Source organism: Ziziphus jujuba, chromosome 8, assembly GCF_031755915.1.
Source record: "Ziziphus jujuba cultivar Dongzao chromosome 8, ASM3175591v1".
Lineage (NCBI taxonomy): Eukaryota > Viridiplantae > Streptophyta > Magnoliopsida > Rosales > Rhamnaceae > Ziziphus > Ziziphus jujuba.
The window spans coordinates 13,135,365-13,207,453 of NC_083386.1; the positions used below are offsets into that span (position 1 = coordinate 13,135,365).

General features: G+C 31.4%; 5 protein-coding genes across 10 annotated transcripts; 1 reads left to right on the forward strand and 4 right to left on the reverse strand.

Moving 5' to 3' along the window:
* Positions 1 to 20,777: 20,777 nt before the first annotated feature.
* LOC125421551 (NAC domain-containing protein 2) lies at positions 20,778 to 21,351 on the reverse strand. Its single transcript, XM_048470757.1, has 2 exons — positions 21,073 to 21,351; positions 20,778 to 20,963 (listed from the first exon to the last, which is right to left on the reverse strand). The coding sequence occupies exons 1-2, from the start codon at positions 21,349 to 21,351 to the stop codon at positions 20,778 to 20,780; spliced, it is 465 nt and encodes a 154-aa protein (XP_048326714.1).
* Positions 21,352 to 31,516: 10,165 nt separating this feature from the next.
* Positions 31,517 to 32,086, reverse strand: LOC107404081 (NAC domain-containing protein 2). The gene has a single exon (XM_016011030.2). It carries the CDS (start codon positions 32,084 to 32,086, stop codon positions 31,517 to 31,519), a length of 570 nt encoding a protein of 189 aa, XP_015866516.2.
* A 2,356-nt stretch (positions 32,087 to 34,442) lies between these two features.
* LOC107404086 (protein-tyrosine-phosphatase MKP1) lies at positions 34,443 to 40,107 on the reverse strand. 5 transcript variants are annotated; one of them, XR_007239547.2, is made up of 3 exons: positions 36,916 to 40,107; positions 34,849 to 35,023; positions 34,443 to 34,705 (listed from the first exon to the last, which is right to left on the reverse strand). XR_007239547.2 is itself a non-coding variant. In XM_016011036.4 (3 exons), exons 2-3 carry the CDS (start codon positions 39,364 to 39,366, stop codon positions 34,967 to 34,969), a joined length of 2,508 nt encoding a protein of 835 aa, XP_015866522.2. In that variant the 5' UTR covers positions 39,367 to 39,461; positions 39,745 to 40,107; the 3' UTR covers positions 34,443 to 34,966. The 5 variants fall into 5 exon arrangements, 3 of the variants coding, with proteins under 3 accessions (XP_015866522.2, XP_048325673.1, XP_015866521.2); XR_007239546.2 differs by having other exon boundaries at positions 34,443 to 34,714; XM_016011036.4 differs by having other exon boundaries at positions 34,443 to 35,023; positions 36,916 to 39,461; positions 39,745 to 40,107.
* A 4,743-nt stretch (positions 40,108 to 44,850) lies between these two features.
* On the reverse strand, positions 44,851 to 53,747 carry LOC107404088 (beta-hexosaminidase 1). 2 transcript variants are annotated; one of them, XM_016011039.4, is made up of 15 exons: positions 53,169 to 53,746; positions 52,935 to 53,018; positions 52,275 to 52,310; positions 51,393 to 51,504; positions 51,214 to 51,284; positions 50,921 to 51,051; positions 50,376 to 50,392; positions 50,095 to 50,143; positions 49,245 to 49,345; positions 48,501 to 48,560; positions 47,538 to 47,571; positions 47,212 to 47,310; positions 46,648 to 46,707; positions 46,314 to 46,564; positions 44,851 to 45,280 (listed from the first exon to the last, which is right to left on the reverse strand). In XM_016011039.4, the coding sequence occupies exons 1-15, from the start codon at positions 53,541 to 53,543 to the stop codon at positions 45,105 to 45,107; spliced, it is 1,656 nt and encodes a 551-aa protein (XP_015866525.3). In that variant the 5' UTR covers positions 53,544 to 53,746; the 3' UTR covers positions 44,851 to 45,104. The 2 variants fall into 2 exon arrangements, with proteins under 2 accessions (XP_015866525.3, XP_060675686.1); XM_060819703.1 differs by lacking the exon at positions 51,214 to 51,284 and having other exon boundaries at positions 50,921 to 51,026; positions 53,169 to 53,747.
* A 13,770-nt stretch (positions 53,748 to 67,517) lies between these two features.
* Positions 67,518 to 71,709, forward strand: LOC107404082 (metal tolerance protein 11). Its single transcript, XM_016011031.4, has 6 exons — positions 67,518 to 67,894; positions 69,125 to 69,234; positions 69,325 to 69,570; positions 70,474 to 70,554; positions 70,675 to 70,908; positions 71,007 to 71,709. Exons 1-6 carry the CDS (start codon positions 67,726 to 67,728, stop codon positions 71,355 to 71,357), a joined length of 1,191 nt encoding a protein of 396 aa, XP_015866517.1. The 5' UTR covers positions 67,518 to 67,725; the 3' UTR covers positions 71,358 to 71,709.
* The last annotated feature ends 380 nt before the right edge of the window (positions 71,710 to 72,089 follow it).

Consider the following 72,089-nt stretch of genomic DNA (forward strand, 5'->3'; position numbering starts at 1 on the left):
GCTTAAGCCCTAGTGATCGGTCCAGACTTCATCCGTATCGGATCAGTTGCCCAGCGAGTTATCGATGGTGTGACCTCGGGCGGGTTCGCATCATTCCCCTCCTCTTGAAAAAGATTTGTCCTCAAATCGAAGTCATCACCTGCAGCAAAAGGAGATAAATTAGCAACATTAAAGGTGGCACTAACACTATACTCACCCGGTAAATCAAGTGTGTAGGCATTGTCGTTTATCCTCTCTAAAACTTGAAAAGGTCCATCGCCCCTCGGCATGAGTTTGGATTTCCTTTGTTTAGGAAACCTTTCTTTCCTTAAATGCAGCCACACCCAATCTCCAGGTTCAAACACCATTGATTTTCGACCTTGATTAGCCACCTTTGCATATTGCTCGATCCTCCTCTCAATGTTTGCTCGTGTCTTCTCATGAATCTACTTTACAAATTCAGCTTTTTATTTTCCATCTAGATTAGCACGCTCACTTAAAGGTAGAGGTGTTAAATCTAATGGAGCCAAAGGATTAAAACCATAAACAATTTCAAATGGAGTAAATTTAGTTGCTGAATGTAAAGACCTATTATATGCAAATTCAACATGAGGCAAACATTCTTCCCAAGTTCTTAAATTTCTACTAATTAATGCTCTTAACAATGCAAACAAGGTTCTATTTACTACTGCAGTTTGTCCATCAGTTTGTGGATGACAAGTAGTTGAAAATAAAAGCTTAGTACCTAATTTAGCCCACAAAGTTTTCCAAAAATAGCTTAAGAACTTAGCATCCCTATCCGAAACAATAGTTCTTGGCATTCCATGCAATCTCACAATTTCCTTGAAAAATAAATTAGCAATATTGGATGCATCATCAATTTTGTTACATGCAATAAAATGTGCCATCTTAGAAAACCTATTTACTACAACAAATATTGAATCCTTACCTATCCTTGACCTAGGCAATCGAAGAATAAAATCCATAGACAAATCTACCCAAGGATAGGTAGGAATCGGCAAAGGCTTATACAATCCATGCGGCTTCAATGTTGATTTTGTTTTTCGGCACTTCAAACATCTTTCACAGATTCTCTCAACATCTCTCCTCATGTTAGGCCAATAAAAATGTTCTTGCAGCAAGGATAAAGTTTTTAAAAAACCAAAATGACCCATTAAACCACCCACATGTCCTTCCCGAACCAATAATTCCCTAATACTACAATTAGGCACACAAAGTTTGTTTTCCTTAAACAAATATCCCTCAAATATGTAAAATTTATTAAATCCATGTTTCAAACAGGTTCTAAATATTTCTCCAAAGTCACTATCATGCTCATAAAGTTCTTTCAATTGTTTAAATCCAAGCAATCTAGCATCTAAAGTAGAAAAGAGTACATACCTTCGGGATAATGCATCAGCAACCACATTTTCCTTACCTTTTTTGTAGCGGAGCACATATGGAAAGGTTTCAATAAATTCAATCCACTTGGCATGCCTTCGGTTGAGCTTTCCTTAACCCTTGATATGCCTCAAAGACTCATGATCCGTATGAATCACAAACTCCTTTGGCATGAGATAATGCTGCCACGTCTCCAAAGCCCTCACCAAAGCATACATCTCCTTGTCATAAGTCGGGTAGTTTAGGGCAGCTCCATTTAATTTTTCACTAAAATAGGCTATGGGTCTTCCTTCTTGCATTAAGACAGCTCCAATACCTACACCCGAAGCATCACACTCAATTTCAAAAGTCTTAGAAAAATTTGGCAAAACTAACAAAGGTGCATTACACAATTTTTCTTTCAACAAATTAAAAAGATTTTTGTTGTACTTCCCCCCATTTGAAGCCAACATTCTTCTTGACAACTTCATTCAATGGTGCTGCTATGGTACTAAAATCCTTGACAAATCTTCTATAAAAGCTTGCCAAGCCATGAAAGCTTCTCACTTGGGTGATAGATGTAGGAACCGGCCACTCTTGAATTGCCTTCACCTTAGCTTGGTCAACTTTGATTCCTGCAGTACTTACTACAAATCCTAGAAACACAAGCTCATCTTTGCAAAATTCACATTTTTTAATGTTAGCAAACAATCTTTCCTTTCTAAGAACTTGCAAAACTTGCCTAAGTTGATCCACATGGTCATCCAAATTTCGGCTATATATTAGAATGTCATCAAAATAAACAACCACAAATTTACCAATAAATGGGCGCATTACATGATTCATGAGCCTCATGAAAGTACTAGGTGCATTGGATAATCCAAAAGGCATAACCAACCATTCATACAGCCCATATTTAGTTTTGAATGCAGTTTTCCATTCATCACCTTCTTTCATCCTAATTTGATGATAACCACTCCTAAGATCAATTTTTGTAAACATGCAAGCACCATGCAACTCATCAAGTATATCATCTAATCTAGGAATGGGATGCCTATATTTGATGGTAATGTTATTTATAGCCCTACAATCAACACACATTCTCCAAGAGCCATCCTTTTTAGGTACCAACAAAACAGGAACAGCACATGGACTTAAACTCTCACGAATGTATCCTTTATCAAGCAAATCACTTACCTGTTTTTGCAGTTCCTTTGTTTCTTCCGGATTGCTCCTATAAGCTGGTCAATTTGGTATGGCAGCCCCTGAAACAAAGTTAATTTGATGTTCTATCCCTCGAATAGGTGGTAGTCCACTTGGAATCTGATTTAGGAAGACATCTCCAAATTCCTTCAAAAGAGAAATCATTGAACTTGGCAATTCAAGTTCTTCAAAGTTAGTTTGATCATTAAAATAATTTTCTTTATAAATCATTACCAGCAAAGGTTTCTTACACTCAATAACCTTATTAATATCCCCTAAACTCAAATAAAAATTGCCACTTAACCTTTCTTTTCTTTCTTTCTCTTTTTTTCCCTTGGATTGGCGCAAACCTTCGGATTTCTCTTCCTTCTCCAAGCTCTCGGGTTTGCCACTTCCTTTTTCCTCTCTTTCGGTTTTCCCTTGATCTTTCCACTCAATATGAACCTTAGAAACCTTACCTTGATCAGCAACCTCATTCTTACCTACTTGAAAGGATGGTGAAGCCGTTGGTGCCATACTTGCTTTTTCCTTGAGCTTTTCCGCTTCTCTCCTTTGTTGTATTTGTAATTGGTCTTTGTAAACCTCTTTAGGAGATAATGGTTCCAGCTTGACCTTCTTCCCTTTAAACCTGAAAACAATACTATTTTCTCGACCAAAATGAGTAGCATCTTTGTCAAATTGCCATGCCCTACCTAATAGTATATGTCCAACAATCATGGGTACAATATCACATAAAACTACATCCTCATATATTCCTATACTAAATTTTACTTTGGCTTGTTTATTTACCCTCATCTCACCACTATCATTTAACCATTGTAACCTATAGGGTTCTAGATGTTTAATTTTTTTCAAGCCTAATTTATCAACTACAATATTACTTATCACATTAGTACAAATCCCACTATCTATAATCATGCTACAAATTTTACCTTATATTTCGCAGCAAGTGTGGAAGATGTTTTCTCTTTATATCTGCTCTTCATCTTTGCAGACAGTAAGTACTCTCCTTGAAACCAAGCTCAACTCGGCATCAGATGTATCTACAGGTTCGGCTTTATCTTCATTGCAATCCTCCCCTTGCTCAGTTTCAGCTTCACTTTCTTCACTTGCAAATTCCAGCTCACCATCACCCTTTAATACCATGATTCTTCTATTTGGGCATTGGCTGGCTATGTGTCCTCTTCATTGGCACTTAAAACAAATTATTTCTCTGGACTTTGAAGGTTTAGGATCAGATTTTACCTCATTTTTATAGGCTTGGACAGATTCGGCTTTATGCTCCTTCTTTGGCCGATTGGAGCTTTCTTCCCCCACCTTCGGCTTTGGTTTGATTTCACTAGTTGAATTGTTTCTCCAGCCACTTGAATTGAATCTCCCACTGCTGAAAACACCTCCAAGCCGTGATCCTACTCCCCTCCTCTTGAATTGGTGCTCAAGCTTAATGGCAACATGCAACATCTCCTCTAACTCCAAGTATTGTTGCAATTCAAACTGGTTGGCAATCTCACGATTCAAACCACCAAGAAATCTTGCCATGGTTGCTTCTCTATCCTCATTCATGTTTAACCTCATCATGAGTATCTCCATCTCTTTGTAATAATCCTCCACAGACCTAGGTCCTTGAGATAAAGATTGAAGCCTTTGATGCAGCAACCTATGGTAATGGGATGGCACAAACCATTTCCTCATGGCTCCTTTCATTTGACGCCATGTTGAGATTAAATCATCACCAACTCTCCTTCTGGTATTTTGCTCATTGGTCCACCATTGGAGTGCATAATGTCCAAACTCCATTGCTGCCAACTTCACCTTCTTACCTTCCGAATAGTTGTGGCAGTCAAAAATCATCTCCATTTTTTCTTCCCACTCCAAATAAGCTTCGGGATCACTTTTTTCCCATAAAAGGTGGGATGTTAACCTTGATATTTCCCAAATCATCATCTGTATCTTCCCTCCTATATCTTCCATGGCCAGCTCTATCTTGGACAGCCAAAGTTTCATCCATACCTTCCTCAAAGTCTCCACCAAATGACTCCTCATCAAATTCCTCTCTTGGTCTCTCGCGACCTCCTCGTCCTCGGCCTCATCCTCCATGGAATTCTTGCCTATTTCTTGTGTTTGGCATTCCTTGTGAGGCTTCTATCCTTCCCATTCTTTGATTCATATGCTCAACTTGAGCACTAACCCTCTGTAATTGTTCCAAAACAGCTTTCAATTCTATTTGCTCACCACTCCCGGTAGCTCATGGATCACCATGAAATCCTACGGACTCCTCTTCATTAATTCTTAGTGGTGTGTCTCCTCTTCTTATTCTAGAATCTGCCATGTTAGTAAAATACTGCAAAAATAAAATAAATCCTCACAATATTCACTCCCTCATGTGTTTCACTCAAACAAGGTCTCGACACTCGTGTTTGCACACTAGTTTCGGCTTTTACCCTCTTTTAAGCTCACACACTCTTGCCTTTTTCCACTCAATGAATTATCTCAAAGTTCTAATTAAAACACCCACAAAACAGCAATTAGATCACTAGTATGCTTTAATTAAACTTATCAACAAAATAGTAAGCAAAAATAAACAAATACCGAACGGAATGAAAATACCTATTTTCTGTTTTTCTAGACAAAATAAAGCAAATTAATGAGAAAACTTTGGAATTTTGAAGAACTGGACCAGATGGTAATATATCATGAGTTCAAGAATAAAATTATAGAAAAAGAAATTCAAATATGAACAAGAATCAAAGAGAACAAAAATATAGGAAAGTGTTGGTTGTTGTTCTTTGTAATTCAAGTTTTGTATCAAATCCTTTAACTAATTTTAATCCAAATAATTTAAGCACCCAAAATCCAAATATCCAGCAGCAAAAATAATTCCCCAGCAACTCAAATATTGAATAAATAATCAAAAAACCAGCAGCTCCAACAAATTTCCAGCAAACAAATCAAACTCCAACAACCCGGAATATTTTCCTTTTTTTTTTTTTTATTCGGCTTTACCTCTTCTTTTTTTTTTTTTCACTCACAGAACATAAAAAACTGCAGTAGCAAGAATAATTACCAAAATTGCAATTCCAACTCCAAAACAAACACCAAACACGTGACATCCAAATAAACACAAATGTGCAGTTTTTTTTTTTTTTTAAATGTTACCGCAAACTATTTTTTTTTTTTTTTTGAATATATGAATGCAAATATTTAAGACTAAAACAGCAAACAAAAATCAACAAAAACCAAAATCAACAAGAACAATGATGAAAAACAACCAACAAACTAGAAAACAAAAATACGATAAAACTAGGAAACCTAATTCAACTAGGAATGAATTTTTTGTTTTGTTTTTTTTTTTTTAATGATGCAGAACGTGTATGATGATAGAAGCAACCTTAGCCTAATGCTAAAATTACAGATTAACACATAAAAAATAAAGCAAATAAGGATAGATCAAACCTGAACAAAATTTAGCTCTGATACCAAATGATACGAACCTAGGACGACCTGCTCCTAAACCCGTATTATATTAGCCCGGATCTCAATTAAGTTCAAGTTCTAGTGGAATGGACCTCAACCCCTAATCAACCTGTGGTTAGAAACCTTGGTATAATGTAGACGCCACAATAGGGGATGGTAAACCTATTGATAAGTCAAGCTAAAACAATCAATTCTCTAATGGTGTTTTAGGTGTTCTCAAAGAACAAAGAGATAATTAATCTCACAAGTATTTTCTCAATCAAATCAAAGTTCTATTCATATTGAAAAAAATAAGCCTTTAAATAGGCTTTGAAAGAAACAAAATAAACCCTAAAAACCCTAGGTAAAACCGGCCACACACATAAAGAAACCTAGTTGGCTGTAACTATACTTCCTTTCCTAATCTAAGTTTGATTAATTAATTCCTTTATATTAAATTAGAAATTAATTAATTTACAATAAAATAAAAACCTTCCTAAAGTTATTTATCCAGAAAATAAATAAATAAAAACCCAAAAAGAAATAAAGTCAATCGCAAATTAGGTAACGAGTTGACTTTGACATCTAGGCGGAATTATGTTTTCAACCGAGCTAACTTGTGTCTGCCTGATGTCCGAGCTAACTTATGGCCTATCCGAGCTAACTGATGTCTGTTCGAACTAACTTGTGTCTGGCCGAGCTAACTGATGTCTGTCCGAGCTAAGTTGTGTCTGGCCGAGCTAACTGGTGTCTGTCCGAGCTAAGTTACATCCGATGTCCGAAGTCCAAGACCAGATGTCCGAGGCAAGGGTGTCCGATATAAAATGTCCGATGTATGGGTATCCGATGTATCAGCCTCCACCACTTGGATACTTAAAACAGGTCTTTTATCTTCAGGTATGGACAAGCCCTTTTGAGAATGAATTACTTTCTGGATAAAGGCAGCAAGGTTGTCCTTAAACCTCTTAGCTTGAGCCCTAGTGATTGGTCTAGACTTCATCCGTATCGGATCAGTACCCCAGCAAGTTGTCGGTGGTGTGAGCTCGGGCAGGTTCGCATCAAGGTGTCCCATATAAATGTTTTGCTATAGAGAATATTCCCTCGAAATATCCATAGATGAGTCTACAATAGTTGCTAAATTTTCATGGTTTGTCCTTCGATCAATATGGTGGAACCCTTTTTACTAATGTATATAGTACTGGTGTTCTTTATTGTATTGTTGATTAGCACGCAAGTTTGCATGGTATAAAATAGAAATAGAAAAAAATATGAAGAATGGGAAATTTTGTTATGCTTCTGTACATTAGAATTTATAACTTTCTCTAGGATACAAAATTAGTAATAAATCTCTAAGTTAAAAAAGAAAAAAAAAACTAATTCCTAAATATCTGTACAGCTCATTAATCTCTTAACTACCTAAAATAACACATAATCAAACACATAATTACAGAATCTCCCAACACTCCCCCTCAAGCTGACATGAATATATCATTCATGACAAGCTTGCTAGCTAAGTTCTCATACTGTGCCCTAGGAAGTCCTTTGGTAAGAATATCCACTACTTGGCTTGTGCTGGGTATTTAGGACTTACATATTACATCGTTGTCTATCTTTTCCTTGATGAAATGTTTATCCACTTCTACATGCTTTATTCTATTGTGTAGAACTAGATTGTGAGCGATGGAAATAGCTGCCTTATTATCATAATAAACTTTAATAGGTGCTGGTGTAGGAACCTTCAACTCTTCTAAGAGCTTTTTGATCCATAACACTTCACAAAAGCTATGTGTAACAACGCGGAATTCCGCCTCTACACTACTCCTTGCTACAACATTCTATTTTTCGCTTCTCCAAGTGACCAAATTCCCTTCTATTAAAGTGCAGAGCTTGAGGTAGATCTTCTATCATTTATATCACCTGCTTAATCTACATCGGTGTAGGCTTAGACTTTGAGATGACCCCTATTTTTAAATAAAAGTCTTTTCTCCAGAGTTCCTTTTAGATATCTCAAAATCCTAAACAGAGTTTCAAAATGAGTAGATCCAGGTGAATGCATAAACTGGCTTACTACACTTATTGCAAAAGCTATGTCAAGTCTTGTGTGCGATAGATAGATTAGCCTTCCCACTAATCTTTAATAACATTCTCGATCAACCACCATAGTTGTTGCTACTTTTAGCTTCACATTTGGGTCTATTGGAGTTTCTGCAGCTTTACAACCTATCATCCCTATCTCTTTGAGCAAATCAAGAATGTAGTTTCATTGGTTGATGAAGATTCCCTCCTTGGACCTTACAAACTCCATCCCTAGAAAATACTTAAGCTTTCCCAGGTCCTTAATGTCAAATTCAACCTCAAGCTTATGCTTCAGCATGTTGATCTCAAACAGATTATCTCCAATTATGATAATATCATCTACATACACTATCAAAACAGCTATTTTACCTTAGGTGGAGTGCTTGAAAAATAAAGTATGATCAGGTTAGCTTTGTGAGAATTCGTGTCTCCTTACTACATTCCCAAATCATTCAAACCAAGCTCTAGGTAATTGTTTCAGCCCATATAGGGATTTTCTTTTTAACTGCAAACTTTGCCTCTTCCAAGAATTTCTTCAAATCCGGGTGGTAGGTCCACATATACTTCTTCCTTTAGGTCTCCATTCACGAAGGCATTTTTGACATCGAACTGACGAAGTGGCCAAGTCAAATTTACTGCAAGAGAAAGAAATATTCTAATGGAGTTAATCTTAGCAACAAGAGCAAAAGTTCTTGGTAGTCTATACCATGAGTTTGGGTAAATCCTTTTGCTATGAGTCTTGCTTTGTATCTTTCCACACTTCCATCAGCTTTGCACTTCACTTAAAACACCCATTTGCACTCGACCATCTTCTTGTCATGAGGTAGATCAGTAATACTCCACGGACTATTTTTCTCAAAAGCATTCATCTCTTCCATCACAACTAACCTCCACTTCGGATCATCTAATGCTTCCTAAACAGTTCTTCGCACATATAGATTGGAAATCCTAGACACAAATGCTTTATGAGTATGTGATAATTTTTCATATGACAAGTATTTTGAAATAGGATGTTTTGTGCAAGCTCGGATACCTTTTCTTAACGCAATTGGAAAATCAAGATCTGAGGAGGACAGATTAGGCAAATTATTAGATAAAGATGGAATATGAGTAGAAGAAGGATTATTCTGAGTTGTAGGAGCTTCACTCGGTAAATTGGATTGGACTTCTGCTGGAAGAACAATTGGAACAGTAATACTTTTATGAAACCTCTTCTTGTATAAAACTAAAGCTTAGGATGAGAGTTATTATCTGTTTGAAGTACTTCTCCCCTTGTTTTTGATAATGTAGTAACTGGCAAATTTAGATTAAGAGTACTATCACTAGGTTCCATTCTTTCAACAATTGTTTCTGAGATTTGCTTATCATAATTAAGTAAAGGTATAAATTCTTCTGGAATAGGTAAAATTTCCCAAAATTATCTTCCTTTCTTATGTTCTTCCCGTGAAGAGAATTTTTTTTTTTTAAAGAAAGGTTGGTCCTCAACAAAGTGTACATCTATACTCTCAAAAAAAAATTTGTAATTGGATTAAAGCATTTGTACCTTTCTTTGTTAGATGCATAACCAAGGAAAACACATTTTTCAGCTTTAGGGTCCAGTTTTGATCAAAAAACATTTGGCATATACACATAACAGACACAACCAAATACTTTTAAAGGAAGATCCACAGTTATCTGAGATGTAGGAACAAAAAAGTTTGCAGAATCTATAAAGGTGTTTCATATTTTAAAACTTTAGATTGCATTCTATTTATTAGGTAACAAGCAGTTACGAGTGCATTTCCCCAGAGATATTTAGGTACATTCATAGAAAACATGATGGCTTTAGCTACCTCAAGAAGATGTCTATTTTTTCTTTCAGCAATTCCATTCTGTTGTGGTGTGTCACGACAAGTTGATTGATGAATAATATCTTTTTCGATCAAAAATGTTCCTAAATATTTATTAAAGTATTCAGTCTCATTATCTGATCTTAGAATACCAATCTTAGTTTGAAATTGATTTTTAGGAAAAGTTCATTAAATCTTTGTTCAACCTTATATTTCCTTTCCAACAAGCAAACCCAACATACCTTTGTATGGTCATCAATAAAAGTCACAAACCATTTTTTGCCAGAAAGTGTATTAACGTTAGAAGGACCCCCAAATATCACTTTGAAACAAATAAAATGGTTTTGAAGCAAGATAAGATTTTATTGGAACTAAAACTCGATGATCTTTAGCCAAATGACAAGATTCACAATGAAGTTTTGAACAATCAATTCTTTTAAACAATTTAGGAAACAAATGTTTAACATATGGAAAACTAGGATGCCTTAATCTTTTGTGCCATTATATAACTTGATCATAGATAGAGTTTACACTAGTACTACTTAAACCATGAACTTTTTTATTACTAGTAGCGGCTTCATCAAAGTAGTAAAGCATTTATTTCTCTACCAGTTCCAATCATCTTCCCCAAGTTCTGGTCTTGAACAACACAAATGGAAGGAAGAAAAAGAATGGAGCAATTAGTATCTTTAGACAATTTGTTAACAAAAAGAAGATTGCAGGCAAGTTTTGGAAGATGTAGAACAGATTTGAGAGTAATTTTTTCAGAAAGTTTAATGTTTCCTTTCCCTACAATAGATGAAAAACTACCAGCAGCTATTCTCATTTTTTCAATACCAGAACAAGGATAATAGGAACTGAACAGATTAGAGTAACTTGTCATATGATCAGAGGCCCTAGAACTATGATCCAAGGACCAGATTTTCCTAGAATTGAACATGGAAAAGAATTGCTACCTATTATGCCATAGACTCGACAGGAGTATTATATGATGAATAGGATTTTAGAAGTTTAAGAAGATGATATAATTGCTCTTTACTGGATGGAGATGATTCGGCCTCATTTGCTGTAGGTAAATGTTGTTCACCAGGTTTGTTTATCCTACCATTGGGTGGTCTATCGTGTAGCTTGTAGCAATTCTCTCGGGTATGACGAGGTTTCCCACAATAATCACAGCGCTGGTTATTCTCTCCAACCCACTGATTTTGGGATGACTTTCAACTGACTTGAGCCTCGGAAATAATTAGGGCTGACTATTCCACAGGTCCAGTTTTATCGGTAGCCTTCTTCACAAGCATCACTTGTTTCTGACTTTCTTCTCTCCGTACTTTTGCAAATACCTCACCACTTGGAGGCAGAAGGTTCCTTCCAATAATCCAACGACAAACCTCATTAAATTCAACATTTAAACCTACAAGAAACTTGAAGACTCGGCCAACATTCACCATATTTTTTGTAGTAATTGCAGTCATCGAGTGACTTCCACTCATAATTGTTGAATAAGTCCAGGTGTTGCCAAATTTTCTTAAGAGAATTAAAATATTTAGTCATAGAGTCCTCACCTTGGCGAATATCTCCAAGTTGCAGAGTTAATCCATAAACTAGGGGCTGATTCTCTAAATATGAGTACATCTGTGAGACATTATCCCATAATTCCTTATCTGTATAATAGCAGAGATACTTTGCCCTTATCTCTTCAGCAATGGAATTAACCAACCACGTCATTACCATGGAGTTTTCAGCATCTCAAATAGCATAGGCTGGATCTTTCACATCAAATTTCTTCGTGTCTCCTATGATATAGCCAATTTTCCCCCTTCCTTTGAGATACATGCGAACAAATTGTGACCACCGGAGAAAATTGTCACCATTTAATCGGATTGTAGTGATCTGAATAGGGTGATTTTTAGGCAAATTCTGAGCAATCTGAGGCTCAAAAGGTTGAGACTGAAAACTAGACATGATTTCGGACATTTTTAGTGCAGAAACGCAGAGAGTACTGTTCATGTAAGTCTAGTGTTCACAGAAAGACTACTGCTCATGCAAGCACTATTCAAGGGGGTACTATTCTTGTCGCAACATTTTTCACCGAAAGGTTTAACCAGCTCTGATACCATATAAAATAGAGACAGAAAAAAATGTGAAGAATGGGATATTTTATTATGCTTCTAAACATTAGAATTTATAACTCTCTCTAGGATACAAAATTGATAACAAATCTCCTAAATTAAAATGAAAAAAATAAAATTGATTCCTAAATATCTGTACAGCTCAGAAATCTCTTAACTGCCTAAAATAACACATAATTAAATACATAGTTATAGAATCTTCCAACAGTCGTCCTATGGGATGCCATGGATCTGAGGGTTGGCAAGTATTATATAGTGACCCCCTCTATCACCAAGATGATTGTTATAAGCATCGACGCCTTTGGGATGCTAAGGCGACCATTTGCAAGTTTCTCTATTTATCATCCCATTCATAATGGTACTTGGAATACCAGGCACTATTGGTATATAGTGTGGTGCGTCAGGTTGTTATGGTTTTAAATCCACCACACAATACTAGTGTTCTATACTGTATCTATTGTTAGCGCACAAGTATATAGGGTTTTCCTATAGGAGTCATAGACCTGAAGGTTGGCAAATATAATACACAGTGAGCATCAGCCACCTCCTTCATGGCCAAGATGATTGTTGATAGCATCTGCGTCGTTGGGATACTAAGGTGACTATTTGCAGGTTTCTCTCTTTAACCTCCCCGTTAAATAGTACTTGCGATGCCGGACAATGTCTGGCACTATTGGTATATAGCATGGTGCATTAAATATCCCTTTTATATATGTATGACTATACATTGTACGGGAGCAATAATCAAATTCGATCCATGAATAGCCTAACCTCATAACTATGTTGCGTACGAGTCTAAAGGGTCAGACGACTATTATAGGCAACCATCCCTAGCTGCATTGGTAGCAAGATACTAACAACAGCTGATATCATGGATGCGTAGCCTGCTATATGATATCGTATATACCTCCAGTACAAGTGTGCATATTTCGTAGTATATTTATGAATTTTAAGATTTTATTTTATTTTATGTTATCTTATCTATTTATAATTTGATTTTAAATACTACCCTTATTTACCTTTATTGTTATTTTTGTTATTATTATTATTGTTGTTGTTGTTGTTATTAATATTGTTATTATTGTTTATTTATTTATTTATTTATTTATTTATTTATTTATTTATTTATTATTATTGTTGTTGTTGTTGTTGTTGTTGTTGTTGTTGTTGTTGTTGTTGTTGTTGTCGTTATTATTATTACTGTATTTGTTATTATTATTTATTATACTTATTTTTATTGTTATTTCCATTATTATTATTATTATTATTATTATTATTGTCACTATTTTTATTATTATTATTTATCATTGATATTGTTGTTAATTATTATTGTAGTCGTTATTATTAATTATTGTAATTATTATTATTGTTATTAATATTGTTACTGTTATTATTATTAGTTTTATTATTTATTTATTCATTATTGCTATCATTATTACTACTTGTTATAATTATTATCATTATTAGTATTAATATTATCATTTATTATTATTATTATTATCGTACGGTAGCCTTTGGGCAAGTATCACAACCTATGGGTAAGAACAATAACCATCGAAAAATTATAATAGCCCTTAGGCAAGTGATAGCATTTGGACACGTATAATAACTCTTGGACAAGTATGGTTATGTGATAGCCTTTGGACAGATGGTAGCCTTCAAGAAGGTATAATAGCCCTCGGGCAAGTACGGTTATATGGTAGCCCTTGGACAAGTTGTATTAATACTATCCTTATCATTACTATCATTAATATAATAATTATTATTATTGTTACTGTGGTTGTTGTTGTTTTGTTACCTTCTTTCTACATTATGCATTGGTCTGTTTATTAAACGGTATAGAAATATAGAATTGTACTAAGTTGATGATGCGGGTGGACATGAGTATTTAAAGGTATTATTTGTTTATTAAATTATTTCCAGTAAATATATTTTTATATATTTTTTTATCGAAGTACTACTATTTATGGAATTACTTATAGTAAGGTGGGAGAAATAAGGTGGTGTCTTTAGAAGAGAGTTTTCTATGTAGGAAACTTTCTGACATGTCCAACCTTTACGACATGTTTGGATAAAGATAAAGTTAGTGGGAATCTAATTTTCTTGAGAAAGTGATGACTTTCTTTTGTTTGGTATTTATTGCAAGATGGAAATGCAGGAAATTAGATTTCCACCAATGTAGGAAAATATGTAGGAAAGTTATTCTCACCTATATATGTGTCATTTTGGAAATTCTAGAGAAAATAGTTTTAAAAAATTTTTAAAATACATATTTGCCCTTAATTTACTATACAATATTAAATTTAATTACTTATGAATTCCAACTTTTTTATTACTCACCAAACAGACCAAAAGAAAAATTAATTTTCAGAAAACTAAATTCTAGAAAGTTAAATCCCGAGAATCAATTTCCCACTCAATACCACCGAGAATCAATTTCCTTCTCAATACTACTGGATTTTCCGTAAAACAGTCTGATAAGGATTTTCCTAGGATCAGAGCTTATCTAGGATTTCGAAAAGGTATCCTAAATGGGTCCTGACACTTTTTTTTTTTTTTTGGTTAATGTTGGATTGAAAAATCAAGTTACTATTGAATTTTATTAATATTATCTTCAAAACGAAAATCAAACCAATAATACAACCAAGAAAATATATAAAATGATAAATAAGAGAAGACAGTAAAATTGCATCCAATTTTGAAAGGCAATTCAATTCAACTCAATTTATGGACTAATTTTCAACTTGAGGAGTTCTATGCAGAATTCTAACAAATAATCTAAACTTAAGTAAATCATTAGAATGACTTTAGAGAAACACTAAAATCTGCTATAGATGTTATACTTTTTGACTAAGATGCCAATATTGAAATTTTATAACCTGTTTGTGCAATTATATAGGTAGACCATATAAGAAACTACAAGTAATTCAGAAAATTAAAGAGCAGCAATTGTAGTGATGAAAATAATATGCAAGAATAAAATAAATCAAGACAAAGTAATTTTTTTTTACGTGGAAATCCTTCAATTGAAGGGAGAAAACCCTGTTAGAGAATCATGTCAAGTGTTAGCCATGAAACATGCAAAACCGAGACCAAGGCAAGGTAAAAGCTTAAATGCCTTGGCCGAAATCATTAATCTAGTTTGTTTCATATTTGGTTTGTATTTTAATTCTAGAAAATTGTGTAATCTAGGCTAGATAAGTTGGTGCACAAAGACACCAATATATGTTGTTTAAAGTATACTAGCCAAATTAGGGTTTAAGAAAAACCAAGCACCTAGATGACATGGAAAGCACCTTGGTGACAAGGATGGTGACATGGAAGCTACTTGGTGACATGGAGCTTCACCATTCGGCCTTTCTCTCAACCAATGCATGGAAGGACATGTGTCATCATGCATGAGGACTACTTCACCATGAAGCAACTAATGAGGCAGCAACACTTGTCAACCAACCATGATGCATGTGGCAAAGTTACTTTACACATGTGGTTTTGCTTCACCATGAAGGACTTGTTTGTATTGGTCCTTAAAACCGGTCATGGTGTGCTTTCACACCTATTTTGTATGCTATAAATATGTATTACAGTTCAATGAATGAATATATTGCATTTTGGAGAAATATATCTTAGTTTCCATTTGAAACCAAGAGAACACTAAAACCGGCCTTGTTACAAATTTTCAGCAACTTATTACATCAAAGCCGAGATACACCTTCACTCCAAATCAATTTCAATCCTTCATAATTTGTTTTCTTTTGATTATCCTTGCCCTCGTTCTTTCAAATTGGTATCAAAGCCTGTTTTCATCAATCCCTCAACAAAAACCGATTCAAAACTCACAAAACACCAACCGGTTTAAATGGCTTCCTCACATTTTTCAGCACCTTCACCTCCCATGTTTGATGGCCACAACTATCCTGTTTGGGCAATCAAAATGAGATCTTATCTTCAAGCTTATGACCTTTGGGAGCTTGTTGAAGTTGATTATGAGGTAGAACCATTGAGAGCAAGTGCTACTGTAAATTAAATCAAACTTCATAGTGAAGAAAATGCAAGACCTTACAAAACTCTCACAGCAATACAAGCTGCTGTGACCGATGACATCTTCACTAGATATTTGTACAACTCCTAGAAAAGCATGGGAAAAGTTTCAAGAGGAGTTCCAAGGAAGTACAAGATCAAGATGGATGCAGCTGCTCAACCGTAGAAGAGAATTCTAAAATATGAAGATGTTAGGGCATGAAACCGTGAAGGAGTTTTCCAACAAACTTATGAAGATTGTCAACCAAATTCGGTTGCATGGTGAGTTTTTACCAAATCAAAGGATTGTTGAAAAGATCCTTATATGCCTTCCAGAGAAGTATGAAGCAAATATCTCAACTTTGGAGGAGACAAGAGACCTTACACAACTCACAGTTGCTGAATTGATCAACGCCCTGCAAGCCACGGAACAAAGGAGGAGTCTTCGGCTACAAGGTGAATCAAGCTTGGGTGAAGCAGCCCTTGCAGCAAATAACAAAGGTAAATCAATCCAGCAACCAAGGCCTTTCCAAAGGCAAAATAGAGGCAAGGAACAACAAACTAAAGAGAGAACAAGATGACATATGGTCCTTGCATAATTTACAAAAAGCAAGGACACACGGCTAAGATATGCTGGTAGAGACCGAATGCTCAATGCAAAATTTGCAAGCAATTTGGTCACATTGAAAGAGTTTGCAAGCAAAGGAACCAAAGGCAAGAATCTAGAGATGCTCATGAACCCGAAGAGGCAAGTGGTGAGCATGCACATACCTTCACAGCAACTTGCAACCTTGCAAGCTCAATTAAAGACTCATGGATCTTGGATAGCGGGTGCACAAATCACATGTGCAACAACTGGGACTTGTTTGTCAATTTTAACCGTAGAATTACAACAAAAATCAGGGCAGCAAATGGACAAATCATGGACGCACAAGGAAAAGGAGATTTGGTCATTAAAACACCAAAAGGTACAATTCAAATTACCAATGTTTTATTTGTACCAAATCTGTCCAAAAATTTATTTAATGTGCCTCAACTTATGAAAAAAGGATATACTTTGAAGTTCTTAGATAAATGTTGTGAAATATATAAGGATGAAAAAATTGTATTACTTGTCCATATGAAAGATAATAGCCTTGTAATTGATTTTAATTAACAAAATCAAATGGCTATGAATACCAAAATCCATGAAGAATCAAAGCTATGGCATAGAAGATTCGGTCACTACAACTATGCCACCATGAAGCAGATGCATACTCAACAAATTGTTGAGAACTTACCACAAATCCTTAGAGATGATGCTGTTTGCCAAACATGTCAACTTGACAAAATCAAAAGACAACCATTTATTTTAACTACAATCGGCAAGGCAAAGGAAAAATTACAATTAGTGCATTCGGATTTGTGTGGACCTATGAATGAAGTAACACATGCTGGGAGGAAGTATTTTATCATCTTTATTGATGATTATTCAAGGAAGTGCTGGATTTACTTCCTCAAACAAAAGTCAGAAGCTGCAGCCACATTTGAAGAGTTCAAAACACTTGTTGAAAATCAAGTACAAACAACCATCAAGGTAATTAGAACCAACAATGGTGGAGAGTACATATCCAAAACTTTCCAAGATATTTCCAAGACAAATGGCATCATACATCAACACACCACTCCATACACACCACAACAAAATGGAGTGAGTGAAATGAAGAATAGAACAATCGTGGAGATGTCAAGATGTTTGCTGTTTGAGAAGTGCTTGCCAAAGAAATTTTGGGCTGAAACAGCTAATACAAGTGTATACCTCCTAAACCGACTTCCAAGTAAGGCAATTGCATCCAAAACACCAAATGAATTATGGTATGGCTTTAAACCTTCAATTGCTCACTTAAAAGTCTTTGGAAGTATTTGTTACACGCATGTCCATGATTCCAAAAGAACCAAACTTAATAAGAAAGCAAGTATTGGTGTTCTTGTAGGCTATAGCTCGGTTTCAAAAGGCTATAGAATCTTTGATGTATCTAAGATGCAGGTTGTTGCCTCTTGAGATGCTATAATAGATGAGAACTCATATTGGAGTTGGAAGGAGCATAAAGTGGAAGCAAACACTTATATTCAATCAAGAACTCCTTCCACCGATCAAAGTGATTTTGATGTTGAAAATAATGATGAAGATGATGATGACCCAGCCAATGAAGATTATGTGGGCAAGAGAGGCACAAAATCAATTGAAGAACTTTATGCAAGTGCAAGGATGGCAACAGCTGATCCTACAACATATAGTGATGCTTCACAACATAAAGAATGGCAAGCTGCAATGGAGGAGGAGCTTCACATGATTGACAAGAACAAAACTTGGAGTTTGGTGTCGAGACCGAAGAAAGGACATGTGATAGGTGTTAAATGGGTTTTTAGAACCAAACTAAACCCTAATGGCACCTTGAACAAACACAAAGCAAGGCTGGTTGTTAAAGGCTACGTTCAATAATATAGTGTAGACTATATGGAGACTTTTGCACCGGTGGCAAGACATGAAACCATTCGGCTTCTACTTGCATATGCAGCCAACAAATCTTGGAAAATATACCATTTGGATGTAAAATCAGCTTTTCTAAATGGTATATTAGAAGAAGAAGTATATGTTGAGCAACCTGAAGGATTTATCATAGAAAGAGAGGAGGAGAAAGTGTACAAGCTTCATAAAGCTTTATACGGGCTCAAACAAGCTCCAAGAGCTTGGTATGCAAGAATTGATGACTACCTCACTCATGAAGGCTTTTCTAGAAGTGATAATGAGCCTACCCTCTACATCAAAGCTAACACACATGAAGATGCAATGGTAATCTCTCTTTATGTAGATGATTTGCTCATAACAGGTTACAATACCGAAGGCATTCAAGAATTCAAAGACAAAGTGAAGGAAACCTTCAAGATGTCCGACCTTGGTTTGATGAATTACTTTCTAAGATTGGAGATCAAGCAAACAAGTAAAGGTATAATTTTATCTCAAGAACAATATGCTTTGAATTTTCTTGATAAGTTCCAACTAGAAAATGCAAAGATTGTTGATACACCAATGATACAAAATGCCAAGTTCGAACGTGGGGATGGAAGTGAGAAAGTGAATGCTTCGATTTATAGAAGCTTAATTGGAAGTTTGCTTTATTTGTGTGCTTCAAGACCTGATATTATGTATGCTGTAAGTGTGCTATCAAGGTTTATGAATGCACCATCTCAAAACCATTACCAAGCTGCAAAAAGATTCCTACGGTATGTAAAAGGCACAGCCAACCTTGGAATTCTATACAAGCATGGCAACATGTGTGAGTTGGTTGGCTATTGTGATAGTGATTGGGCAGGTAGCTTGGAAGACATGAAGAGCACCTCTGGATACTTGTTTATGTTTGATTTAGGTCCATTTTTATGCAGGTCACACAAGCAAGGAACCACGGCACAATCAACAGCAGAAGCTGAATACATCTCGGCAGCGGCTGCATCAAACCAAGCAATTTGGCTAAGGAAACTGCTTGATGACTTAGGTTGCAAGCAAACAAATGCAACCACCATGTACTGTGACAATACTTCAGCCATAGCCATAACCAAAAATCCTGTACAACATAAAAGAACCAAGCATATCCCTGTGAAGTACCATAGCATCTGTGAGGCTGAAAGAAACAAAGAAATTAGTTTGATGCATTGTTCAACACAAGACCAGCTAGCCGACATTCTTACAAAACCATTGCCAAAACAAAGACTTCAAATGCTTAGGAGTCTTCTTCACATCATACCTAACATTGCCAAGGAGGAGTGTTAGAGAATCATGGCAAATGTTAGCCATGAAACATGCAAAACCGAGACCAAGGCAAGGTAAAAGCTGAAATGCCTTGGCCGAAATCATTAATCTAGTTTGTTTCATATTTTGTTTGTATTTTAATTCTAGCAAATTGTGTAATCTAGGCTAGATAAGTTGGTGCACAAAGACACCAAAATATGTTGTTTAAAGTATACTAGCCAAATTAGGGTTTAGGAAAAACCAAGCACCTAGATGACATGGAAAGCACCTTGGTGACAAGGATGGTGACATGGAAGCTACTTGGTGACATGGAGCTTCACCATTCGGCCTTTCTCTCAACCAATGCATGGACGGACATGTGTCATCATGCATGAGGACTACTTCACCATGAAGCAAATAATGAGGCAACAGCACTTGTCAACCAACCATGATGCATGTGACAAAGTTACTTTACACATGTGGTTTTGCTTCACCATGAAGGACTTGTTTGTATTGGTCCTTAAAACCGGTCATGGTGTGCTTTCACACCTATTTTGTATGCTATAAATATGTATTACAGTTCAATGAATGAATATATTGAATTTTGGAGAAATATACCTTAGTTTCCATTTGAAACCAAGAGAACACTAAAACTGGCCTTGTTACAAATTTTCAGCAGCTTATTACATCAAAGCCGAGATACACCTTCACTCCAAATCAATTTCAATCCTTCATTCTTTGTTTTCTTTTGATTAACCTTGCGCTCATTCTTTCAAACCCACGGGATCGAAATCCAAAAAAATATTCCAATAATAATAATTCAATGAGATACAAATTTTTCAACAATGTTCAGCTTCTTTCTTTTTTTCATGTTTTGTCATTCATTTTTCTTGAATGTGAATTTAAATTCGAATATATTCTCACTACATGTACAATATGCTATCACTGCATGTACAATATGTTGGTGTACTTTTTTTTCTTGTAATTAAGTTGGGTGGGGAATTTCTTTCGAATTTGGCAGAGAACATAATCAGTATTGATCATAGCAAGTGAACCAGAAAGGCAGTATTCAAACATAATCCAACTAACTCCACCATCTTCTTCTTCATCTTCTTCTTTCTTGGCCTTCTGATATTGAAACATTTTCTTTAAACTGATGGCTTGTTTACTTGCATTATCATAAACTTCGCGGCCGGCCGAAGTCTTCACCTTTCCACGTGCCGCCGATGGAACCAACTTTCCAGCAAATTCTTTTCCCTCTTGGATTGGACTTCTTGAGCTTTGTGAAGAAGTAGAGATCTTCATGATGAGCATCCCAATAGCGAAAGATGCATGGTTGAAACAAATCCCAAATTTCCCATGGTTCCTTGTCGCCCAAGAAATCATACTCAAGAATCATAGCAAGGTCTAGACATGGACATTCAGTTGCTTTGTTCATCAAATAGTAGCTCACCAGTTCGTCGTCTTTGGGTCTAAATGAACAACCCCTTGGTACCATGCTCCCTTCCAACGCCATTGGTGATTTTGCACAACCTTTTTCTCACTTTCTTGATCGTCTCAGCTCGCTTTTTAGTTTGGATATGTTTTCTAATTAACCTTACATATTGAATGGCAATGTGTGCGTATGCATATATATAATTTGTTAAACAAGTAGGACTTGACGGGGAGTAGAATTCTAGTTTTGTTAGGAGTTCCATTTTACTAGTTTGAGTGATTAAATTTTTATCAAATTTATTTAAACAATAATATTAAATTGATTTTTTATATAAATAATATTAATTAATAATAGTTTAACAATCAAAGATTTCGGTACCTATAATGAGGATTAAGCTTTCTTTTCCTTTCGGTAAAAAAATTTTCTTGTATTTCACCAAAAAATTAAAAAAAGTAGAAAACTTTTTTTTCTTGCAATAGCCACAAAACAAAAAACAAAAAACAAAACTTTTGTTTGTTTTTATCTTTTGTTTTAGTACAAAATTTAAAGTAAACTATGGGTTCACTCATCCATGCTTGTTTTAATTTTGCAACCAATAAATAAATAAACAAAACCAAAATTAATTGTTAAGCAGTACTAATAACTACAATAGTAAAAAAATAATAATAATAGTTCAAAAAAATTTTATTTTAACAGTCAACAGAGGTAAAGTAAATATGACACATGGAAAATAATAATAATAAAGTAATGTATATATATACAAAGTCCTTCTATGGTCAGGACCGACCTGACGAAAATGGTGCGGTCCAAAAACGTGAAAAAATGACCAGCCATTAGATTTCAACTTATCCAGTGAAGGGCTCAGATACTTCCCTGTCACATGTGAAAAAATTGCAACTTCAAAAAAATTTCCTTCAACCTTCCAACTTAAAAATATCATTTTCTTTTCCGCTTGTACCACTATTTCACACAGACTTTACCATTTCAAAATTGCCAAATAAAATCCAAAATCTCTCATCGTTTCAAAATTCCAAAATAAAATCCACAATCTCTTACTGTTTCAAAATTCCCAAATAAAATCCACCATCTCCACCGTTCCAGTCCCAGATATTCTTCTATTGCTTCCACTGCCTGAGCCTTCTCCTCGACAATCCAAAATCCATTTAGAGCTTAGGTTAAAGGTTATTATTTGTGAGTCATTGTTTTTTTTTTTTTTAGCCTTTTTTTTTTTAAGTGTGAACAAAAAACCCAAAAAAAAAAAAAAAAAAAACAATGACATCGATGACTTGCAAAACGTCATCGACTTAGGTATCAAACAAGTGGGCATTTTCCTCCAAATTAAGAGCTGCTCTTTCTTGGTGGTCCAAAGTAGTCTTGATGTGGTCGAGAGCAAACTTCCGGTGGTGACTGCATCGCTGCCCATAGCAGAAAGGGCGTCTATGGCCTTGATAATTGAGTCTCTTTTGGTTGGGTTCTTTTGAGTCTTGAGGTCCTGATCTTGATCGGATATGAGGTTGAGGAGTTCCCACTTGGAAAGTTTCGATTGAGCTGTGAAGGATGAGTACGCGATCATAGAAGAGTTAGATTGGTGGGGTTTTAGAGAATAAGAATTGAGATGGTGGTGTTATGGGTTGAATTGAATACTGGAAAAAAGAAGGTTTGAAGATGTAGAGTTATGGAAGCTTTAACGCTTTTGTAAATTGTTTTGTTATTTTCTTTTTTAATTCCTTTGTAATTTTTTTATATTTTTACAACTATCATTTAAGATAATAAAATTCAAACTTAACAAAAAAAAAATTGAGGACCAATTGAAAAGATAACTTAAAAAAAATTGGAGAACCAAAGCCAACGCTTTTACATCCCAACAGCGTTGGTTTTGGTCCTCCAATTTTTTAAATTTTTTTTATTTTTTTTATTTTCTTTTTTTTAATTCCTTTGTAATTTTTTATATTTTTATAAGTATCATTCAAAATAATAAAATTCAAACTTAACAAAAAAAAAATTAAGGACCAACTGAAAATTACAAAATTGAAAAGATAACAAAAAAAAAAATTAAGGAACCAAAGCTAACGCTTCTACATCCCAACAGCGTTGGCTTTGATCCCCCTAATTTTTAAAATTTTTTTATTTTTTTTTTAATTTCTTTGTAATTTTTTTATATTTTTACAAATATCATTCAAAATAATAAAATTCAAATTTAACCAAAAAAAAAAAGACCAATTGAAAATACAAAATTGAAAAGATAACCAACAAAAAAAACAATTTGGAGACCAAAGCTAACGCTTCTACATCCCAAAAGCGTTCTCTTTAGTCCCCTAATTTTTTAAAATTTTTATTATTTTTTTATTTTCTTTTTTTAATTTCTTTGTAATTTTTTTTATTTTTACAAATATCATTCAAAATAATAAAATTCAAACTTAACAAAAAAATTTGAGGATCAAACTTAACAAAATAATTTGGTCCTTAATTTTTTTTGTTAAGTTTGAATTTTATTATTTTGAATGATATTTGTAAAAATATAAAAAAATTACAAAGTAATTAAAAAAAAAAGAAAATAATAAAAAATTTTAAAAAATTGGAAGATCAAAGCCAACGCTGTTAGAATATAGAAGCGTTGGCTTTGGTCCCTCAATTTTTTTTTTTTTTGGTTATTTTTTCAATTTTATAATTTTCAATTAGTTCTCAATTGTTTTTTAATTAAGTTTAAATTTTATTATTTTGAATGATACTTGTAAAAAGTTAAAAAAAAATTACAAAGTAATTAAAAAAATAATAAAAAATTTTAAAAAAATTAGGGGACCAAAGCCAACACTGTTGGAATGTAGAAGCGTTGGCTTTGGTCCTAAATTTTTTTTTGTTATTTTTTCAATTTTATTATTTTCAATTGGTCCTCAATTTTTTTTTTTAAGTTGAAATTTTATTACTTTGAATGATACTTGTAAAAATATAAAAAAATTACAAAGAAATTAAAAAAATAATAATAAAAAATTTAGGGACCAAAGCCAACTCTATTGGGATGTAGAAGCATTGGCTTTGGTCCCCAATTTTTTTTTTTTTTTGGGTTATCTTTTCAATTTTGTATTTTCAATTGGTCCTCACTTTTTTTTTTTTTAAAGTTTGAATTTTATTATTTTGAATGATACTTATAAAAATATAAATAAAAAATTACAAAGTAATTAAAAAAAGAAAATAAAAATGAAAATTTTAAAAAATTGGAGGACCAAAGCCAACGCTGTTGGGATGTAAAAGCGTTTGCTTTGGTCCTCCAATTTTTTAAATTTTTTTATTATTTTTGTTTTTATTTTCTTTTTTTAATTACTTTGTAATTTTGGGATGTAGAAGTGTTGACTTTGCTCTCCAAATTTATTTTTTTTGCTAATTTTTCAATTTTGTAATTTTCAATTAGTCCTTAATTTTTTTTGTTAGGTTTGAATTTTATTATTTTGAATGATATTGTAAAAATATAAAAAAAATTACAAAATAATTAAAAAAAATAAAAAATTTTAAAAAATTAGGGGACCAAAGCCAACGTTGTTGGGATGTAGAAGCGTTGGCTTTGGTTCCTAATTTTATTTTATTTTTTTTGTCATCTTTTCAATTTTATATTTTCAATTGGTCCTCATTTTTTTTATTAAGTTTGAATTTTATGATTTTGAATGATACTTGTACAAATATAAAAAAATTAAAAATAATAATAAAAAAATTTTAAAAATTAGGGGACCAAAGCCAACGCTGTTGGAATGTAGAAGCATTGGCTTTGGTCCCCCAATTCTTTTTTTTTTTTTTTGCTATCTTTTCAATTTTGTAATTTTCAATTGGCCTTCAATTTTTTTTGTTAAGTTTGAATTTTATTATTTTGAATGATACTTATAAAAATTTTAAAAATTACAAAGGAATTAAAAATAATAATAAAAATTTTAAAAAAAATTAGAAAACCGAAGCCAACGCTGTTGAATTGTAAAAGCATTGGCTTTGGTCCTCCAATTTTTTTTTTTTTTTTTTGCGTTATCTTTTCAATTGGTCCTCAAATGTTTTTTGTTAAGCTTAAGTTTTATTATTTTGAATGATACTTGTAAAAAAATAAAAAAAATTACAAAGGAATTAAAGAAAAGAAAATAACAAAAAAATTAAAAATTTAAAGAAATTTACAAAAGCGTCAAAGGTTCCATAACTCTACATCTTCAAACCTTTTTCTTTCCAATATTCAATTCAACCCACAACACCACCATCTCAATTCTTGTTCTCTGAAACCCTATCACTCTAACTCCTCTATGATCGCCTACTCGTCCTTTACAGCTCAATCAAAACTTTCCAAGTAGGAACTCCTCAACCTTATATCCGATCAAAATCGGGGCCTCAAGACTCAAAAGAACCCAACCAAATGAGACTCAATTACCAAGGTCATAGACGTCCTTTCTGCTCTGGGCAGCGATATAATCACCACTGAGACTTCGCTCTCGACCACATCAAGACTATTCTGGACCACCAAGAAAAAGCAACTCTTAATCTGGAGGAAAATGCTCGCTTGTTTGGTACCTAAGCCGATGATGTTTTGCAAGTCAACAATGTCATTGTTTTCTTTTCTTTTTTTTTGGGTTTTTTGTTCACACTTGAAAAACAAAAACAAAAACAAAAACAAAAAAAAACAATGGCTCACAAATAATAACCTTTAAGTCAAGCTCGAAATAGATTTTGGATTGTCAAGGAGAAGGCTGGGCGATGGAAGCAATAGAAGAATATATAAGATTGGAACAGTGGAGATGGTGGATTTTATTTGGAAAATTTAAAATGGTAAAGTCTATATGAAACAGCGATGCGAGTGGGAAAGAAAATGATATTTTGAAGAAGGAAGGTTGAAGGAAATTTTTTTAAAGTTACAATTTTCTCACGTGTGACAGAGATGTATCTGAACCGTTCACTAGATAAGTTGAAATCTAATGGCTAGTTATTTTTTCACGTTTTTTGATCGCACTATTTTGATCAGGTCGGACCTGACCATAGAATTTATATATATATATATATATATATATTATTGTGAGTAGATGGACCCCATGCTTTCGAACAATAAAAATAATTGAAAGGCAAAACAATTAAAAACAAGAGTGTTGCTATTTGCTTCTCGCATTGCGTTTCTGTGTAAAATTACAATAAAAAAAACTTTTTTATTTTTTAAATATTTGAATAAATGTTTTCTTTCTCATTATTTATCTTCTTTTCCACATCTGCTTTGCTAATTATGTTGAAGTTCACCGGATGGGTAAATGAAATTGATCACTGTTCCATCTTGGTTGGAGTTGCTGAAATTCATATAAAGCTTAGTCTCCTTCTTCCTCTGCTCAATTTACAGCCAACATAAAACACTTAAAAATCAAATTGACAAAAAAAAAAAGACAAAAAGGTTTTTAGTAATATTACACAAGAATGCTGTGTGAAAAACAAAATGAATCATATAAATAGCAATGCCCTAAAGACAAATAAAACGTAACTTTTTTAGGGCAAAAAAAAAAAAAAAAAAAAGTCTTGCTGTCATACTTTATTTTTAACTAGTTTTTTGCTCAAGTAAATACCTTTTCTTTTTCTTTTTTTCTTTTTTTGGATAAATTAGGAAGGGAGGATGCCAAATACAGGATTATCATTATTATTGATAATTATTGCCAATTGGATAATTGAAATGGACATAAATATAGTGCTGAGGAAAAGAAGAGATACAATGTTTAAATTTAAAATATTTAGATAACATGTGACAATTTAATAAGCTTCCATTTACAGATTCACCTTCCTTTGCTAGATTTTAATATTAAAATATAAAAATAAAAATAAATATTGTAAATTAATTCTGTTATATATTATTTTCTGATCTTACCGCTAATTATTTCTCAATCTTACTGCTGTATAGCTAACGATAAGGCTATACATGTTACATTTTTGACTAGCAATATATATATATATATATATATAATATTTTTTGCACCATGCCCCCAAACTCTCAACTTACTCACAAATTGCACCTTTAACTTCTCCTTCACCACCTATACCTCCTAAACATACAATTTTTTTACACAAATATTCTCCAACCCTGATTTCCACCAATTTTTTATGTTAAATGTAAGGTGATTGCACATGGTCCGTTAACTTAGTGTAGAGTCATCATTTTATCATTATCTTCTTCCTCATAGCATTGTTGGATTTTTTCAAATTTAAAATTTTGAAAATCCCTAAGGCACTCATTAATTTTTTTAAATTTAAAATTTTTATTAATATGGATAAAAAATTCAAAAATATATATTTGTACAATCAAATTAATTAAATATTAAATGTATAATGTTTTAAAATTATAACCAAAAAAATGAAAAATAAGGATAATCTAGCATAAATTAATTTGCCAAAAAATAATAAATTAATTAAAATTATTATAAATAAATAAATAACGAAGTTCGGAGAATCCGGTACTGGAAATGTCAAAACACAACCAGTTCGCAAGTGCTAAACGTCCGAGTCCTCCATGAGTCCAGCTTTAGCTTAGCTCTCCGAGAGAGCTACAATCACTTTCAGTTTAGCTGTGACCTTCCGTCGTCGATCAAGCTCTCTCTTCTCTACTCAAGCGCGACTTCCCTCTTAAACTCTCTCTCATTCTCTTCCTCAAAGAGTTCTCTGATAAGGAACTATGAACCCAGATTTCGATTCCCAAGAAAACCCCCTCCACCGCCTTGTTGAGACGTCTGTGTCTGCTTCACACCTCCATTGATGTGGTCCAAGTTACCTTCGCTTTCAAAAGGTAAATGGGGAATTGTGTATGCCTGTGTTTCGTTTTGGCTTGGGGAAGTTGTCTTTAGAGTGATGAAGCTGGAATTGGGTTAAGGTTATGTTTGGTTGTGTAAAATGCTTGAGATCACTGGGGCTTGCTGTGAATGATTAGGTAAAAGTAGATGAAGAGAAACAAGAAAGTTGTAATAAAGGTGGTGATAATATTCTGCATTTGGATTCATGTGGTCCCGGACCTGTGGGAGAGTCGTTGACATGGAAGGGAGCAGTCTGGAGAAGGTGTTGAAAAGGGTTGGAGAAATTAGGCTTAAAATGTTAGTGTTTGGCATGAGAAAATTTGGAAAAAAATGAAAATGCTAGTGTTTCGGAAGTGGGAAAATTGTAGGGGTTGGTTTTTGATCAGTTTAGGAGAAGAATACCCAGAAAAAAAAAAAAAAAAAAAAAAAAAAAAGAAAAGGGGGGGGGGGGGGGGGGGGAAGGAAAAATGCTTGAAAACAAAAATCAAAGAATAAAATTAATATAATATATATTTATGTGTATGTATATATATTCAATTATTCTTATCTCTGCCCTATTAATATAATATAAATTTATATATATATATATATATATATTCAATTATTCTTATCTCCTTCCATGATAACAATTCAATTATTATTTGTTTTCATAAAAAAAAAATTCAATTATTATTTGTTTTTCTTGGTGTTTTTCCCAAAATAACCTTTATTCATTATCATTTGCCCCAGGACAAGTTTTGCGCATGCTTCCTGTTTTTTGTTGAAATGACCAAGCTGCATTGTCCTCTCTCGGCTAAATTTAAAACTTTTAAATTTAAAAATATTTAATGAGTGCCTTAGGGATTTTTTGAACTTTTGAAAAATTTAAAAAAATAAAAATAAAAAATGCTAAGAGGAAGAAGATGACGATAAAATAGTTATTCTACCCCTAAGTTAACATACCATATGCAAATCATATGACATTTAACTTCAAAAATTAAACAGAATCAAGGTTAGGGGCATTGATATAAAAAACTTGTAAGTTTAAAAGACATAAGTGGTAAATGTATTCAAAGTGCAATTTGCAAAAAATCTGAAAGTTGAGAGGACACCGTTGTAAAAAAAATCTATATATATATATATATATATAACCAATTATTAATTTATATATTATTGGATCTTAAAGATTTTTTATAAAAATTGTTATTTTATACATTTATTGAAGTTATTAATTTAGTACACTGACACTAAAAGATTTTATTATTTAAGCAAAATTTATTATTTATTGAATTCATATATAGAAATATCATTATATATACAAGAAGATTAAAAAAAAAAGTCTCCACAAGAACAATCTAATGATAAAATTATTATTTTAGATAATGATATAAAATTCAAATTTTCCATCTCTTATTTAAAAGTGTATATATATATATATAATTTTTCTATGATACATATCCATAACAAAGCTATATTCATGTATATAAAGTCTATATTCATTAATTTCCCATGGGATAACTTATTTTTCGGTTAATACTTTCTAAGGCAATGATTGTTGAATTTTTCCACTCCAAATTAATAATAATAATAGTAATAATTTTATTGATTTACTATACACACAAATTACAAAGATTTACTTTCATTCCTATATAAGTATAAGCAGTTTATCAATTGAACAAATCTTATTTGTTAATAATAATAACTATTATTAGTTAAATTTTAAATGTAGTGATATATCTATAATTTTAGACGTTTGGTTATTAGTGTCTTAAATGTTAGAGATTTCATTATAATAAAAAGAATTAATTAAATTTTGTATAATGAACAAAGAAATTATTTTTAAAAATTACTATAAAATATTACATAAATATTTATAAGTGCCACTCTCAATAAAATTTCTGAAATCCCGAACCAGCTCATGACAAAAATACAAAAGAGATTAGTTTATATATAAGTGGTATCAAATAAAAGATCTTTAGCACGCTCACAAAGAAATTATATACAAGGTCCTAGAAATGCCATAGAGAAATTAATAGTGGGTTCTTTTGGCCTTCTGATTAATCTGGATTGTAATTGTTATTTTTATTTTTTTATTTATTTATCTATCGTGTTTCACAACATTGGTGGTAGTTAGTGAAGGAGAGAATCTTTTTCTTTATTTATTTCTTTATTTTATATGGGACGGGGATTCAAATTCATGATCAATCGCTGAAGGGAATTTTGGCGAAAATTAATTTGTGGGAAACTTTTAGTTTCCTGTAATGAATTATATGGTGGTTTTAATTACCATTATGACTTTCCCTTTCTTCAAAGTATTACGGTTGAGTTCTATGTGTTTGCAGTCAAAAGGGAATGTGTGAAAACTAGTTTCATCAATAAGTATATAATTTATCAATTTCACGAAAGCATTTATATACTATCTCAGTTTTTCGATGCCTCTTCTTTAGCTATAATAACATCAATTATATATAAATCGACAAAAGACAAAAGGATTAGGATATGCATTTGTCTTTTCAATCGATTTAATGTTGGAACCTTTTTATTCGAATTATATTTATATATATATATATATATATATATATGTAAATATTAGGGATGGGAGACTGAATTTATATTGTCTGTCTGCAAAATATTGTATATATTCAAATTGATGTTTATGTGTGTTATGTTTTCTAATTAATATTAATTTATTATGTAAGCATACTTCTAATCGTTCACCGTTATTGTTAAATCACATAAACTGTATTAGTTGGCCATGGAATATTGGGATGCTTTACCATAATCTATGTGAATTTCTTCAAATTATTGTTAATTTATTTTTTTCAATTTTTGGTTTAATTTCTTAAACCTTTGAATTTTTGGTCATTCTTGTTTTCTTAATGTTGGATTGAAAATCAAGCTACTGCCCCTTTTTTATTAATATTATCTTCGAAACAAAATCAAACCAATACCACAACCAACATAATATATAAAATGAAAAACAAGAGAAGACGCAAGCATCAAGAAGCAAAATTGCACCCAATTTTGAAAGGCAATTCAATTCAATTTATGGACTAATATTAAACTTGAAGAGTTCTACGTGGAATTCAAACAATTAAGTAGATCATTAGAATGACTTTAGAGAAACACTAAAATCTGCTATAGATGTTATACTTCTCGACTAAGATGCCAGTATTGAATTTATATAACCTGTTCGTGCAATTACATAGGTAGACCATATATAAAACCGCAGGGTAATTAATAAAATTAAAAAGCAGGAATTATAGTAATGAAAATAATATGCAAGAATAAAATAAATCAAGACAAAGTAATTTTTTTTACGTGGAAACCCTTCAATGTGAAGGGAGAAAAACCACGGGATCGAAATCCAAAAAAATCTTCCAATAATAGTAATAATTCAATGAGATACAAATTCTTCAACCATGTTCAGCGTCTTTCTTTTTTTCATTTTTTTTCTTGGATTTGAATTTAAATTTTCGAATATAATCTCACTGCATGTACGATATGTTGGTGTACATGTTTATCTTGTGATTATGTTGAGTGGGGAATTTCTTTCGGATTTGGCAGAGAACATAATCAATATTGATCATAGCAAGTGAACCAGCAAGGCAATATTCAAACATAATCCAACTAACTCCATCATCTTCTTCATCATCTTCTTCTGTCTTGGCCTTCTGATATTGAAACCTTTTCTTTAAACCGATGACTTGTTTACTTAGGTCGTCGTAAACTTCGCTGCCGGAGTCTTGACCTTTCCACGTGCCGCCGGTGGAACCAACTTTCCGGCAGATTCTTTTCCCTCTTGGATTGGACTTCTTGAGCTTTGTGAAGAAGTAGAGATCTTCATGATGAGCATCCCAGTAGCGAAAGATGCATGGTTGAAACAAATTCCAGATTTCCCATGGTTCCTTGTCGCCTAAGAAATCATACTCAAGAATCATAGCAAGGTCTGGACATGGACATCCAGTTGCTTTGTTCATCAGATAGTAGCCCACCAGTTCATCGTCGGTGGGTCTAAATGAACAACCCCTTGGTACCATGCTCTCCTCCAACGCCATTGATGATTTAGCACAACCTTCTCTCACTTTCTTGATTTTCTCAGCTCGCTTTTTATTTTGGATATATTTTCTAATTAATCTTAGATTTTGAATGGCAATGTGTGTGTATGTGTATATATAATTTCGTAAACAAGTAGAACTTGACTGGGAGTAGAATTCTAGTTTTGTTAAACAAGTCGAACTTGACTGGGAGTAGAATTTTAATTTTGTTAGGAGTTCTATTCTATTAGCTTGAATTATTAAATATTTATCAAATTTATTTAAAACAAAATGATGTAATAATATTTAATGATTTTTTTATATGAATAATATCAATTAATAATATTTTAACAACTAAATATTTTTGGTATATATAGCATGAGGGTTAAGCATTTTTTCCTTTTGGATAAAAAATTTTTTCTGTATTTCACCAAAAAATTAAAATAAAAATAGAAAAAAATTTTCTTGCAATACCCAAAAAATAAAAAAGACTTTTCTTGGTTTTTATCTTTTGTTTTAGTACAAAATTTAGAGTAAACTATGGTCCATTCATCCATGTTTGTTTTTAATTTTGCAACCAATAAATAAATAACAAAATTAATTTTTAAGCACTAGTAATAACTGTAATAGTAATGGACACGCCAAATTGTTGAGCAAGAAAAAAAATATAAAAAAAGATCCAAACAATCAACGGAGGTAAAGGAAATATGATGTATGGAAAAAAAATAATAATAATAATAATAATAAAGCAATATATATATATATATATATATGTATAATATTAATTCTATGATAGGAACGGTAATATAGATGATGGTTTTTTAAAAAATTATTATTTTTATATAATAGTATTAACAATAATTGTTTTTAAAACTATAAATAAGTGGTCCTGTGATTTCGGACAGTAAAAATAATCAAAAGGCAAAACAATTAAAAAGTAATTTAAAAAAATTGTTTAAAAAAAAAGGGAAGGGATCCAATTTTTAAATTTAAAAAGTTAACTAAAGTATTTTGTTTAAGAGAACATTTCATTTAACCATTAAGCTTTTGAGTAAACATAAAAATATCCTTTTAGATTTCTAATAATTTTATCTACATCTCTAATATTCATTCTCTCTCCTATTTAGCTCTTTAAGTGACCTTTATACTTTTACTAAAGTTAAAATACTTTTAAATTCATTTTGTTTCTTTTTTTTCAATGATTAATTTTAAGACTTCAAATTTTTTTTCTATTTTGTTATGTACACTGATAATTTTTCATTTAAAAAAAACTGCATAATATTTTTTAATTAGATAAGTTTTTTTAAGTTATATATTTGACAATATCATTTAGTTAAACATATTTAAAAAATTATAATATATTCACTTAAATATATTTGACAAACTAAAGTACATTTAAATACATTTAGTTAAATACATTTAGGGTATGTTTGGTTTATGGAATAAACATATTAATAGAATTCATATTCCATAGATTTTGTTTTTTTCTATGTTTGGTAAGTTTTTGAATTGGCTATCTATTCCATAGAAATGGATAAACCTCCATTTAAAGAAATAACAATTCCTTATTTAAACTTAAGAATCTCTATTCCTATGTTTTAATTTGGATAAACTTTAAAAATATCCTTATCATATTTAAATTTAAATTGATTATCACATATTAAAAATATATAAATAAATATAAATTTTAATTTTTAATTAATTTTCTCCAAATTTGAATTTTTTTAAAAAATATATTTATAAAATACAAACCTTAATTTTAAATCAATATTTTTACAAAATATATAAATAGAAATTATCAATTATTTTTCCATTTTTTATTCCTATGAATAACTATTTTTATTTTTAAAAAAATACATATTTTATATACCAAACGTAGCCTTAACAAATTATCATTTAATTAAAAAAAAATTAGATAATTAAAATCATCACATAGTTATTTTTAAAATTGAAAGATTATCCAATAGGTTAAATAAAATTGATTAAAAATGCATATGACAAAACTTTCAAATCTTCAAATTAATTTTTGAAAAATCATTAAAAAAAAATAATTTTTGCAAAATGGAAAAGATACACAAAGCATTTAGAAATAATTTTATTTTATTTAAGTTGTAAAAGAAGTAATTCAGATTGTCGTACAAAAGAGGAAGTAAAGGCCAAAAGATGTTATGAAATTATTGGAAACCTTTAGGGGAAGCTTTTCTATTTTCCCCAAATCTCAAACCTTTATTTTATTCGCTTTAAGTGAATTATGCGTGGTGGGATTTATCTTTCAAATCTCCCATTCTTTTGTTATATGACTTTCTAAACCGGTTTTGGTAACCTAATAAAAGAAATTAAAAAATATTCACGAGCAAGGTTAATGTGGGGAAGGGTAGAAAGAAAATATGTATATAAAATATCTTATAAGTGAAAAAAGGCAATCAGAGGTTAAAGAATATTGACATTGTGAGAGAGGGTTAATTCCCATTCTGCTTTGCAGCATGAAAAGGAAGTCAGGATTTTAATTTTCTAAATATCAGTGAATATACAAATTGAGTCTTGGAGTCTCTTTCACTTGGAAAGAGGGACATGGATGGATTTTCAGTAACAGCAGCACTGTACAACCAATTGATTCAGCCACAAAAAGCACTTGAACTCCTGAAGCCACTAGTCCAACAACAAAGCTAAATTTCAGAGCATGAAAATGAAAATGAAATGTTTCATCTTCAACATCTAAATCCAAAACGGAAATGCCTCCATCATGGATAGAAATAGAAGAGAAGAGAACGTAGTTTGATCACCTCACAGCTCTTTTTCCAGCTAAATTCACGTTGAGGCCTTAAGAAAGTCTGCACTTCAAATTCAGATATCGATTAAAGCTTATTTGGTTACAGAACCTCTCCTGTGTTTGTATTGGGGCTACAACAGGCTTAATAACTCCAGAAATTCTGTCGGCTCTTTGTCTTGCTTAACAATCTGCACATAACATCAAACTTCAGAACGGCTACAACCGCCTACTATAAAAAGATTATTGATAACCAAGCTTTTTTCTCTGAGTGTATAATAGAGAAACACAGAGAATAGATGCTGTACAAATAGACTTTCTAGCATGGACATGCGGACCTCAGGAACCCATATAAAGAATAAGGAAGCATGTTATTCTTGAAGCAAAATGATTGGTTACTACGAATTAAAAATTCATCAAGGGGAAGTGCACATAAAAATGACAAAAACATATACAAAGAACAGTAAACGGATTAATTGTCTAGTATTCCAAATGAAAAAAGGGTAGAATCAAAGAAACAATAAAGTGCAAGTGAAAAATGTCAACAAATCAAATAATACCAAATACGTTTCTTGTCAAAAGAAAATAGCACTTAGCATATACAAAAGAAAGCAAAATACAGACACTTGACAGCCTAAATTCTTCTTTTTATCGGATATTGAACTATATAAAGTTAATGCCCAAGATAAATTAAAAAAGAATGTAGAGGCTACATATATTTTGAAGTCTAATACATTCGGATTACCGAAACCAAACAACAAACTCTACTGGAAACCCTGATATGACAAAGTAATACAAACGAATGCACAACTGAGAAAGCAACCTGATAGTTAAATCCTATTAGTTATAGATAAGAACAATAAATTCTAAGGCAATAAAAAACTAAAAATAAAACAAATATTGTTATTTATTTCCTTTTCATTTTCCCATCAACAAATAGCATTCACATAAATCAAGCAATAACAATATTTAAAGAACCATAGTATTAAAAATAAAAAATAAAAAACCACCAAAAAATATTGCACTGATATTCAAAAGCATGGCTGTATGTATGGGACCAACAAAGATGCAATAAAAATAAAACAAAGTAGAACGGCCATTGAAAAAGAAATAACAGGTAAAAGTAAAGTATTTGCATTCTGACCATTTAACAAAGCAAGTGCATACTACAATCTATTTTTGTCAAAGCTGGTACAAAAAACTGTTCAGATGATATGCAGAAAGATAAGTAAAAAGCTTTTAGACACTACCAAAATCTAGATATTCAGAAACCATCCAGAAAAATAAAAAACTGATAAAATAACATGTTGTGAAGACTGTGTTGATAATCTTCTGTTTATTTCATGCACAGGCAACTTTAGAAACTAAAATTTTATTACTGTATTTTTAATTCACTAGAAGCACTCTGACATTCTCAAGAAAGATTCAAATTTTGCGTGCTAAGAATCAACGCTAGGAAATAATATACTATCATATGGATTCTGCTACTCCCTCATGATCTCTCTATATATACCATCCAGCCCAACAACATATCAACACATCAACCCATTAAACGTCAAATCCAAGCAAGACAAAGGGTACACATAAAGATTAACACTAAATTGCTGCAGTTAGACAATTTAGAAAACAAGAAGAAAAACTACTTTACGAAGAGTGTTTTTGGAAAACACACCCACAATTGTTTCTGTCATTTAAATAATTGAAAAGGAAAATGAAAGGCCAAAATCTAAAAGTTTGAATCTATTCATAAGCCTGATGTAATAATTTACGAAATGGGACAATAAGATAACCAGAATACCCACCCTAATAACTAAAAGGAGGGTTTTTTCTTCTTATTTTCCAGTACACACATAACACGACTCTAAAATAAACTTAACAAGGACATATAATCTATGTACCATCTTCCTCTAATTGAGCACAGAACTACTCTAGATCCAACTTTCTACCCAACATGTTGGAACCTAAATGGAACACACTCGATTTTACCCGAGTCAAAATCAATAATCCCTAGAAAGATAAGCATATCAAGAAATACTGGAATTAAAAAAGAACATTTTCATAAATTCAGACGCATTTTACGTACCATGATGACTGTGTCCTTTGGCAGACCCATTCGGTTAAGAACATCAGAACTAACTTGATCCCAGTCAATGTCTCCTACTCCATCTAAATCTTTGTCACTATCTAACCGAATTCGAAATTTACCATTGTCAAAAGATCTTCCCACCCAAAAATACAAAATCCTGTCCTCCCTTTTGCCAAAACCTGTATTTGGAGACAAAATGGCAAAAGCAGCATCAGAATCCAGGTTATTTGCACCAAAAGTTGCAATCCTTTCTAAACTGGGCCAGCGAAGTACTAAAGGATCAACAAGATCATATCTTGCAAAATCACTTTCCACAATCCCATTTAAAGCAGAGGATTGTGGCCCTTCTCCCCAAGCTTGATCACAATGTTTGACAATGTGAGTTTCCTTCTGGAATAAGTCCACATCAGGTTCCCTAGCAGGAAATATCTTGCACTGCTCTGTTGAACCTTTTTCCCCATTTTTGACTCCATCCTCTGTCTCTAAGCCATTGCAACTATTATCTAGACTTATAGAGCTTCTACTTCCTTTGACACTAGCATCATCATCTTGACTGGCAAGAAAACTTGATGGGCCATTTGTGACCCTCACATTATCAGTCATCACTGGTAACTTGAGACATTTTGACAAGCTACCTCTCCTCTCGGCGAGGGATGGCGAAGACTTTTTAGATGACAATGATGATGATTGCAAAAAAGGCTTTGAAGCATAACTGGAACCAAGAATTTCAGGACCTTTAGATATGGGTCCAGATGATGCTCTGGGTGAGAGCAGAGATAAGTTTGAAAAGTTAGATAGCATTGAAGATTTAGGTAGAGGACATGAAGCTGCCGAAGGAGAAGCTGCTGAAGGAGAATCCAAAGAAGATTCAGGAAAATACTTAGAACTCTCACTAGGCTCAGAAGTGATGGAATCCGGAGAGAGATACGGAGGTGAAGAGGAGGAGGACGAAGACGAAGCTGATGGTGAATATTTAGAAGAATGTACTAGCATCATAGAGTCCGAATATACCCGGGAGAGTGATATTCTGGGTGCTGAGACAAATTCCTTCATATTGCCAGAAGCAAACTTACGCCTTAGAACACTCCAACTGCTCTCCCTAGCCGGAAGGTGGGTTTCATGTTCATTTTCTGATGATGCAAAAGGAGGTACGAAACCCCCCATAATCGCTTTCTGGAAAATTTCAAAATCAACATTATAAAGGTCAACTTTCCTTTCTCCAGGGCAAGGCTTGCTCGTAGATTCCCCAACCTTCACTCCATTTCCAGATTTAGCCATCAATGGTAGTAGGTTTGAAAAAGCATCCCAAAAGTAAGGAGGTTCTTCCCCTTCCTTGATTATTATTGTTGGCCCTTGCACTCTTTCATAGCGTACAATCTGACAAACAGCCCCTCTAGCATCCCTTTCCATGATGGGTTCGCATTTCTTCCCAATCCAAACATATATTGCAGAAGGAATATGAATGATAAAGGCACCCCTAGAATCGAGAGCAGTGGGTGAAGGATCATTCAACATTTTTGGAACAAGATGTAAAGGATCATAAGGCGAATGTGAGGCAATTCTATACATCCTCAATAACGAACTCGGGCTGAGAGGAAATGCATGGACCCTTTTCTGGCACTGCAACAACTGGCAAGCAAAACCCATATTTGGATCAGCTATACCTCTTGCTGCTTTCACATACTGAAATGCATCATCAAAGCTCTGCCCTTCTCTCCACATAAGATATGCAATCACCAGAGATGTGGACCGAGACACCCCTTGGCAACAATGAACAAAGACCCTTCCACCTTGTTCCCTAACATCTTCAAAGTAATCAAACACATCATACAAAATACTAGTAATATCCTCTGACGGACTATCTTGGAGCCATAGAGTTCTATACACGAAATCAGCTCTGAAATACTCTGGACAAACAAAACCCACACAGTTCAGTATATGGGTAATTCCATTCTGCTTAAGTATTTCCCTATCCTTGGCAACAGCATCTCCACCAAGATATATATGTTCAGCCACTTTCGAACACTCTTTATCAAAGAAAGCAATCTTGTCCCTCCTCACAAGCCCACCATTCTTATCAGGGTTTCGTTGTATTGATGACAAATCAAGCTTCAACCTTTCCCCACCACCTCTCCCGCTAGGAGTAGGAGGTTGTGGCCACTCACCGATATCGTCGGAACCCGCCTTCGGCCACTCTTCCAAGCTCCGGCGAGCAATTGACAGTGGCTGCAAGGGGGGTAAACAGGACCTAGCCTTACAATTCTGCTGGGAACGCGGGGTTAAGGGAGCTGGAAACCGAGGTTTCGACCCATTACTGTTTCCAACACTACCAATTGGATCTACATGTTCTTTGTCTTCAGTCTCAGGAATGTGTGGAGAGGTCCGGGAAGCGGACCACGAGGCAGAACGCCAGAACATCTTTCGAGAGCCATCGTCCTTACCCACCATACCCACTTCAAATCCTCAGTGAAAATCCAAGAAAGCCTTCCTCCCAACTATGTCCTCCACTATCCTCCAAACAAAGCAACCATGGCGGGATTGCGCTAACCCAAATGCCAGAAATCAATATCCATGTACATATATTTATGTACACAATTTTGGATCAAGCCTAAGCTAACAACAAAACCCCCAAAAACCCCAAAAAAAAAAAAAAAAAACACAACAATAAAAAGAAAAAATTAACAGAAAAAGCGCAAGTCTATGTATTTAAATCATTAAGAAACGAAAAAAATAAAAAATAAAAATAAAAATTAGCAGCGAATAAACAATTCAGCCACTCAAATCTGGTGCATGAAAATGGGAAATCGGGGGAGTAAGAGATTTTACCCAAAAGAAGGAAAACCCAGCTAAGAAAATCTTGCAGTAGAATTCCTTAGGCAGAGAGAATATTTTTGGCGTAAAACTCTATGAGTTTTTTCTAGGGTTTGTTTCGTGATGCCGAAGTTGGGAAAGCAGACAGAGAGAGATTTGCGAGTTGCAGGACTAGAATGGAAGAGAGGGAATCTGAAGGGGGGAGCAAAGCCTTGTTAAAGAGACAGAGAGAGAGAGAGAGAGGGAAAATAGGGGAAAGGTGAAGAGCACAGTAAGAGTGGATTTTCAATTGGTTCGCTTCTTTCTTTAATTTGACTGCTGAGAGAAAGAGAGAGAGAGAGAGAGGAGAGAGAAGAAAGAGAGGGTGAGTGATAAAGAGCCACTTTCATGAGCCTTTGCCCTTTTGTATATAACAAGATTTTCAGATTTATTTAAAAATTAAAAAAAAAACATATATTCTATTAAATATATGTTTATATATATATATATTGAAAGAATAATTTTCATGTTTGTGAAAGTAATTTATTTTGGGTTTTTAGAAAAATATATATATATATATTTAATAGGTCTTTTTTCTTTTGTACTGTTTTTGTTTTGGTTTTGGTTTTAAGGATCCAGTGGCTAAATATAGTAATGAAAATTCAGTTTTATTTCTGAATTGGTAAATTTTTACTAGTGTAATAAGTGGTTGGATAGATTTCGAAAATCTTTGCCAAAGTTACAAAAACACACGAAATTCCTTTCTTGGTAATATTATTAATTAATTTTGAAATTAAAAAAAAAAATTTAAGACAACATATTCACACCTTTGTCAATTCATAAATATACACACGCACCTACATGGTAATTTTTTTTTATTTTTTTTAAGCTGTTGAGCTAATTGTAAGAATTACTTTAAAAAATATATGTTAATATAATTGTTAGTATAAATAAAAGATCATTTTTTATGTAATTATTATAAAATTACTTTGTCCTCCCACATGGGTATTGTGTTTTATTTGATAGATTGTTTAAGTTTAAAATTCCTTCCTTCTACGACCATACTTGTAATTGTCTCATTTATATTTGAATCTCAACATAATTATTGTCCTTTTATTTTTTTTATATTGTATCTTTTTTTCTGTTTTTTTGGGTAATTTTTTATATTGCATCTTAACAAATTATTTGAACTTTTAATTATGTTTTTCAACATTAATTAATAACGTTCCATAAGTTCACAAAACCACTTCCAATTAAAGCAATATATATATATATATATAATAGAAACTCAATTAAATTGAAGCAATATATAAAATAAAAACACTAATCAATGATTACTGAGGATACCATATGTACCAAGGCAATTTTAACTTAAACATATTTTGTGAATTATTTTCAAGAAATTAAGATAATAACTTTATGGACACCTCGAGAAGAAATTGATTCAACCAAAAAGGCTCTTTGTTGACATTTATATTTTTGCCTTTATTATTGAAAAATTAAACATATAGGATTAATGAATGACTATCATAAGAATCAGATATAATGGTAAAAAGAAAAGAAAAAATAAGGAAAAAAAAAAACTCATTATATAATTTTCTTACACAAATTTAGAGAACAGTTTAAAATGGATTTCAATTCAAACATTTCTACACTTTCTTTTTCTCTATATGCACAATTTAATTAAAACCTTTAAAAAAATTAAAAACAGAAAACTAAAAATATAAACATCACCATACAAGGGATAAAATAAATAGAAATTAACTACTCTTTTTTTTAACAAAAGAAATTGATTACCTTAAAAGATTGTTCCAATCACCATGAAGTCATATAGGTTTCAAGCACAAGGGACTAGATGAGGGTGGACACAAAATTCAGACCCCCCTTTTGTTTTTACTCTTTTGAGATAATCTCACAAAACCAAATTTCTTCCACATGGACAAAGAGTTAAAGTGAAATGATTCAACACTAATTCATTTTCTGAATATGATGTTCAAGAGAGATTGGATAAAAAAAATATATTATCTAGAGAATTTTTCATGTTGAAGTTTTATGAGAAAAACAAGAAAAAGACTGCTTTGCTTTCATAGAATTATTTACCAATTTATTTAATAATCAAATTATATTATGTTGTCTCAAAAAAAAAAAAGTATTATACTATGTAAGATAATTGACAAAGATTGCTTTAATCCAAACAGTTTGAATTATAGAGAACATATATTGTATCAAGATATTTGACAAATAATTTTAATAAATATTATCTTGTCCATTAAATAGATAAATCTAACGATGTAAAAATCATAAGCAAAATCATTCATAACTTCTCAAATGCCTATCAACCTTTAAGATATACCCAGTTGAGAGCCAAGATGATTAGTCAAACTATATTTATCAAATATCTGGATACATTGAATACTCTCTATCATAATATTTATAAAGAGAACCATATTCACTCCGTAATATGAAAATATAAAGCGGTACAAACACTTGATGAGACCAGTTTTGTTCCTAAGTAAACAGGTCCGCTTGGAGAGATGTTGCATGACACAGTGAACACTTTGTACCGAAACTAGTCCTTCCATTAGATGTGGGCATCGATTTCAATTCAATAAGTTTTTTGAAAATTTTTTAAACTAAATCGAATCGAACAATGAAAAAAAAAAAAAAAAGAATCAAACTGAACCGATAATTTTCAATTCAATTTGGTCGGATTGAATATTTTATAATAATTTTTTTTAAATATTATTATTTTTAAATGATTTGAATTCAATTTTATTAATATATTTAATTAAATAATCTAAGAACATAAAAGTATATTCAAAATATAATTAATTATAATAAAATAATAAAAAATTATAATATATATATATATATATATATATATATATATTCAGATTCGGGTTGATTGATTTTGCTCACCTTTATCTTGTGTAATATTATTTGGTATTAGGTCTTCCGTTACATAATGAATCTAATATTCTCTATAACAAAATTATATATATATATATATATATATATATATATATAAACATACACTTTATAATATTATTTGTCATTTGCATTTATGTGGCATGAACTTTCCAAAATAAATTGCCATAATTTTGGAAAGATCTAAAAAAAAAAAAAAAAAATGATGTTTGTTGCTAATTACACATTCAATGAAAGAAAATGACACAAAATAAACTAAATTATAATCATGTTCAATGGGTCTGAAACCTCAGGTCTCCAATTGTTGCTACCAATTGAATGGAGAAGATGAACTAGGTGGGAAAATTTGAAAGATTCATATAAGAAACTTGGTCATCTAGATTATTCAAAGTTTTTTTATTTTTATTTTTATTTTTATGGGGTTGTAAATAGAAAAAGAGATTATTCAAAGCTGATTCCTCATCAATTTCTTAGTCAATTTGCATGACAAAAACCCATAATAAATTCAAGAAAAGGAAGTGCTTACGTGGGTCTCCAATCAAACATGTATGAAATTCATCAAAAGGAGGTCCCCCATTTTGAAATTAACAATTGGGGTAGGGACCAGTAGGCAATTCCATTTGGGAAATTCTCATAAGCAATTTTGGAAGTCTTATTCCCATAACTAAAGACAGGTAGCAAGTAAGACAAACATTGCACATGAAATATACAAACAAGATAGAGAGAGCCGTATGGATCAGTTTGGCCAACAGTGCAAAACTTTATCTTGTTTCTATTTTCTTATCCTCAAGACAAAAATACTTTTTTGGGCTCAATTTCTTGGTAGGGTGTGAAAACCCTCCGCTTCAAAGTGATTTTGAAAGGTTCAAAAATCGTTTTTAAAGAAAATCAAAACATTTTTTTTATAGTACTTGGCTAAGGTATAAAATTATTTTTCTTTTTTTCTTTTTTTTTTTTGAATCGATATTTATTAATTCTAAAATAAACACCTATTGATGGTTTTTTTTTTTTTTTCCCACTCTCTCCCAGGATTAAACAATATATATAGTGCTACAAAGGATTACAATATATTCTTTAATTAAAGGGGAAGGGGATTTAATTCATGCACTGGACCTGAAGGTGTATTAAGTGTTTCTTTGAAAAAACAATTTCTTAGAATAAGTTCTTTCTAAGGAATTTTTTAGGGTTTATGAAGATTTTATATGAAAATTGGTCATTAAATATGATTTAACTAGTCAATTTCAATTTGTGGAATTCAAGAAAACTACCACACAGAAAGGATAGACTTCTAGTCAATGTTTGGTAATTTTTTTAGTGGTTTTTGCTCTTTTTTCTCTGTGTATATGTGTATTATTCCTTGATTATTTGACAAGTTAACCAAGACTTGAAATGAAATTTGAAAGTGTAGAATCTCTATATGAGTAATGATCTATGTACAGAAAAACAAGACGATGCTTTGGACACTGCTCATGTATAGTATGAGCAATTTATTCTCCTCTCAAGATTGACTAACACGTAAAGCATTTTGAACAATTTTCAAACGATAACTTCTTCTTTTTCTTCTTCATATTTTTTTTTTTTTTTTTGGTTTTATTTAATGAATCACAAAAGGATATACAAACATGCAAGGGAATCTTCCTCTCCATTGTGTTCGTGGTAAACTTTTGGACCCAATCTAATAAACTCTACTTATTATTAATTGCTTTTTATTTTAAATCACTTAAAAAAAAAAAAAACCTAGAATCCAATTAAAATAAATAAATAAATCTATAACACATTCTAGCAATTAATTGTCATCATGTCAATTATCGGAATTGACAATTTTTAGTAGTGGTTTGTTTGCAGTAATTTTCAGTTTTTAGATCATTAATTTCCCTTTAACAGAATTAATTTTAACCAGAGTTCACATCATTTTCATTCAAATATATAAAAGATAACCGAGTAATTAGAAATTAACTTTCATAGGATATTTGAACAGATACAACCCCATCAAGACCTAAGAGTTTATTTTCAAAATTACAAATTTAACCAAAATAAACTCACCCACTGAATTTCAAAAATGCATAGCCAAGAATAAATTTAAATTGTGATATTTTCCCCATAACAAATTGTAGACAAGGAAGCATAAGTCGGTATTTTAAAAGGGAAGACGAGATTGGGGCAATGAAGAGATTACAATAAATACATATTTATATGCTTTCAGAAAGAATAATAAATTCTGAACATAAAGCAGTTAATATAATTTATTTGTTCCCAGTACAACAACAACAACCCATTTGATCAAATAAGTATAACCAGATTCAAATTTCAACCAAAAAAAAAAAAAAAAAAAAATCCCAACAATTCCAAACTAGCAAGCCAATATCAATACTAATTAAAATACAGAGGAATGCTCATAAATTTATTATACAGAGTAAAGGAATGGAGCATGAAACTCATGAATATGATAAATATGATTACAGTGAGCTTTATTGCTCATAGCATGAGCCAGGACCAGTCGGAGGACGACGTGCGTACTTGTTCGTGACTGGAGCAGCTTGAACCCCACGTCTGTTCAAGAGGCATCTAAAGTATTGCAACCGGGGTAAGACAGTTAGGGTAATGTTTCCGGTAGATAAAGCCTCCCTTTTGCTCCACAAGCGCTCTATGGCGAAAAACAGGTGAAAATGAAGTTCAATCTCATGCTTAACCAGACCAAGAAAAACACAAAAACAATAAATTCATCTTGGATACATTTTTTCTTTTTCTTTTTTTTTTTAAAAAATTTACATCAGAACTTGTCCTTTTATAACGATGCATAAAGTAAAAACAAGAGAGGCAACAAATACAAGTGAAGGTTACAGGTCCTTGCCTGCTCTTAAATGTCTTTATCTTATCTTCTTTTGAATATATTAAATTTTGACTTGAACCACCACTGATAATGACACTTAGCCAAATAGCTCAACTTTACACCTTGTACTATGGCTTACTAGACATGAATTGTAAACCGGATTACTAGATATGGACTCATAGAGATGCTTATTCAATTAGGTGGCACTCTGAACCTGCTCCAGTAATTACTGAAATGGACTGATAGAGATATTATCCAATTAGGTCCCACATTCCACCTCCTACAGTGGTTACCAGACCTAGAGACTCTCTATGGTGCCGATACTCTCTTCCTTTCGCTCAAGAGCTCGTATAATGGAGCATGCTTTTGTTGTATAGAGTTTGATAAGAAACTCATCCCCCACATCTAAGCTCGTTTTTCAGAATTATGTTGTCAAAAGATTCACATACTAAAATTGAACATTTCCAAACAACGACAAATACAGACCTTATTAAATGCTGAGAAACCATCAAGACCATGATTTGTTTTAGGTACTTCTAAATTTTTAAAACCTAGACTTTTTACTCTCTTTTTTTAAATATCTTTTCCTTCTTTTTTTTTTTTTTTTTTTTTTTGGGTATTATTAGAGTAATCTATTTGAAAAATGTACAAATATATATTTATGCGTATAAAAGAGAGATCATTTTTGGAAAAGTTTGTTAAGGCCAATTCCCTCACAAGACTACTCAAGCTTGCCACATACTATTCCATGTTTGTTGTAGGATCTCGAAAGTGCTAGTACACCTGAAGAATGCTTAAGATTTCATGTGTATGCTACAAGAATAATTTATTTTTCCTAAATGCATACCTGCAGCTGCTGCAGCTCGAGGCCATATTGTTTGCTGAACATCTGATGTATCAGCCGTCTCACCCCACATGCAAACTTCTCCTCCAAGCACAAGCTTTCGCTCAGAAGCATCATCTATTCCTTCTAGTGGTTCAGCAGTATAGAAACCTTCCCAAGGGACATCTAGATGGTCAAGATACCAAACACCTTGATTGCTGAAAATGCATCTGAAACCTTTGGCAACAACCTTAGGGCAAACCCCTGGGCCCAACCTATTACATTAGAATAATATATCAACAATTGGGAGCTTTAGAATTTTCACTTGAGAAACAGCACATAGGGATAGGAAAATCACCAATTATGCACTACGGTCCTCGGATTAAGATTCTCCGCAAAGGTATTAAAGGTTTCTTCCCTGAGAAGAGAAAACTAAAGTCTGTCATATCTGGATTTTAAGATTATAATACAGTATAAAGAAAAGAATAACAGAAAGGAAAGGCTACTGAAACAGCTGCCACAATTACTAATGGATCTTTGCAGAATAATGATAATTTTTTTCTTCTTTGTTTTTATTTATTTATTTATTTTGTTTGTGGGGTCATAAGCATGGAGGCTTGAAACAGGACAGGACATTTGAAAGACACAGGATTACCACCATGACGTCCAATAAGAGACAATAATTAATTAGTGCGCATGCACGTAGCAGTTTTATGTCAAATATATAATTTCAATTCTCATAAAGCATTCTCCTGTTTTTATAATTAACACTCATATCCAAGCATTTCTCTGACCTTTTCAGAAAATCCAAGAAGTTACATATGAGGAAAATATCTCTTACTTGTATAACTTTCCTCTCAAGCTAATTCAAAGATCAAATGAAATGAAAATGCGTAAACAAATTTATTGACATGTGACATACCAGTTGACAGGGGTCCAATTTTGTGAAATTGCTATGTCTTGTGCTCTAAGTACAAAGAATTGATATGCCTCTTTGGCAGTTAAGTTGTGATCCTGAAGCCTATATACAACATTATCAATATAAATATCAAGAATGCATAATGTGTTAGAAATCAATACCCAAAGCATTCAATCAAAAAAGATCTTTAACCAATAACTTCATGGTGCAAATGTTTTGTACATTTTAGAAGTCTTCTTCAAACCGTAACATTGCTGATTAGCATAGTTTTATGAATTACAAATGATCAAAAATCTTAAAAGGATGATCAACAAAACCAGGTGAAGTACCATTGCTTCACATGTGGAGTAGAGGTCCAGCAACCTGTCAAATATGAATGCTTCTCATCATTAATGATCAGACAGTTTAAACAAATAACACCAAACAGAAAAAGAGAGAAAGTTTACATGTTTTCTCATGAATAATATATGATCTCACACATACAAAAAACAACATAAAAGAGTCTACTTAAACATTACTACTTATCAATTCTAAGGATTTTCTAACAGATATCCAAAAAAAGAGTTAAAAAAAATAAAAAATAAAAAATCCACTTTGGACATGAGAGAATTTACAAACTGGCAGGAAGAGAAAGGGAAACTAAATAAATAATAAAGAACCACAACAACTTGCTAGAAGAATTTAAACTCCAACGTTAAATTTTATAAACCATGTAACAAGATATGGTTCCACATACACAAGTCACAATGATTTAAAGTAGAAGTTATTTAAAAATAACACCTCGTCCTGTTACTGCATTTCCATCATAATTTGCATTTATATTAGTGACAGAAAGTCATAGAATATCAAATCAGCACAAACAGCACTGGCCCTCTTTAACGATATTCCAATTTTGAACTAAACAAACAAGAACCTAGGTTTCTAAACTCCTTGATACTTATTAGAAGATTAGAGTAAACAAGCAAGAACCTAAGTTTCTAAACTCCTTCATAGTTATTAGAAGATGGGAGGATGATCTATTCAGTAACTGTTTCTTTTCCCTCTAAGATTGTTTATTTGGTTAAAGACAGAATTACAACACTTTTTGAGCTTGTAAAATTATGAGACGGAAATGTTATTATTCTTGCTAATATATTACTAAAGAAAGAAGAATTGAAAGAGTGAACTTGAAAAGGAACATCATTATCAGCAAAAAGAATAGATGGAGCTGTACTTCATTATTTTCTTTGTATCCTTGGGTTGCATGAGCATACACATTAAAGCTTACAACAATGGGAGTTATCCACACTAACCTGTATTAACTTCATCACCACCCAAGTGAAACAGCTCAAAGGGAAAAATCTTTCTCATATCTGTATGGGTACAAAATAAAAAATTTTAAAAATGATAATGATTATGAAGGCCAGAAAAAAATTTGCTAAGCACCCATAAACATTTACAACCATAAATAGGAAACAAACTTCATAAAGCAAAATTCCGAGAAAACACAAACATATTCAATAACAACACTAAAAAGTACCCAGAAGTTTAGCACTGCTAGAGTAATGGGTCAAGATTGAGAAAGACTAATCAAATGCAAAAAAGAACAATTACAATGGTGCCACTAAATATGCATATAAATAGTAAGAATACAGATTTCACCTTTTATAATTTTCTTTTTAAAAAAAAAAAAAAAAAAAAAGGGAGTAATTTATTTGTTGTTATTTTAACCGGAAAATACAGTATTTTGGTAAATTTATTTAGTATTACATTTACTAAAATTGACATCAATGCTTGCCATGATTATATTAATATGTCCTAACTTTTAATCCAATCACAATGTTGTGAAACTTATTAGTGTAATTAATGCAGTGTTGTTTCATTATACAATTCCAAAAGGTTACTTGAAAAATTATTTATTTTCCACTCATATACCATAGTTTCAGTCAACATAAACATGAACTCCAACCATTGACATTTCTGTTGACACCAATATAATAGGAAAGAGAAATGAATCCTTGTGCAATACCATGGGAACAGTTTGGAGGGAGCTTAACCTGACAGAAGGCCAGAAATCACATCAAAAGTAAAATTTTTTGAAACATCAAGCGGCTCTCTGCAGGTAGAAGAAGGCCAAACATCAGGATATCCAATGCCCCTGCACAAGATGGATTAATAACAAGTTTGTAGTTTGTCTTGTGAGAAAGACAATAAAAAACAGAAACAAGTAACCATGGCAATCGTAAGCAGATAAACCTTCTTTTTAGTTTTTTCGTATTTTTTTTTTCTTTTTACTTTTTTATTGTTCATAACTTATCAAGGTTTTGTAAGCAGAAATCTGAGGTGAGGAATTTGGCAGGGGTTTTTATCTTTTGCCTTCTGAAAGGGGGAAAAAGCGCAAAAACAAAAACGAAAAAGTAAAAAAGAGGAAGAGTTAGTATAACTCAAGCTTATATGATATTACCATCCTTTAGCAATTATGGCTTAGGGGTGTTTTATATATTCAGATTTCAACTGTAAAGAGTTTTACTCCTTAGATCTAAGAACCGAATGAAACTTAACAGTTGAGTATCTTCTTCACTTTCTAGAAAGCCAAGGCATGATTAAGGTATAAGAGATAAAAGACCACCATGACATGATCACAAGTAGAAGTGTTAAGCGACCGAAAAGCAATATCCTTTCATTTACATGATACCAAATCCCAGCTTTAGCCATAAAGAGGGAAATAGCCAACTACTTGAAGAAAATTCTATTGTCCTCCTTCTCATTTTAACAAATTCTTGTCGAGAAGAGTAGATGAAATCAGCTTTAGACAAAAGTTGACATTTGGAAAGGCTCTATATCATGATTTTCTTCTCTTAATAATATATCAGATTTAGCAAAAGTTGACATTTAGAAAGGCCATACCATGATTCTGCATGACCAGGGACATCTACTTCTGCCATTACATGAATACCTGCTCACAAAACATAGAAAGAGAGAAATTAAAAGCTCCATGAGTGTAAACACCTCAAATTCTAATGCAGAAGAAATAAACTTGCTCTTTAGCCTATTAAAGAAATATTTGCATTATAATTTCCCATAAATTCACAAAATTCCACATGTTTAAGACGCATCAGTGGCCCCAGAAAAGAAAAAGTTATTTAGTAGTCTCCTATCAAAGCTTCATTTATAGATATTCCACGCACCTCTTGCTTTGGCAAAACTTCACATCGATACATAGAAACATGGAAAAAGAGAACACAAAACAGAATCAGTTAATGGAACTGCAAGAAAAGATGTACTGCATATAGGTAAAAGATACCAGAGAACTTATAAACCATACATTTTGAAGGCTGCAAAACAGAAAGGTACTTGTAGTGCTTTTGGCTAAAGAATCAAATTTCAAGGGCAGATTTTTTTTTCCATCGAGTGCTTCATTCTTGTGTTTTCTTTCTCTGCTGAATATTAATCATAGTAGTCGCCATGAAAAAAGTAAATTCATCTTATTTTAAGGTTCATTATCCCAAGAAGTAGCATATTATCTTTTTTATTCAACATTTAGCATCCAATGGCTAATGGAATTGCAGCGTTTTATAATTAAGCCATAATTTAGGATTGTAAGAATAGGAAACCACACATACTGAAATAATACAGATGAATCGGGGAAATATTACAATTTTTTTCCTTTTGAAAAAGAAGAACTTTTCAAACATACAAGTCACAAAGGGACTGATAAGTTATAGAGCCTTACTTGACGATTTCAATTGCATCCTCTACTGTGTAGCGCTCCCACTTCGTATATGCACCTTTCCACAAATTTGGATATGTTGGTACTTCTAGAGGAAATGATTGCTCATCTATGACGTGCCAATGAAGAACATTCTACTTAATGTAATTCTCAAAATCAGTATTACATGAAAAATCAGTTGTTAAGCAAAGGATGGCACAAATATGAGGTAAGTGCTAAATAGTTAAATGAAATTTACAAATACAAAATTCAGTCCTAACAAAAAAAAATGACAACAAAGTGGTAATATATCTTACAAGTTTAGCATATGACATAGAGTTGATTATCTGCTTAATTACATCAATTGGTAAATAGTGCCTTGATGTATCTGTAGAGACAGTTGAAAGATGGGAATATGTAACATTATAAGAATAGGACAATGAATAAATGAACCATGAGGATTACTTTCTCTGTTAATAAAAAAGATATGGCTCACCAAGCAGAAGCCCACGATAAGCAAACCTTGGTTTGTCTTGGATATACCACGGTGCCTGGTATACTTGTACAGACTTAGTTCCATAGTCAAAAGTACATAATTGGCTGAATGTCTGGATATAGAAAAGACTAGGAATTAGATAAAGGACAGTTATAGCTTATAGTGTCTAGAAAAAGTATATAATCATGCCTATTTAGCACACCATATATTTGCTAGTTTAATTTATAGAAATGTAATTTAAGCAATTCATCATTGTTTGGTCTAAAAGTCAAAATCAGATCGTCATTCCAATTACATCTAAAACCAATTGAAAGGATATCAAATGATTTTAATCAAATTCTTATGCATCTAAGTGTCATTGCCACAGACTTGACAATAACATCTGAACAATAAGCACTCGGTATGGTTCAGATATAAGCTGTTATATGCCTTTTCATATATATGCCAATGGCACATTACAACAACGGCTATATTATCACAAGACCCTATTTGACAGAAATTGCCAGTATAGAAAGATATTACTAAGAGGAATAACCTATTAGAGATAGCAGTTTTTAGTGTCAAGAATACCATGAGAGCATTATACCACCAGCTCGAAACTGCAAATTTAGCAAGCATCTGGGTCCAAAAGTGAGGATCACAAGTAGTATAATTACCCATTTATTGGTCATTTCTCTTACTCGCACAACACATTCATTCATTTACCATCTTCCATACATCCATGCCTAGTCTATCTAACTCTATATTAATTGAAGACGAGATAATCTTCTCTCTCCCTATCTCTCTCTAACTAAATATTTTAACCAACACTCCTAAATACATGTGGGATTGTACATTAACACGCCTACTTTGTAGTGTAATTCAATAAAAAGTCATGCATACCTCCAACCCGCGCAGAGCACCATACACAGTATTTGCCTGCAAAATGAATATCAACATAGTTGAATATATAATTGTAAAGGACACCCATCTAGGATGAGAAAAATCTTTAACTATATACCCAACTCAAAAATGAATCGTTTTTATTAATTTTTGGACACAAATCATAGATAAACCATTGAACTTCAGAAATAGCCATAGAGGTAAATATGTTAACTAAAACCTCGTTTATGAAAATCAGGAATTTAGGATAAAGACGACAGGAATGTTCCTCCATATAATCGACCTGAATCAATTGGGCGCATATAATGATCACTAATAACGGCGATCTTGAAACCTCACACTTTTTCATAATCTTTAGGAGTTAAACATTTCAATGATTTGCTTAGCTCATACACAATGGGATATCCAATAAATAAAATTATAACTACAGCAATCTAGATGTTACTCGGGAGTATTTAATCATGGTCTTACAAACTGCAACCAAGGAGAGGCAGTAACATTAGAACCGAAAGTTCCCATGCGAAAATTGTTCTAGAAATTGAATTTTCAGCATAAAAAGAAGTGAACTAAGCCATCTAAGATATCTAAGCCGTCCATCAAAAGTCCTTCGAAACAATGCAAAGGCTAAAACCATAACCTCCAACCCCACAGCTTGCTTACCTCAATGGTTGCCTCCCCAACAATCGATTGCCCATCATTTTTCGCCACAAACAAAGTATAGCTCTCATCTACACCAAGTTGAAGCTGCAAGCAAAGAACCAAAACCCATTTTCAAAACCACAATCACTTTCCCCAAAAAAAAATAATAATAATGAAACATGATATAGAATCTAAAAGTCTCCCAAAAAAAAAAAAAAGAAATCCACCACTGAAACTGAATCAAACCCAACTCACATCTTCATTATCCGAATCAACAACAATGCTCAATTTGCTAATATCATAGACGACTCTTCTCCCCCTCAGTCTCCCAAAAAGAGAAAGCCCATTGCTGTGCTTGAATATAATCCTCCTATACCGATCAAAAGCCGCTTGGAGAATAGTGGAGTCGCCTCCGTTCCCCGCAACGACAAGCGAAAGAGCCGGGTCTACGGACAAGGTCTCATTGCCAGAAGTGAATTCATATGGCAGAGGCCATAGATACGTGAGGGAGTCGTTGACTTCGGAGACTGAAGGGACGGAATCACAGAGGAGAACAGAGAAAACCACAGTGAATAAGAAGGAGAAGAAGTAAGCGGTTGTGGTATGGGATTTTGGGGAATGGGCGATCATTGTTTGGGAAAAGTTCAAAGAGAAACGGAGAGAGAGAGAGAGAGAGAGAGAGAGTGTGTGTGTTGAAGTGTATAGCTATGGTGTGGGGATGAGCAGGGAAGGAGCAGATGGCAGAAACATTTGGGTGGAAAGAAGAAGACAAAGTGGTTCAGTACATTGTTTTTTTGTAATTTAGCCCTCTCGACGAAGCACACCTCAGGCTTTCGTTCAGTTTGTTTTGTTTTATAATTTACTTGCTCTGTCCACACTGCCAAACCAATCATTTTTGCCCACCACTATTCGATAAACTTAAAAAATAAATTAATTAATAAATAAAATTAAATATTTCCACTAAATTAAATAATATTTTTTAATTTATCAGATAATAATTTTTTAAATAAAAAAATGCTATGCAAGTTTAACGTGTTTGATCCCAACACCTCTTAATTTTATTATATATATTTTTTTAATATTATATTTCTATAATGAAAAATATTATTACATTTTTTTATATTTTATTTTTATTTTAATATAATATTATTTTTTAAAAGTTGTACTAATAGAATTAAATTATACCTCACTTATCTTCTTTTTTAACTTATAAAGTGTTTTTTTTTTTTTAAGATCTAAACATACACAAAAATAAATATACATATTTCTTTTAAAATTGCTAAATTTTTAAAATATTGATATTAAAATCCTTATTTTTCAATATATTAAAAAATCAAAAATAAATTATCTATAATAATTATGATTTTTTAAACAAAATTCAAGGGTTAATCTTAATATATTTAAAACTACTTCTTTTTTTTTAAAAAAAAGTTAATTTTTCAATTTGATTATATTATTTTTATTCATTAATTTATTTTAAAAAATAAAATAATTTCATTAATTGAATGATAAATTGGTCAAATTTTAACTTATTATTAAAGGCTTTTTTTTAATATGCTACATTGAAAGGAAAGTGAAATATAACTAGATTATAATCATAATTTTTATAATAAAAATATAATATTAAAAAAAAAGTAAAATAAAAAGGATTATATAGTATTTACCTTTGATTTTATTAGTATTACTGGCAAAAAGGAGTACGTGGCTAGATATCTAGCAAAATATATATATATATATTAGAAATACCAATATATTTTTTAAAAAAACAAAATTGTTTTATTTATTAAACATTTTTCTTTTTTACAACAATACACTCATTACAAAAGATCGAAGATATATTTTCAATAATTTTACTTAATATATTGTTTAGCAAAGCTTATTTTGCATCCTTTAGATAAATATTTATTTAAAAAATTTTGACTTGGTATTTGATCCAAATGTAGTGTAAGTGCTATGTTTAGCAAAAGTTATTTTGCATCCTCTAATAAAATAAATTCTTTAAATAAATATTTATTTAAAAAAAATTGAATTGCTATTTGATCCAAATGAAGTAGTATAAGTATTAAGTACTATGTTCACATGATTCATATGTTCAACACAGATCATTATCTCATACAAATGCGGTTGGGCTTTCTTTTTCTACAGTTGCATTAAGATTTTTTTCTAAAACTTAAGAAAGAGAACTAATTTTCACCTTACCTCAAGTCTATAAGAAACATACTTGGGAATCAATCTCCATAATAAAGGGTGAAGAGGAATTTTTTATCCATTCATTTTTTTATACTTTGGATAGGGGAAATAAATGATAAGGACCTAAGCAAGAAAGTACACCATTTTTTTTTTTTTTTGGATAATGAAAAAATGGGTCTCCTGGTAATCATCTTCGGTCCAAGTTTTGGGGAACTGTGAGCCATTAACAGCTGTAGCTTTATAACCATACAAGCCACCACCGCGCGGTTGTTTCTATCGCCCTCAGAATCCACACCAACACTCAGATGGGGCTTGCCAGAAATTGAATCCGCAACTCCTGCAAACAAGTGTGATGGGTTCATCGGCTTCCTATCTGATCCACCCCATTGGGTGTAGCGAGTACACCACCTTGCTTGCATGGTTTATAGGTTTTTATAATTCATTATATATATATATATATATTATTAATATAATTTTTAAATCTCAAATTTTAATAAATAAGCATATTAATGTATGCTTGCAATTTATAACCATTTAAACATGTCCATTTGCTTTGTTAGTCTATCTTTTTGCTTTTATCACCATACATGATTAGGAAGCAAGAAAATTTGGGATACGTAAGAGAATGTATTCGAGTGTTATAAATGAAGAGTGCTTAGCACATGTCTTAAACTCTTAAACATTGTAGATAAGTACACATGACATTCGTCAAGTCTCTAAATAATTCTAGGTAGGATTGGACATTATCTAGATTGATATGGTTTTTGGAAAAACACCAAACCGAATCAACCTAAATTCATCAATTATGTCAACCCAACATAAATCATTCATTGAGAAAAAACCAACCAAAACAAAATTGAATTAGTTCAAATTTGTTTAAATTGGTTTGTCGGGTTGAATCTTGCTATATTATTGTATTTTATAAAAATTATAAATTACGTTTAAACTCTAAAATATTATTAGCATAGCTTTTAAAATTATTTTATGCCTAAATATTTAAAATTATTTCATACTTAATCCTTATAATGACTTTTATAGTTTTGTATTACATGTCAAAATTGAATATCTAAACATGTATCATAAATTAAAACTTTACATACTAATATTTATGCTAATATAAATATATATAATAATAAGATGTAATAAATAAGCATTATAAACAAATGTTCTATTATCAAAAATAAAATATAAATATTATAAAATGTCAAAATAAAAATATAAGCAAAGAATATATAATTAAATTTTTTAAAAATATTAATTAGTAGTTTGATTTGGTATGAGTTTGGATTAAGTGGGAAAACTCTTCCACCCACAACCAAATCATTCAATTTTTCAAAAATTCAAATCAAACTAAACTAATTAATGTATAAAAATAAAATAAAAAATAAACCCAGATCCAACCAATTGGTTTGGTTTGAGCAAGTTTTGTTGGAACTTTGTGGATTCAAACCTTAACGTAAGGTGTGTGACATACACTTAACTTTCATTCAAGGTTTAAGATTTTGGTATCAATAAAAATATCGAGATTTTAAAATATGAAAATATCGAAAATTATCTAATATTAATAAAAACTTATAAAAAATAATGAAAATTGACGGAAATTTATTTTAAAAAATAAAAAATTTATTAAAACTCTAGGATTAGTTTATTTAATTGATTAATTTAATTATTAAAATTGTAAAATATTAAATAGATGTTATAGTTTTTTTAATCAATAAATTTAAATAAGCTTTAGCAATTAAAAATATACTATTATTAATAAAAAGATGTAAAAAAATATATTTTTAATAAAATTATTTATTACTTAAGATATATAAAACAATTATTAAAATTATATTATAGTTTATAAATGTTCTTTAGTTACTATAAAAAACTCATGATTAGTTGAAAATTGTTTGTAGCTTCTACATTTGTATTTTAAAATGTGAAATATAAGAAGTAATTATTAAAATATATATCTATTTGATAAATTTGTATGTAATTGTTAATATATCATCGATATTAAAATCTTAAACCTTAGTTGGCAGAAAATATATTTTTTGCACATCTTTCAATTTTTGTCTACATTCTAATTTTTATTTATTTTATAATATTTATACAAATTTTAAATTTATTATTGTAAAAAAATAATAATAGGTAGGTAAACTTATAACTTGTGATACTAATGTTCTCTAAGAATATGTTAGATAGACTTGTTTAATGTAATTATATATATTGTTTGTCAAATTTGAATTTTTTTTATTTACCTAATTATTGGAACACAGTTAAAATATAAAAAAATAATTAATAATATTAATTTTGCAAAAAGTTTTACTGAACATCAATTTATATTTATAAAAAATTTTGATAAAAAATTTAATCAAAAAAATCGTAGATATTTTCAAAATTTCTATGAAAATTTAATGGATATTTATAAAATTTTTGAAAATTTTCATGGAAACTATGGATATTTTAACTAAATTGTTAAAGACTCAATATAAATATTATGATGAAAATTTCTATGAAAATTATGGAGAAATACGAAAATTTAGGTGAATATTATGGAAATTATATATGTTTATACTTGGGAGCTAAATTTCATTCAATGTGTTTAAAAATTAGAAATTTCATAAAAAGTTTCGATATTTTAAACTATACTTTTATTTTAAAACTAAGAATCTATAAGGAAATGTAAATTTATAACCTTATACATAAATTTTGGCAACAAATAACGTTTTTCTATCATTTTTATAATTTTCTATTTAAATATACAAAAATGAAAATTATTCAGCCTAAAAAAGTTAACCTAATTTTGTTTATGTTGGTACTTTAATATAAATAATATATGTAAATTTAAAAAAAAATATATATTAAATAATAATATAATTATATACAGGATAGATAAGGCATGGGAAATACAAATTCATGTCTTTTTGCTCTGATATGTTTATGTTTATAATAAAATCCTATATGCAACAGTTATATGTGACTTTTGGAAAATGATCAATAATCACAGCTAGCATAAATCAAATAAAGTATAATTATGTGTAACATCAAAATAAAATATGTGAATCCAATATATTAATTATTCTTTTAGTAAATACCCATATATAAATATTTAATTATGAGTGATTTGTTGTATTATATAATTTAGACAACAGCTGCAACTGAATTTGGAGATTGTGTTATTTTTGACAAATAATTGCCCATTTAATTTTAGCACAAGTTTTGTCAAACTTAAACCCAGGGAAACAAATGTCGCCGATAATATCGGTTGTCGGCCACCGTCGACACCGAAAGGGGGGGGGGGGGGGGGGGGGGAGGAAGTTTCTGTCAGGATTGCCGAAGGAATGTCATCGGAGTCGACGAGTATCGTCTGAATTGTCAGATATCGGTGAGGGTTTCGTTTTTTGGGTGAATATGGTGGAAATGAAGTGGAGAAACCAGCAAATTGTTGGCGGCTGTCGGTGAAAATTTCGGGGAGATCTTAGCCGACATATGTGTGTGTTTGTGATCTGAGATCTGATCTGGTGTGTGTGCGTGTGTGTGTGTGTGTGTGTGTGTGTGTGTGTGTGTTTGTTTGTGATCTGTGATTTGGTTTGTGTGTGTTTGTGAATGTGATCTGGTCTGTGCGTTTGTGTGTTATGATGTGATTGGCCAAGAAGAAAGAAGACTGAAGAGAGGGGCGGCTGAGAAGAGAGAAGAGAGGAAAGAGAGGGCTGACCGGAAGGGAGAAGCCGAGAACTGAAGGAAAAGAGATGGCTGAAGGGAAAGAGAGGGCCGAGAACGATCATTGGAGATCCATAATATTATCATTTTCCAAACTTAAATATTATTAAAATCATTCATTCCTTCCGACCTATGAAAGCATTAAGCATACCAATGATTTATTAACAAAACATATTACTAACTAAATAAAATTCAACATATATTAAAATAATTAGACCTTACATATATTAAAATAATTAGACCTTCATAGTTAGGGCTACATCATAGCCCTAGCTATGAAAATTAGTTCATGGAAAAAATAAATTTAACATTCATAATTATTAAAAATAATAAGGTTCACAATTAAAGAGAAAAGAGAAAAGAATAAAAACTATTAAAAAAATCCTCCTCCAAAAGCTCTCTAAGTCGTAGCCTTCTTCTCCAAGCAAGCCCACGTTTCTATGCTTCCTCCAAATTCTTCAATTGATCTCCCAAAATTTTAAAACTTTAAAACCCTAAAACCTTTAAGAGAACTTGAGAAACTCCCAAAATTTGGGTTGCTTTTATTTAATGCTCCTAAAAGCTCTTAAATAACTCTCTAAACTTGTATCTCTCCCTTCAATGTGGTGGGGGCTATATATATAGGACCTTGTAAACCTTTTTCTCTCTTTATTTTCAATGTGGAAATCTTGGAAGATTCCTTTTTTAGCCATGAAGATGATTGAACGAATTTCATGTGTAAAAAGAAAACTTGATATTACTTGTTCTCTACTACTTTCCTTTTATCTAATTCCTCCTAAAAAAATAGTTAATTAGTCTAATTTACCCTTAATGAAGCATGTGACATGACATGCACCTCATTAATGATAAACTAACCAATTATTGCCATTTGTCTTTATCTTGGTTCTCAAATTGCCTTGATTCCCTCTTCTGATTAATGGTGGAGATTTAAATGAATATTTCTTTTTATAAATTCCAAATTTTAAATGACGATAATTCTTTACTCGCACCTCGAAATTCAAAAATAACGAGACATTTGAAATCCTCAGATCGTGATAATTCATATAACATCCACTTCCATCATGAAATTCCCGATAGAATCTTTATGGAATCTTTAAGGTATCTTTTTGGAATATTTTTAATGCTTAGTCCATTCGAACTCAAATCTTGCTTCCTACCATAATTTGACCCAAGCAATCCATTTTTATGGTTGTTTTCTTGAAATTCTTCCTCTTTTACCTAGATTAAGAAAAATACATATTTAAGTATCTTTCAATAACAAATTAACACAAACTAACAAATATTAAGCTATAAATATGGCATAAAATCATCAATATTTTAGACCTAGCAAAAGAGAAGAGGAAGATATGGCTGAAGGGAAGGAGGATACCGGATACGCAGAGAGAACTCGAGAAAACAAGAATTTTTTTTTTGTTATTGATTTTTTTTTTTAAATGTGAATGAAAGTACTGAAATTGAAAAAAAAAATGTGAATAAAAGTGCAAAATGTGAATAAATGGGCAGAAATTATTAATTATTTCAATTTTTTTCAAAGTGTTAATCGAGCAGGAGTAAAACATCGAAAGGAAAAAAAACAAAAATAATATTGTTAATTTGTTATTATTGTTGTTTTTATTACTCTACTTATTATTATTATTGTTATTATTTTTATTATCGTTATTATTATTAATATTGTTATTATTGTTAATTCTTATTATTATTATTGTTGTTATTATTTTTTATTATCCTTATTATTATTAATATTGTTATTATTGTTGTTTTTATTATCGTTATTATTAATGTTGTTATTATTATTAATATTGTTATTATATTTATTATTCTTCTTCTTATTATTGTTATTATTACTATTATTATGAATATTAGTATCGTTATTATTATTTTTATTCTTTTTGTTGTTATTATTCTTATTATTATTAATATTATTGTTATTATTGTTATTAATGTTGTCATTATTATTATTATTATTGTTGTTGTTGTTGTTGTTCTTATTCTACTTGTTATTATTATTATTATTATTGTTATTATTGTTATTATTGTTAATGTTGTTATTAATGCTGTTTTTATTATTATTATTAATATTATTATTATTGTTATTATTTTTATTATCGTTATTATCCTTATGATTATTAATATTGTTATTATTGTTTTTTTTTATTATCGTTATTATTAATGTTGTTATTGTTATTAATATTGTTATTATAGTTATTCTTCTTCTTATTATTATTGTTATTATTATTATTATCATGAATATTAGTATCGTTATTATTTTTCTTATTCTTGTTGTTGTTATTATTTTTATTATTATTAATGTTGTTGTTATTATTAATATTGCTATTATTGTTATTCTTATTAAAATTGATATTATTCTCATTATTATTAATATTTTTGTTATTATTATTATTGTTATTAATATTGTTATTATTGTTAACGTTATTATTATTATTAATGTTGTCATTAATATTTTTATTATTAATCTTATTATTATTGTTATTATTGTTATTCTTATAATTGTTATTCTTATTATTATTAATATTGTTGTTATTATTGTTATTAATGTTGTCATTATTATTATTATTATTATTGTTACTACTCTTATTATTATTAATATTGTTAATTTGTTATTATTCTACTTATTATTATTATTGTTATTATTTTTATTATCGTTATTATCGTTATTATTATTAATGTTGTTATTATTGTTGTTTTTATTATTATTAGTAATATTATTATTGTTATTACTCTTATTATTATTATTGTTATTATTTTTATTATCATTATTATTCTTATTATTATTAATGTTGTTATTTTTGTTGTTTGTATTATTATTATTATTAATATTGTTATTCTTATTAATATTGATATTATTATTATTGTTATTATTATTTTTCTTGTTATTAATATTGTTATTTTTCTTATTCTTATTATTGTTTTTAATATGATTATTAACTTAATAATTATTTATGATTATTAAAAGGAAAAATGGAAAGTGGTACCGGAAGAACAGATTCACCTTGGTCACATTGTATTCCAATTGAAGATAACAAGTATGGTATAATTTGCAAATATTGTAACCATAAAATGCAAAGTGGTAGAATAACAAGATTGAAGTATCATTTAGCACATTCTGATCCAAAAAGTAGTGTCAAAAAGTGCCTCACTGTACCTCTAGAAGTGAAAAAAGAGATTTATAATTATTTAAGGAAGAAAGAACATACAAAATTGAAAAAAAAAAAGATAATAGAGGAAGATACTCGTAATGAATTACGGGGTAACTTAGCTCCATCTCGCAGTAATTATGATGATGATGATGATGATGATGATTATGGTGATGATATATGTATATATCCAGCTGATATGCATCCTAATGAAAGAGACTCATATAAAGTTGTAGTTCGTGCATCTAAATAAGACAGATGGGAAAAAGAACAAGAAAGAAACTTTTTTAACCTTAGAGGTTAAGGATCATAATCTTCTCGAGAGGGTGGTAGTCAACCATATGCTCAATTCCATCGTGTAACAAGTGTAATGGAGCCCATTCGTAGACAATAATCTCAATAATTTCCTCAAGTTAGACCTTCATTAGATAAGTCATCGAGTGCAAAACAAAAAAATATAAAAGATGTGTTGATAAAATGTGGTGTGAAAGACACTTTGGGAAGACTAGTAGCAAAGTTCTTTATTTATGATAATGTCCCACCTGCAAAGGCAACATTGCACCATTTCAAAAACATGATCGTCGATGCTTAACAAACAGGTATGCGAGTCCAAATTCCATCTCCATATGAAATTAAGGAAAAATATCTAGACATGTAGTATAAAGAGATACAATAATATATTGAAAAGTTCAAAGAAAGCTGGAAGACATATGGTTGTACAATTATGTGCGATGGATGGACATGACCAACTAAGATGTCTATATTGAATTTTATGGTCTATTGCAAAGGGTCATCAGTGTTTCTTAAATAGTTATATATATATATATATATATAAACTTTTAGAGAATGTTATCCATGAAGTGGGCAAAAACAATGTTGTGCAAGTAGTCATGGATAATGGTTCTGCATTTGTAAAGGCTGGTAAGAAATTGATGATACAGTACAACTTGATTAGGACACCATGTGCTGCACATTGTATTGATCTTATATTTGAGGATATTGGAAAGAATGAAAGTATTGCAAGGATCATTCAGCGTGCAAGAATGATAACCAATTATATTTATAATCATAATTGGTTACTTTCTTTAATGCGAGATATATGTAAAGTAGACATCATTCGACCAGGAGCAACAATGTTTGCAACAAACTATATTGCTTTAAATAGTCTCTTTAAAAAGAAAACTTTTCTAAAACAAGTTTTTACCAACGATGTATGAGCTGAGCATCAATTAAGTCGAACAAAAGCAGGTAAAAAAGTGAAAAAACTTATCCTTGCTAATCATTTTTGGGATTCTGTTACTCACGTTGTTAATTTATATGAGCTATTATATAATATTTTGCGAATTGTTGATGCTGAGTTCATGCCTACGATGCCAATATTGTATGATTATTTTCAAAAAATGAGATATGCAATCAAAATTCAAAGAGGAACTCAGTGGGTTATAAACATCATAAATGCTCAATGGAACAATACACTTTCTCATCTTTTTCATATAGCTGGTAATTTTATGTCAATTACTTATTATTAATTATTATTTTGTCTTATAATTTATATATTATATCTAATTTTTATTAATATTTTGTAGCATACTTTCTAAATCCACGATTCCAGTATAAAAAAGGAATTAGTGCTGATTCAAATCTTGTACAAGCTGTTCATGATGTCTTTGCAGCATTAGATCCAAATTCGCATTGTATATCTCAATTTGGAATGAAGTAAGATTTTGTTTATGATTTTTTTTTAACTAACATATTAATAACGTTTTTTTATAATTTTTTTGTTATTACATATAGATAATATGCTTTAGAGATGCACGAAAAGGATTTAGTGATCGTGCAATAATTGCCACCCGAGTAGAAGTGATACCTGGTATGTACATTTCAATTAATTGTTATAAAAAATCATGTGCGAAATATTAAAATTTTTATTAATATTTATAAAAAATCATGTGTGAAATATTAAAATTTTTATTAATATTTAAAAATTTATTAAAATTTAATATATTTTGATTTATAATGTTGAAATATACAGCTGAATGGTAGACAATGTATGGTAATAGCATTCCAACACTTAGAAAATTAACAATGTGTATTTTTGTCACAAACTGTATCATCATCACCATGCGAGCGTAATTGGAACACTTTCGCTTTAATACACACAAAACAACGAAATAGATTCACATATGAAAAACTTCAGAAATTGATTTTTTGCTACTGTAATATGAAATTGCGGATCTATGATATAGAATTAACAAATCAACCACAATTAGATTCAGATTATTTGGATCTTTTTGAAATTGGAGCTGATCCTGGTGAAGATGAAGATAATCTTATTATCCAATGGGTTAAGAATTCACACTTAGATGATGATAAAGGCAATTCAGATTCTCAAGTCACAATGCATGCTTCACAATTAAGGATAAATGTTGACAAGGTTATTGCTGAAGAAATTATGAGCAGTGATAGTGGAGGAAATAATTCGTTTGAAGTAGTGACAAGGCCTTCAACTAGGCAATTTAGTCCTCGTTTAGAAACATTTGGTGGCGGTTATTCTCAACCAAATGAATATGAGGATGAAGATGATGATGATGATGTCGTTGATCTTGATAATGATGATGACGATGATGATGATGATGTTGGAGGTAATGGTTATGGTGACAATGGAGGAGGAGGATATAATATAGGTGAAGGTGGGAGTGAAACATACTATCGAGAACCAAGCCAACAACTATTAAGCTCATTTATTGGTGAAGATCAATATACACATGCAACACAGGATTTTGGTCATGGGGCTTGAACAGCAGGTACTAGTTCAAGAAAGCATTATGGCATTTCCATGATGAATCAACATAATGAAGATTATCTTTCTAACTCTTTGGATGTAATGAGTTTAAATACATAAATTAGTTCTCAATATGGAAATTCTGAGATTCCAATTGTGTATCCAATTGGTCAAATGAGATCACATAATCCTCACAGTGATTACGATGTTGATATCTTCAATCATTCCATGTCTCAAAATGAATGTTATACTCCTCCTTGGATAAATCCATATTGCCCTCCACTTGGACAGTTGGTTGGGATTGATAGAGAGAGATATACTTGTCACATCCACAATTACATAGAAAATTTCTCTAAAATGATTAGTTGGAATGCCCATTGTTATACTTGCGAAATATCAAGATATTATCATCAATTTGAAGAACCAAAGAATTCTTTTTGGTATTAATCATGTATTAGGGATTATATTTGAGAATTTTTTGTATCTTACTATTATCTGTTAAATTTTCTATATTTTAGTGCTAATTAATTTTATATTTTATTCACTTATAAATAATTTGTAATATTTATAGAATATTTTATGATTATTGTATTTTTATATTATTTTACTATATTAATTATCTCATATGTGAAAATTTGTATTAAAAATTAAAAAATTTACAGTTTCCGTAATTTTATCGATATTTTCATAAAATCATATCATCGATATTTCTATCGACATCGATATTTTCTTCACTGCTTAAACTTAAAATTATCTTCAATGGTAATTGTCTTTCATGGATGATTGATATTTATCTTTAATTAAATAATTAATAAAATAGTTTTGAAAGTAAAAAACTTTTTAAAATAAAATATTAGATCCTTTTTTAGAGTAATTTTTGAAGGCTCATGATAGAATTGATATAAACATTTTCTATAATATTTGGCAAAAAAATTTTAAAATTATTTTTAATAATTTTATTGTAAAAAAAAATTATCTATTTAATAATTTTAAAAGAAACATCGGTTACATTAAAAAAAAAAAAATCATTTGAAGTAATTCAAATAAATCACTCACAGACGACCTTATTCAATTCTTACAAATTCTTTGATGGTTGGCAACTGTTTGCTTGCTTGTCCCTTTAACTGGAGAAATTGGCTCTGTTAGAACGGAATCCACATCACATTTCTCCCATTTAGTTTGTGCTTGAAGTCTTTAATCCTCTTTACTTGGATATAAACCTTTCATATTTGTCTTTTGTATTTTTGAAAGAAAATAATTTGGCTTTATATATTACCAAAATAATAATAATAATAATTTGGCTATGTAGTTTATTAGGAAAATCGAAGGAGAACAGTGACATGGTCAAGTTTTAGGTTTTTTAATTTTTATTTTTTTCCTATGAAATATGATATGGAATATATATATATATATATATATATATATATATAATTTTTTTGTGAAATGATATGAAATGTATTATCTAAGTCGAGTGGATGTAATAAAACAAGCGGTCTTCTTTCCTGAGCAAGCAAGTCTCACTTGACGACTTTTTAACAACAGCCACAATAATTGTTTTTTGCTTCATTTTTATTTTTCAATAGAGGGACTCCAAACAAAACATTTGTTAGAAAAAATTAAGTCCAAAGCTTTTGTGCATTTCTTTGTGAATAAAATAAGTTAAATTAAAGACTAATAATAAATACACTATAATTATTCACCAAATTTAAAATATATTAAATAACATGATAGTGTATTCATCGATGAAAAATTAATAATAATGTTTTTTTATCATAAAAATTAATATTAATCTAAAATATAGAAAATAAATATAATAAAATAATATCATATAAATTTTTTACATGATAATATAATATTATTATTATTTTGATAATATACTGTTTTTGAAAGAAATTTGATAATTAACTTTGAGATTATTTATTTGAAAAAAACAAAGGAAAAGAAAAATAAAAATAAAAATACACTTACAACTTCAAACGCCTCGATAATCAAAGACGAAATGACATAAAGCAGTATCGTGTTAAGGTCCAGTGGGCCCGGGAATCCCACTAGGGCTATCTATCATTTTAAATCCTTAGGAGAAGCAATCTAGCACAACCATGTTCACAATAGGCAAATACCTGGTCGAAACCCATTGGTTCCACAAAAATATCTTATATTTTCAGTTTTTTTTTTTTTTTTCATGGCGGTTTTTTTTTTGTTTTTTTAAAACAAAGGTTTTTTTCTTACTTAGAAACATTAAATGTTTTTAATTTGAATAGTAAATATTTATTTCTTCACTGTCTAATTAGAGATAAAGATTTTTATACCCAAAAAAATAAAAATAAACAATTAAAAAAAAAAAAAAAGGTTGATCAAAGTTACGGTGATTAAAGCAAGGGACTACGTGCTCCCGAGAACCACACTAAAAAAAAAAAAAAACAAAACATAATAATCCCCAAATTCAATCCGAAAACGGGTTTCATAGGATCCGCCAACGCCAACGTTAGAAGAGAATGTTGTGGCTGAGATCACTTCATTCCCATCACCATCCTCTCTTATTTTTCCACTGTTAGCGTCTCCATCACGCAATCTCAACCGTACACGTGTCCTCCAAGGAAGACCTACGGTGCTTCAGAACCACGCGCCGCAACCACCACGTAGCTTTCGCTTGAAGGAACCCAAATCCAGGCGCGTGAGATAACATATTTGTAAAATTATAAATAAAGTATTCAATTTTTTATTTTTTATTATTTCTTTTTGAGTACTAGCTGAAACTGAGAGGTCACGGATCCTCTTATTTATTCTTCCCAAAATGCCCTCCAGCTGCCACTGAATCTACATTTCATACCCCACCCTTTCATTGCCCATTTTGCTCCTCCTTCCGACACTAGCACTTTCCTGTCTATAAAAACGAAAGCCCACACCGTCTCTCTCTCTCTGTCTCTCTCTCGTTTCTTTTGACTTTCTCTCTCTAGCAATCCCTTTTGGACTGAAAATGGAGGACATGGTTACTCTCAAAATTGACGAGGAGACCTCGCTCTTGAAACGGTCCAACAATGGTGGTGATGGGTCATGGCGTTTGAACTTCGATGGCTTTCAGTTATCCGCAGAACACACAGAGAAAAAGCCTCCCCCTGGCATCCATGATTGTTATGGAGTCTTAGGTAACTTTCACTTTCCTGTATGGTTTTGTCTTCCTCTGTTGTTTTTTGTTTTTGTTTTTTTTTTTTTTTCGTCATTTTTGTTTGTATGTGTAGTTGGTATGCTTGTTAGTTGTTACTGAAGTTTGGTTTTTAATCTGTTTGGTATCGCTGTTGCATCTTTCTTTTTCTCAAATGGAAATATTCAGTTTCGCGCCTTGCTTTGTGGGAATTTTTCTTCTTGTGGTAGAATTTTTCTTCTTGTGGTACGAACTCATTCTATTATTATAATACTAAATCTGATTATTTTAATTGGTAGATTATTTTCATTGTTTTTTAATCAAGTTTGCTTATTGTTTATTTCCCTTAAATAGGTATTAGGAACTATAAATGTTTTTTTTTTTTTTTTTTGGGAATTCCATATTTATATATATGTTTTTTCCTGGACATCTATGTGATCTGAATTATATATGGAACACAGTGTCTTGACTATTTGTTTTTCTATATTTTTTTGAAACTTTCTTTGCTATACATTTAAGAGGTTATGTATTGCTTGAGTAATATATATGGGTAGTATTTTTACATATGAACTTTTGGTAAGAACTTTCCACCTGACAGAAAATTAGGTAATTGAGATGCCCAAAATAGAAGTGTAGTGGAACAAGTCTTATGGTAAGGTAAGGGATGGTGATTTTTCACTTGGGTATCCTATATATGAGGTTTTAGAACTTAAAACTTTTGTCTTTTGTGGTTGTGATGCTTAATATTTTGGAGTTCGTAATTTTACATCTTACCTTTTTGATATTTACATAAAAGTTTGGATTTATGTCTATACCACCGTGGCACTTTCTGTTTGTGCATGAGCGCCTGGTGTTTTGGGGAGTTAATTAGACTTTGATAGGTGAGTCAACTAAACTGCCTTTATTTGAGTGCAATAAGCAGGGAATTTGGAATGCTAATCAGCTGTGTGTTATGGTTTTTTATTTAGTAAGAAGATGTGTATTATGTTGCTTGCTGTTTGAGATAGACAGATTCTACAATAGTAGTATATGCCATATGCCATATGGTAAAATAGGAATTAGGAATAATTCTCTTGCCAGTTTCAATATTTCTCATGTGTACAACGGGCAAGAGAAGAGGAAAACATGAAAATGTGCAAATTTGTGTAACTAACAGTAAAGTGGATAACACTATCAACAGCAAATAAAGAGGTTTCATGGGTTCTGTCTCAATTTTTGTTCGTGATTGCTACAGGTCCAGAGGACAATGTGGCCGAGTATTACCAGCAGCAGGTGGAGATGCTTGAGGGCTTTAATGAAATGGATGCTTTGGCAGAGCGTGGTTTTATCCCTGGAATGTCAAAAGTTTGTATTCTGTGCCATTCTCCTTTTCTATGAAATCAAGATTAGTGCAGTCGTAGTCCTGGAATTGAAATGATACTCGGATTGATGCAGGAAGAGCAGGAAAAGTTGGCAAAAAGCGAGACATTTGCCATCAGAATTTCAAATGTTGCAAACATGGTTCTTTTTGCAGCCAAAGTTTATGCATCCATCAGAAGTGGTTCATTGGCCATCATTGCATCCACATTGGACTCACTGCTTGATCTTTTGTCTGGCTTCATCTTGTGGTTTACTGCATTCTCCATGCAAACACCTAACCCATATCAGTACCCTATTGGAAAGAAGCGTATGCAACCATTGGTCAGTCCTTCTGTGATATTTAAATGTCAGTTTTGGACATATATTCGAATCTCTACTTGTGATAAATTTGATCATGGATGCAAATGCAGCTCTACAAATATGTTTGTTTTTGGCATGCAGATGAGCTATGTTATTTTTGACATACTTTCGTGTTTCTGTTTCTTGCCTTTTCTTTTCTGTTTCTAAATATTTAATAAACTCATCTGTGGAAGCTAGCAGAAGAATTGGGCAAACCTAGTCATTGGACCAAAATATCAAATAGGAAGTCTCATTCATTCATTAAATTTCTGTTTCATATCCGTTTGTTTGGCTATGAAATCAAACCATGAACATACTTCTCGTTTTAGGATTTTATGAAAGAACCTGGGTTGACCTTGAAGCAACCTTTATCTAGAATATGTTCTTTATCTGTTCGTGATGTGTTAGATCCTGCCGTACATTGTCATTTGCAAATTTCATAAAAAACTAGTATACTGAATGGAAAAAAAGTCATGTTTGGCTGACAATAGGAGTTAAAGGGTTTGCATTCTATTCTGAAACCTGTTCCCAATAGGAAGTTGGAAAGATGCCTTATAAATAGTTAGATGTTGTAATGTTGCAAGCATAAAAATCTTGTAAATGCTGAGAATTGAATATTGTAGTTCATTCTTTGTTTTCTAGTATCACAATAGTCATTCAATGCTGATCTGTTTCGAAGTTATCGTCATGAATCACGAAGACGTGGGATGTTTATACAAAGACATGGGACAGCCTTAGATATATGGCTCTTTTTTGTTTTGTTTCCCCTCTAATAGCAACCGACGTAATTGGTCCAGTAAGCACTATTAATTTGGATTGCTTGTCTTTTATGCATTGTTGGTTGCCTTAAGTAAAAGTCAAACCTGAAACTCAGTGGTTATGCAGGGAATTCTAGTATTTGCCTCCGTCATGGCGACTCTAGGACTGCAGATTATTTTGGAGTCTATGCGCACACTAATATACGATGTAAGTTGATTGTAGTTTAGTCTTTAATGCATGACATATGGATATTTCAAAGTATAAATTGCCTCTTCGTGGCTGAACTAACTTTCTTTTTGTTGCATCTCTTTCTATACATTTTCCTAGGGGGATGAATTTAACTTGACCAAAGAGCAAGAGCGATGGGTTGTGGGAATTATGCTCATGGTTACTTTGGTAAAACTGCTATTGATGATTTACTGCCGCTCTTTCGCTAATGAAATTGTTAAAGCCTATGCCCAGGATCACTTTTTTGATGTCATCACCAATATCATTGGCCTCTTTGCTGCACTCCTTGCTAATTATTTTGATGGCTGGATGGATCCTGTTGGAGCTATTATTGTGAGTAGTCCCTGTTTCTCTCTCTAAACAAACAAATGGCCACAGTGTTATTTTTGGGAATATGTTTGTACTTACATTTTAGCCTTGGTCTTGCTCAGTTGGCCTTGTACACCATCCGCACGTGGTCATTGACAGTGCTAGAAAATGTGAATTCCCTTGTCGGAAAATCAGCTGCTCCAGAATATCTACAGAAACTCACATACCTCTGTTGGAATCACCACAGAGCTATTCGGCACATTGATACCGTTCGCGCTTATACCTTTGGGTCTCACTACTTTGTTGAGGTTGACATTGTTCTGCCAGCATCCATGCCTTTACAAGAAGCTCATGACATTGGAGAATCCTTGCAGGAGAAACTTGAGCGCTTGCCTGAAATAGAACGCGCCTTTGTTCATCTGGATTATGAGTTCTCCCACAAGCCGGAGCATGCACAGGCACACTCATTGTAGCGGGGAAATGTGTGATTATTTTGTATTCTTCATTCTCCTGGCCAAAAGGTGTTGTTCTACTTTTGTATGAACATGTATCGGATGGAAGACATTTTGATAGGAAAAAGGTTATGCGTGTAAATTAGGGTTGGTAAAACGTCATATGATCCGTTAACACGACATGAACTCGCACCAAATTGCAGGTTTAGGTCTACAATATGGATTAGGTCTGCAATAAGAAAATGGATGAAATCCGTTTGACCTATTAGATCCGATAATATAGAATATTTTTCTAATTTTATATGAGATATAATTACCTTAAAATTACTTTTATATGAAAAGTTAAATGGTAATCATTATTCTAGATTTTTTATTTTCTTATTGTTATATTGGATTTTAAATGTTGGTTAGGTTTGTAATTTTTGAATATTTTAAATTGGTAATGCATGTTTTTAGCTACTATGGATGTATAAATGGATTTAATTTTTAATATTCTAAACTGACAATTTTTAATGCATGTGGAATTTTAGTATGTAGAATTTTTTTTTCAGTATATTTAGCTTAACAAATATGCCTACTTGAACTTTTTTTTTTTTTGCCAAGAAGAAGCTTCACTGGTATCAAAATTTAACATGTGTGTTTAATGGGTTCACAAGGTGAACTACGAAATTTATGTGAACCACGGAATTTAATAAACATACTTCGATGTAAAAGTTTAACGGATCTTATTCGGTGAAAAAAGTTTCACACAAA

Coding starts and splice junctions, on each gene's coding strand:
- LOC107404088 (XM_016011039.4), bottom strand. CDS start 53,543: ATGATCGCCCATTCCCCAAAATCCCATACCACAACCGCTTACTTCTTC. Junction 51,285..51,392: donor TTATCGTGGGCTTCTGCTTG/GTGAGCCATATC, acceptor CTGTCTCTACAG/ATACATCAAGGCACTATTTA. Junction 45,281..46,313: donor TCGAGCTGCAGCAGCTGCAG/GTATGCATTTAG, acceptor TTTTCGCCATAG/AGCGCTTGTGGAGCAAAAGG.
- LOC107404082 (XM_016011031.4), top strand. CDS start 67,726: ATGGAGGACATGGTTACTCTCAAAATTGACGAGGAGACCTCGCTCTTG. Junction 69,235..69,324: donor TTATCCCTGGAATGTCAAAA/GTTTGTATTCTG, acceptor GGATTGATGCAG/GAAGAGCAGGAAAAGTTGGC. Junction 70,909..71,006: donor ATCCTGTTGGAGCTATTATT/GTGAGTAGTCCC, acceptor GGTCTTGCTCAG/TTGGCCTTGTACACCATCCG.
- LOC107404081 (XM_016011030.2), bottom strand. CDS start 32,086: ATGGCGTTGGAGGAGAGCATGGTACCAAGGGGTTGTTCATTTAGACCC.
- LOC125421551 (XM_048470757.1), bottom strand. CDS start 21,351: ATGGCGTTGGAAGGGAGCATGGTACCAAGGGGTTGTTCATTTAGACCC. Junction 20,964..21,072: donor GGAAAAGAATTTGCTGGAAA/GTTGGTTCCATC, acceptor TTTCAATATCAG/AAGGCCAAGAAAGAAGAAGA.
- LOC107404086 (XM_016011036.4), bottom strand. CDS start 39,366: ATGGTGGGTAAGGACGATGGCTCTCGAAAGATGTTCTGGCGTTCTGCC. Junction 35,024..36,915: donor CAAAGGACACAGTCATCATG/GTACGTAAAATG, acceptor TGTTATGTGCAG/ATTGTTAAGCAAGACAAAGA.